Genomic DNA, 70,276 nt, shown 5'->3' with positions numbered 1-70,276 from the left:
TCAAAAGAATACAAGTAAAGCTAAAGAATAATGTTGCAAGCAGAAAAGTGGCAATGCTTTTGTCAGTACTAGAACAAAGCAAAGTAAGGGATCGATCGAGTGATGGTAAGGGCGCAGAGAGAGAGAGAGAGAGAGAGAGAGAGAGAGAGAGAGAGAGAGAGAGAGAGAGAGAGAGAGAGAGAGAATATCGTCAAGGGATACACAGGGGGGTGTTATACAGTTCAGCAAGCGAGGAGGGCTTTTCAGGTTATACATCTCCACACAGTAGTCACACCCCCATTGAAAAACATCGCACGCACTTTTTGAATCCATAATGTGATGCTTCAACCTGTGATCTATTCCTTGAGTTGCCTGTCTCTGTCTCTGCTCTTCCACTTCTTGTTCTTGCAGAGATACTTGATTCTATGCTCTCAATAAGCTCAATTCTTGACTGGGATAAATTTGTGTTGAAACTCTGGCCCTCAGATCTGTTTGCATTGACCTCTTGGGATTGCTGCCACATTACCATTGGGAAGATGAGTTGCTGCTGCATGGTTGTCATCATAAAATTTGGAGGTGGAGGGGAGGGGTGAGGGGCACTACCTATTCCATGAGCCTGTTTCCACCAGTGTCAACAGCAACCATCTCTGCAGTTGTACCAGTGAAGCTTTTACCAATACTACCATAATAACAGAAAAAAAGAGCAGCAACAACAAACTTTGATCAGAAAATGCCTGTTAAAGCCCTTCTTTGTCAGAGTGACAATGTGCCTCTGAGCAATGGATCCCCCAGCGGTGCAGGGGAGGCGCTGGGAAGTGGAGCGGCGGAGAGGTTGCTGGGCGACGCCGCAGGAGGAGTAGGGGGCGACACGCTTAAGAGTGGAGGTGGAGCAGGGAGAAGCAGAGCCCTTGAAGCCGTAGGAGGAGGCCGACATCGTGGCAGCGCCTGCGAGGGAGGCGGCTGTTGCTGGCGCCACAGGCCCAAGTGCGTGAAAATGGTAGCCATGCCTGCAAAATGGGGGGGGGGGGGGGGGAGAGAGAGAGAGAGAGAGAGAGAGAGAGAGAGAGAGAGAGAGAGAGAGAGAGAGAGAGAGAGCACTGGACTGGATTTGAATTCTATGTCCACCCCATCGCCTCAGGGTTTAGCTAGGTCCGGTGAGGGTGCTTGTGGGCAACGATCCAGATAATATTCCAATTAGTTATTAAGTCGATCATTTGTGTAATCACAACTATCATAACTAACCGAAATATCATCCTGGTAATCCCGACATGTGTTTTTCTTTTAGGATTGGAACACACGCCTTTACAATAAGCACATCATCACAAGATATAATAAAGAGCGAGCAATTAAAAATAAGTTACAAGTCTTTAAGCAAATTAAACTTTACAACAAAATACATGATTCAAACACCGATAGAGTATCTATGCGGCGGAATAAAATACAAGACAATAAAAGATGAATAGCGTCATTTGCCCTAAGGCGCTACTCCAAAATAGCATCAACCGAGTAAATGACACTACTCATGCCCGTCGCCAACATTGGTGGGCGTAAAGTAGTCAAATACAAGTTCTTCCTCACCCGGAAAACAAAATAAGCACGTGAGTACGAAGGTACTCGCAAGACTTAATTCACAGTGGACACTTATAAATAGCTCGACTCCAAGTAGAATGCATTTTTGGGTAAAGTAGCAAGGACTCGACCATAAAGGGTTAAATGACATTTACCATGCGAAAACGATTTGGACTCAAGTGTAAGCACCTACACCTAACTTAACATCCTTGTACCACGAGATCATCAACATAACATAATTGTATTTGAACCGTAACAACTCATCATCAACTTCACCATCCATTAACCATCATACCACGATAACATCCCAATATCGAATCTCTATGATTGATGCGGATGGACAATAGCTTGCTCATGACCGAGAGCGCAACAATTCAAATTGATCTTACACCCTGCAGGAGTACCTCTTTACCCACATGACACGAGGACCATTCTGCCTATGCCACCTGCTAAAGTGCACACAAGAGAGTACTCGTGATAACTTTTTCCAATTGAGCTCCGACCGTTTGAACATGCACCTATAGGTGCGGAGGTCCACTAGGGCTACTCCCGGAGCACCCTAGTTGCGCCTAAAGGTGTGAAGGTAACTAAAACTACTCCCCGAGTAAACTAGATACTTCTACAAACCTATTGTGCTCACACCAACTTTACGACGTTACCTCTACAAGCCTATTATGCCCATAACACCATAGACCCACAAGTCAAAAGGTCACAGTTGCAAAAAGTATTCAGCTTATCTACCATTATATCCACATGTGGTTAGTACGGAAAGTGCTAAAGCCAACGGCAACAACGGGCGATGCTTAATCGACTCAAATGGACCTAAAGCATCCGAGACTCTCTTCTCGAGTCATCCCTATTCCCCGCTCAAATCTCGTCTCATCCTCACTGACTCACACATCCCATCACCATCTTTGTGCAATAGAAGTAAGCTCTAAGCTCGCAAACGATGGTCGAACCATCGTTCGACTTCTACCGATGACCTAAGCCTTGCTAAGCATAATGTGTTCGTTTTAGGTTAGACCATTCAAAGCTATACCCAGAGTTACAAAGGATCAAGGGATAATAATACCAAGAAAAGGCAATGCAACAAATAAGATCTACTCCCAAAATCGACGTACGACTTATTGACAATGCAACATACATAAAGCATAATTTATCACTTGACGCAATATAGGATCCAAAATAATGTGGTGAAAATGCTTAGATGCTTACCTTGTGGTTCAACTTGATCACAAACAACAAAAGAAGCAACCTCTGGATCGCTCTCGATCATGTCCGCATTAACCTCTGGTCCTTCGTTCACTAAATAAGAATGCGTGCAATGATGAGTATGAAAGAGATGCGATGATATGTGCTACATGATGTATAACAATACAAGATGCATCATAAACACAAGCTAATGGCACAAGACATACAAAGGAACAAAGAAGATTTACAAACTAAATAACGTTGGAAAATAACAGCTGTCCGGATAGTCCGGGTCAGGCTGGAGTCTCCAAGTTCGGACCCTCCAGGTAAGGCCAGACCCTCCGGGTCAACCTCCAGTTTGGGTTCTGAGTTAACTCCTAACTCAAAATAGTCCGAATTATCCGGGCTAGGCTGGATACTCCAGGTTAGCTAGACTGTCCGGGTTATCCTCCAAGAGAAGCTCTCGGTTAAATTTAAACTAAATTATTACCTGGAGTCTCCGGGTGGATCCAGACACTCCGGATTCTGGCAGCCCCAAAACTCGCGACGATTCTCGCAATTGATTCAAAAGCGCACATTAAATCCCTTCCACCCAAACATGCATAAGGACTAGTACAAGAGTTTTAAACTCAAAACACAATCTAAACTGTAACAATTTTTAATAGGAATCAACGAGATGCTCGTTGTGCCATCCGGACTATCTAGATTAGTCCAGATACTCCGGGCTCTTCAGAGAGCACTTCGCAAAGCAAAAATTTTGGTGGATTTGATTTGTACGTTAAATCCTAACCCATATACACATGCATTGGTACTAACACATGGGTTATAAACCTAATTTACTCGCTCTACAAACCCGAAATCCTAGCTCAAACTCATCCAAACATCTCACATTTGCTCTATTTCATCAAGAACACAAATTGTTTCACCCTACTCAATTTGTAGCTCCTAAACATTAAATTCAACCAAACCAAACATGTATTTCTACCAAGGGAAACCTAGAAAACTTACCCAAGATCCTCACCAAGATTTGTGTCCATCAATTTGGGGGAAGACAAAGGAATGGCTTGGAGGAGAGGTGCACAAACTGTTGAAATTTTAGAAGAAGGGTGGTGACTAATTTGATTACAACTCCATCAAATCTTCATGCATGTGAGACAAAATTGGATGGATTGGAAGCTAAGGAGGAGGGGAACACAGGGGTGTGACATGCATACCTTGAATCCAAGTTCTTGAGAGGAAGATTTGAGGAGAAAGTGAGAAAGTTTGAGAGAGGGAAAGGGAGCAGCAGCTCTGCTACTTTGCTGGCCGGTTGGAGAGGGTGATACGGAGTGTGAGAGTGTGAGAAAGAGGTGGAGGGGTGGGGCGGCTGCTGCCCAAGAGAGAGAGGTGAAGCATGGGGCCCGTCAAGTGGGTCTCACGTGTTAGAGAGATAAGGAAAGTGCTGCTAAAATCTATTTCTTCTCTCCCCTATTTTATTAGCCCAAAATAGATGCTCTTGTGCTCCAAAAATTCTAAGAATTTTTGTGTCACAATTACAAAGCAAGATGAGTCCATTTTAAAAGGTTTCACCCGCGATGCCTATGCGAGACTTTTTAAAACTAAAGGAAAAATTTTAACGTCGGTTATTTTCAAAACGCTTAACAATATCAAGACACCAATTGAATAACAAGCAAAAATCTAATATTCTTAACAACTAAACATGATGATTATGATGCTAATGAAGTGTTAATGCTTAATGCCATGATTAAGGAATTGGGACGTGACAGTGCTCGCGATGCGCTGGTGCACCTCCCCTGGTTGTGCGTCCTGTCTTCTTGCACCTGCTGGTCTGTGCGGGCTTAGGTGCGGTGCGACTGGGTGCTCTGTGCGCAGGGAAGCTTGGTCTCGGGGTCACGCGTGTGCGCATGCCTTGGCCATGGCGTTGTTGTGGTGGTGATCTGTGTCACGCCTTCGTACGCGTTTCTGCAGGTGGAGATCTTGCCGTGCACGCGGTGACTGAGCCGTGTGCGCGACCTTCCTGTTGGGCTCGCCTTGTGTGCGTGCTCTGCTGATGGTGACCACGCTCTAACGTTGGTTGACTCGAGCTTGTGATCGACAACTCCTCCCTAGCCCGGAGCTGGACCTCTCTTTGTTGTGGTGATTTTTGTTCTTCGGGTACTAGCTGCAATGTGCCTTGCAGCTGATACAACGACATTGTATCTGATGAACATACACCCTGTTGACCTAGGTATAGAGGGGGTGTCTCTGTTTTCTGGGACAGCGCTGCTGCTGCGTGCCTTGCCTTCGGTTCCTTCATTGGACTGTAAGCCCGTTCCAGCCCCTGCTCTTGTTTTCTGTCTAGCGTGCTATTGCCTGATCACTATCAGTATTGATAAAATTTGCATGCTAGTTGAGGTGGGTCTGATGCTATGTGATGATAGCGGGCTAAGTGTTATTAGTGTGACATTGGTGCCTTGAGCTAGGCTGTAGTCGCCAGTTTCTGTTACTATCTATCTTTGTGAGCTTTTGCTTTAGTTTACCACTCTGTTCAGCACATTTGGTCTGCTTTGTTGGCTTCGGTGGTAAGTTATTTGGATGATAGGTTTAACAGTGGCTTGGGTAGCTTAGTCTACCTCTTGTGGTGAGATCTGTCACACTAATTAGTAAAGCTTAGTAAGCGTTGGATGACCGTTAATTCGGTAACCCGCACTGAGAGCAAAACTATTTTTTTAATACTTGTTATGTTAGGTCATGTGTTATTCCATCTCTTTATGTCGGTTGCCATATATGATATCCTTGTAAACATAAGTAGTATATATTTTATCATATTTGTTTTTGAAATGCTCATGTTAGTCAATATGATATTTGTTGTCGGCGGCTATCCTTTTTCATATGTTCGAATTTAAAATCAATGTAATCAAAATGTTACTAAAATATACTTAAAAACAATATATATTTCATCCGCATCAAAAATCTATTAAAAATCACCGGTATGACTATCGAAATCGTGAGCATCAGCATAGCTTTTTTATTAACAACTTTTCAACGACAGTTTTTAAAAACAGTTTTTAGAAAAACCTCAGCCAAACAAACATAACCTCGGGCTGGGTTAATTATCGATCGGCATAGCTGCTAAGGACTAATATGCAAAAAGCACCACACACAAATGGCAGCCACAGAAAAACTGAGAAAGCGAGGCCCCAACGCGTAAAACAAGTCAAGCGGCCCTGAATCCAACCTCCCCCCTCCACCTCTCGTTGCGTTCCTTCCCTCACCGCTCCGGCGGCCCGATCGCCGCCGCCGCCATGGGCTCCGACCGCGCGGAGCTAGCGAGACTCAGCAGCGGCCGCAACTGGTCCAAGGCCATCCGCCTCCTCGACGCCATCCTCGCGCGATCCCCCTCCTCCATCCACGACCTCTGGTATAATCCCCGATCCGCCCCCCGGGATCTCTCATCTTCTCTGCCGTTCTGACTCCCTGCCTCCCGAATTCGCGCGCAGCAACAGGGCCTTCTGCTACTCCAAGCTCGAGCTCCACAAGCACGTCGTCAAGGACTGCGACCGCGCGCTGCAGCTCGACCCCGCACTGCTCCAGGCATACGTCCTCAAAGGTTTGGCTGACCTTTCAGCTTGTTCCTTCTGCAGTTTGGCTTAGTTCGGCCTGGGACTTTGGAATTATGCCTGCGTCGCTCAGTCCATGTTTGGGGGTGTGCTAGTCTACTAGATGTACTACAAGGGTAGTTGTGTATTGTGTAAGCTCATGACTGCTGAGTAGTGTGGCTTTAATGGGAAATGCTTCGTGTACAACCATTTGCCTACAACTCCGTTACAATTGTGTATTTAAACCATCAGATTCATTTATGAGCCACCATCCCAAGTTAGTTCAAGCACGCGATCCTGAGTTGTACTTGAGTTGTGAGAAAAAGGCCATACGTATATCAGTGCCCTTAACGGTAGGAATTACTGTTTCCAATTAGCACATAGATAAGATACCCCATGAGTACTTTTTTTGACAAATTATTCCCCATTAGCATATTAGTTGAAAATAAGATGTTTCAACCTCGAACTCACAAATTGAACGCAAGCCTTCCCCATTCAGAGAAGGAACAAAGTGGTCTCCATTGGAAAATATTAGTTCCTCTTTGCAACTCGATATTTGTCCTGGATAACAATGTCTAAATTGCCTTCCAACTTGATGCAAAGACACTGTCATCCTGGATTTTCTTTTCTAAACACTTCTTTTGCAACGCAAATTTATAGCATATTCAAGTACAAAGACCAGATAAGACTCCTGCGCTAATATTAGCTCTCAGATCAAACATCTATTTGTCGTCCCAACTATAGAGTGCTCAAGAGAGTACTCAAGGTTGCTTCTTTAGCCTCCAAGGTACTCTAATGATCCACGACACAGCCTGAATTATAGACTTCTCCCATTTGCAACAAGACATCCCTAGATAGCGATCTATTCCTTCATTGTTGAAATTATTTTGAAGCAAATGTCACCTGTAAGCTTTATACTTTTGTTGTATTTTGTTATTAGGCAAGGCACTGTCTGCATTAGGGAAAAAAGAGGATGCTTTGGTTGTTTGGAAGCAAGGATATGAAATTGCTGTCCGTGACACGATGGACCTGAAACAGTTGCTTGAGTTGGAAGAATTAGTTTCTTCTGTTAAAATTTTTGAGTCAACTGAGTCTTCAGACCATGTCATGGATGCATCGCCGTGTGATACCAAAGTTGTTATCTCAGAAGATCGTGTTGTTGACACGTCGTTCACTGCAGCTACAACGGCTGATACGAAAACTGTTGTCTGTGAAGAGGCCATTGGTAATTCCAAAGTTTGTTCAAATGGTGATACAAAGCTGATGAATAATAATAATAATAAGGTGGACAATAATAAAGGTTTGAGCAGTCCAGTCAAAGACACCACAGGGGCTCAAGCTCCCAAGAAAGCTCCAAAGCTATATAAGAAAAACAAAGGAAAAGCTACAAAAGATATAAATGGCCGAGCTGAAGGTGGGGCGGAGAGAAGAAGTTCTGGTGAAAGTGAAACCATAGCACTAGATCAAACACTATTTGCTACAAAAATATCAAAGTCATCAAAATCAATAAGCTTGGATTTCCGGCTTTCCAGAGGCATTGCACAGGTATGTTCCATTTGTTCAGTATGATGCCATCTCATTATTTCTGAAGGATTTTTGCTTCAAATATTGTTGTAGGTAATACTCTCATCTAACGGCTAAAAGCTTGCTAAGGCTGTCTTTTGAATTTTAGTTTCTGACTGTAGGAAACAGAACAACCAAGAACCAATTAGCCACTGTTATGCATTGAAAATGATTTTATATTGACGACATATTCTATAAGGTGCTGAAAGTTTATAGAAAGAGATGCTATATTAATGTCTTGCCCATTACGACGGATTTATATCTTTTCAGGTAAACGAAGGAAGCTATGACCAAGCAATATCCATTTTTGATCAGGTTTTGGTCTATTACCATGGTTGTTGGTTCATTATGTATAATCAGAGAAGGAGGCTGACAATTTGCCATTGACCTTTTAGATATTGCGAGAAACTCCAACATATCCTGAGGCACTGATTGGAAGGGGCACAGCTTATGCGTTTCAAAGAGAATTGGATTCTGCTATTTCTGACTTCACCCAGGTGGAACTTTTAATATTGAGCACTTCTTCTGTTTCTGTAGTGTAAAATGACCTTACCTTGCTTGCAGGCTATACAATCTAACCCATCAGCTGGGGAGGCATGGAAGCGACGGGGACAAGCCCGCGCTGCTTTAGGAGAGTTCAATGAGGCACGCTCTCTCTATTTGTCTAAATTTCAAAACTAGTGCTGATTGAGTTGGCAAAATTACAGTCTGTATTCAGTCAGTGAGAAAAAAAGAAACAACACAGATCATCTAACAACTCATTATCAAACATCTAGCTATATTACATTTTAATGCTTTCCTTTTCAGGCCATTGAGGACTTGACTAAAGCATTGGAATTTGAACCAAATTCTCCTGATATTTTACACGAAAGAGGTTAGTCTTGTACCTGTGATTAAATTGGTATCGCCCATGATGCCACTTCTCATATATCTTCTGATGGAATCAAAACGACTATAGTGTTCACGCTCAGTTCATGCCATTTTAGTAATCAAGATGCATAGCTGTGCTGCTAGAGCATGCCGTCTACTCCTTATTCTGATTGCATATCCTGGCTTATAACAGGAATTGTGAACTTCAAATTCAAGGACTACAACTCTGCACTCGAAGATCTCTCAACATGTGTGAAGCGTGACAAGAAGAATAGCTCTGCACACACTTATTTAGTAAGTATTTTTTTTCCATCAAATATTTCTTTTATCATTCCCAAGTTTGTTTTCCACAAACTTCGAATTCTTTCATACTATAATCTGATGGGAATAGTTTCCTTATGCACCAAATTGGTACGTCCTTTCATCCACTGTTGTCCTTCCACAAAGGCCATATCAACCATAACCGTTTTCCCTGTGTGTGTGTGTGTATTGTAATTCGTCGAAGTCTGATTCCATGTCAGAAAGTCTGTTAGAATTTGAGTTATCAATCTCAAATGGTAGAAACCCGTGAGGAAACTTTTTTCATGAGCATGCAGTAATGCATGTACTGTTGAATTTTTGTTAGTTTTGAGCCAGTAACTAATTTTACTGCTTATGAACTCTTAAATGCGAAATAAGATAACAAATCTTTGACTTCTTTGAATATTCTTTTGCTTTGCTACTATTTTGTAGAATAATATCTTCTTATTGTTATAGGGTCTTACTCTTTCTGCACTTGGAGAGTACAAACATGCTGAAGATGAGCATCTCATTGGTATAAAGTATGACGAGAGTTTCCTTGATTGTTGGGCTCACCTTGCTCAGGTACATTCCATTATCTCAGACCTGTGTGCATTTCCATATCTTCTCTTCTTCTAGTCTTCTTAGGTGTCTGTAGTCTGTATGCATGTTTCCTTTCATTGTAATAGCGAATGAAAGCCACAAAACAATGCCATAGAAATACATAGTTCTGTGTGGGCTATACTGTTCAAGACTGTTATTAGTTCCAAGTTCTAATGGCTTCATTGAGTGTCAAATTCAGCTATGTGCAGTGATTCAACTTATATGAAAATTACCTGCATATAATAATTCTACTTACATGAAGATTACAGTGTGCATTACTCTGATTAAATTTTTGAACTACTGAGTATCCACCGGACCACTGATCTCTGTCTTATTAAATAATAATTTTGTGCTCTGTAGACAGAAGTATTGTTCGAGTGTAGCAGATCTCTTAGGCAAAATCTAGTGAACAACAGTGTTGTTCAAGAGTCTATTCTAGGAGGCCTCATGTTTTTAGAAGAGGGTTCACATAGGTCTATAGGTACCTTAAATGGGCTTTAGCACAGGTTTATAACCTTGTATTAGACTGTTACGAAGCGTATGCTTGTTCTTTTGTACTACTCCCTCCAGTCCGAAATAAGTGTCATTTTGGACATCGACACGGTCCCCAAAATACAACTACTATTTTTTGTTGTAATATATTGATAAAACATAACAAAAGTATACTATTATGAAAGCATTTTTCAAAATAATCTACCCGTGTCATTTCAAGTATCCAAACTCAATACATAAAAAATAATTTGTAGCTAAAGTTTGAAACAGTTGACTGCACACAACCCAAAACACGACACTTCTTTTGGACTGGAGGGAGTAATAAACTAGAAGTGGATTTGCTCTTTTAGGAGGAACTGACTTATTGCCACTCTCATTTCTTGTGTTGTAGCTTTATCTTGATTTGGCTTATCCAGAGAAGTTGTTGAATTGCCTTGAGAAAGCTATTCAAATTGATTCGAGGTAAAGTATTGTTTTTGTTTTCTGCCTAACTGGATCTTTAAAATATCTGTTCTCGGTTATTTAATTGGTTTGATTACTCCTAGGTTTGCAAAAGCATACCATCTACGTGGAATTCTCTACCATGGAATGGGTCGACATAGGTATCCTTTTTCTGAATTTCTCGTTTGTTAATCTATGTTTCATAGAGATGCGTTCTCTGGACACTAACACGTGGCACTGTTTGAATGATTTAATGTTTTAAGTTGTTTTTACTTCTTTGAGTACATGCACCCACATTTGAATGTGTAAGACGCTTTTGCTGCCTGTTTAGGTTATACCTTTGCTTAGTTGGGTATAATTGTATTGGCATTTTTTTGTCATCATTTTGTAATGTTTGGAATGAAATTAGGCACCCTTCTTTTTGAGTATTTGTGGTTGTTGATGTGATAGTGGATGTCCTATGATGAATGCTGTTTTGAATGCGATTTCAATGCTTTATTTTCTTTTTCGTGCCGTACTGTTCGGTGTTTAGGGATTGGTTACAGGGCACAACAATAATTGGATATTGAAGATGGTAACTAGGATAACTAGATTGCCCCGATTATCATGCTCTGATCTTTACTTTGATTATTTTCTTGCTTGTCCTAATACACAAATATTGCCGATGATAAATAACCGGCCAACTAAAGATTCTCAATCCTCTCCAACTAACTATTAAACCGAATCTAACTCTATCTCCTAGTTGATTCTATCTCTAAACAAATCAAATCCTAAATTACCAAACTTATCTCCTAATTAAAAAGGTAACTCCTAACTTGATCTCATGCTTTATTGCGCCCATATCATTTCCCTCCTTGCCATGAAGCGACTCGTCCTCGAGCTGTGGTGGTGGTCATGGCTGCAACCCATGGTAGCCCCATGCTGATGAAAGTCTGATGTTCTTGGAAGGTTTCTTGTAGTTCTTGAACACGCCCACATTGTGAAGGATGGAGGCAATATCATCCTTGTTTCTCAGCATAGGCACTGTTGTAGCAACTAAGACCATCTCCAACCATATTCCCTTCATTTCGTTCCCTTCCCGATTCCCTTCCCGATTCCCTTCCCCGTTCCCTTTCCCTTTATTTTCTCTCATCTTCAACAACTTCCCTTCGAGGGGAATCGCGACGGGAAATGAGAGAGAATCCCCTTCTGAAGGGAAACCATTGGAGCGCTAAAGGGAACGAAAATCCCTTCATAACGAGAATTTGGACCATGAAGGGAAACCCTTGGCCATGGTCTAAGGACAACTGGATTGAGAGTGAGACATTTGCCACCGGCAATGCAATTGACATCGTAGCAGAAGTAGCTAGTGGTTGTTTGATGATCAATGACGCCACAGATGGAAGCAGTGTTACCTCCTGCTTTGCCTCTACCTCCATGCATGTGACGGCATGAATTGGTAGCAATATGGTAGGTTCTGGATGTGTGGCCATGAGAGCAGATGATAGTGCTTCAGCTGGCACTGATAGCAGCGAAGTGACTTGTGCTCATGTGACCGTTGGGGCAGGTGGTAGCAGCATGTCCACTGCATTGGTGCTGAAAATTCTCACCCATTTAAGTTGACGAGCCTCGATTGCTTCAACCTTCGCTAAAAATTTGTCCATCATCTTGCCGAGAAGCTCTATGGTGTAGGCATCATCACCCATGATGAGGGGTGCATGCCGGCTGTTGGGGATAAAACAACGGCTGATGAGTAGGCGGTGATGACTGTGGCGGCGACGGCTGCGGCTTGGCAAGGCAATAGCGGTGTGCGGCGCAGGATCGATGGTGGTGTGGAGGGCAGCAGGATCAAGGCGCGGTTGCTGCAGGGGAAACGGAACAGCGGCGGCGTGGTGCAACAGGAGTTGGTGGAGCGGCAGTGGCGTGGGAGACAGGCGCAGGAACAAAGCCCATGATACCAAATATTGAAGACGGTAACTGGGATAACTAGATTGCCCTGATTATCAGGCTCTGATCTTTACTTTGCTTATTTTCTTGCTTGTCCTAATACACAGCTATTGCCAACTATATATAGCCGGTCAACTAAAGAGTCCAAATCCTAATACAACTAACTATTAAACCGAATCCAACTCTATCTCCTAGCTGATTCTGTCTCTAAACAAATCAAATCCTAAATTACCAAACTTATCTCCTAATTAAAAAGGTAACCTATCTCCTAACTTGATCTCATGGTCTATTGCGCCCATATCATTGGAGCACAAGTGGAATCTTGTCACACAGAAACCACTTATCTTGAGTTTTATATTTATGTACAGTTGACGATATGCATCTTGAAATTTGCTTTCCAACATGAAGGCTCTATTATCTTATAATAGACATCCGAGTTGTTCCTCCCAGATTGATTCTTTTTTGCTTAGTGCTAATATATACAGTTTTGCTTGTCCTAGTATCCAAGTGCTCATCTCAAACTGGTAGCTTCCTAGGATCCTCCTTCACCTAATTTTTGGTTTGCAGGAGCGCTATTAAAGAATTATCAGTTGCTTTGACATATGAGGGTTCAAGCATAGAGTGCTTATACTTGCGCGCCTCGTGCCATCATGCAATTGGAGAATATAAAGCAGCGGTATGTTGCCATCTGATTTTGTGAACTAGCATATCCTAATACTTCATTGGAGATTATAAGGATCTCGCTAAGCTATGCACGCATCATTTGTTGCATCAACATCTTTTCTGTTAACATGCTACTATTCTGTTTGAGCAGCAGCACATAGTCGTTTTCAGTTGAATTTGTCAAATCATGATGCTCATATATATATATATATATTTTTTTCTTGAAGATAAAAGATTATGATGATGTACTCGATTTGGAACTTGATTCCATGGATAAATTTGTGTTGCAATGTTTAGCCTTCTATCAGGTACGCAGTTTCTCCCTTTTCAATTCTTTTTCCATGGAGCTTGTTCTTTATTTCAGAAGTCAAAACCATATATTTCTGTGATAAAAAATCTCAAACCATTTAAGAACATACAAAAGAATAAATGCTGTGTCTCAATGTCCCACTATTAAAACAGCAACAACACCTATTTTCCTTTTTTAAGTCCTCAGGATGCTACTAAACACACAACTTATCACGAATTTGCGAGCCTGTAGACAGGGGTGACACTACGTTGTGTCTTGGTGCACGTGCACCACGTTGAAGCTAAATTTAACTACTTTCAGACTTGTATTTACCATATATTACTTAGAAATTATATTTGTTGCTTGATGTACTATGAAGTCGTGCACCACCGTCATTTTGATTCTAGCTTCGCCACTGCCTGTAGAATTGCAGGATTAGATTCATAGTAAAACATTACACTTGTGATAGCCAGTGTGATCTTACATTTGTACTAATGGAGCCAGCCTTTTCTGTATGTACTCCCTCCGATACCAGATATAAGTCCATTAGGACATCGACACGGTCTTCAATATGACACTTGACTAACAATATCTATAAAAATAAATTATTTCAAATACAAAGAGTTATATATTATGATAATTTTTTTTCTGATGAATCTAGTAACATTAACCTTTGTTTTCAATCTTTATGTTTTTTTTGCTATTGATGGTCAAAGCTAAAAAAGTTTAACTTAGGACAAACCTAAATGCACTTATATTTGGGATCGGAGGGAGTAGATGATTATATATTCTTCTGGGTTGACTTGCCTGTTGTTTTCTTGCAACAACAAGCATCATCCACTTTTGACATTTGTTGGCTGTTGCCTCGCTCCAGCGGTTTTTCAATTAAATACAACACTTCTGTCTGGGGTTTGCTATTTTGAAGGCTTCATTTACTCCTACATTTTTACATTTAGGGTCGTCTTTTCATTTCTATGCTACTAATCATGTTTCTCTTATCTGTTTCTTCTTGCAGAAGGAAATGGCTTTGTATATCGCTTCAAAGGCTAATTTAGAGTTCTCTCAGTTCAACATTGACGATGATGTTGACCCACTATTCAAGGTTAAAAATATCTTGTATGTCTGTTGCATTACTTCTGTGATGCTTAAAATTTTAATAGAGCTTCTACATGGATAATAGGAATACTGGTGCAAACGACTTCATCCCAAAAATGTGGCTGAGAAGGTTTATCGCCAACCACCATTGCGGATCTCTTTGAGAAGTGGGCGCCTTAGCAAGCAAGACTTCAAATTCACAAAACATCAAACAACTCTTCTTCTAGCTGCAGATTCAATCGGGAAGAAGATTCAATACAATTGTCGTGGCTTCTTACCAAATCAACGTCAGGTATCCCTCTTGATGCTTTACGTGTTCCATATTGCTTCGTCATATCCAAATTACCCATTGTTCAACAGGACAACAGGTCCAAATAGAAGAGTGTTTATTACTGTAAGAAAGGAAGGAGGAAAGTATTTTGGGAATGCCGCACATGGCTGGAGGCTGCAGGGCTCCATGTCTTTATATCCATAAATGAGTGATTACAGGGGATTACAATGATCCTTTAAGGACCACAATCACAGCTGTACATGTCTGCAGTAATTGGAGAATAATATCTCTGCAGTAATTGCAGAGTAATATCTCCAGAGAATAATAACAATTACGACCTCAATTCCTATATTTCTTGGTCTACAAAAATTATTGTATTTCTTGGAATTGTTAATAGATTACAATTGAGTGTGTGGAATTAATGTGCACCTAGAATATTCTATGAATTCAATGCGACTTTGTTTAAGAGGTTGACGGCAGCTGATGTGGTAAAGCATCGATGGATGCAAAAGAGGATGTATTTTTTAAGATACTTACCTTGCTTGCTTTCTTTCTTTTCTTTAATTTTTTAGATATGCAAGGTAGACAAGGATGTTGAGTGTATTCTACTCCGTCATTGTGGCCTTGTGGGCGACCACATAGAACACTCTTGTAGAGAATATCACTGAAGGATAAATAAAGCTTGCTGGAAGAATATGCATAGCCTTTTTTTCCGCTCATTTTGTACCTTGACAAATTTATAGGATTACGATTACAAGATATTCTGTTTTCAGACTATATGGAGAAGCTTTGAATAAGTCACAATCTCCCAATGAGTCTTGTTATCTATTATTAGGTTAATGAAATTATCTTAATTCTGATGATTGTTTTGATGAGTGGCCTTTTACATTACGGCTACAGGCTGCCTCTCTAGACATGCTAGCAGAAATTGAGCAATAAAGCAGTTCTGAGCTGTATGATGGTGGCTAGTGAATTAGTGATGCACTTTGTTACTCCTTGTTTGTGCCTCATTTTTCTCATCATGCTACGTATCTTTAGAGTTTATACCAAAGGGCTACACAGTTTTGAAACTGTGGAATGGTCTGTTTTCTGCACAGATTACTTGTTTTTTCAGTTTCTAGTTGTCATTTTTTGCATTTTAAAATATTCATAGTTTTGATACTTTTGCTTTATCAGTACGTTCTGGTCAAAAATTTCCTGTTTCGTTAATAGTTTATTTTCCTTTTGTAGTACCGCATGGCCGGGTTGGCCGCTATTGAGATTGCTCAGAAAGTCTCCAAGGCTTGGCGCTTTCTAAGGAATCCAAAGAACATTGCAAAGTTAGTTAGAAGGGATAAGCTTAACATGAGCCAGAACAGGGGAGGTTATTGTAGCACCAGCACTTTGTCTGGATCTCCACCGTCCAGTCCAAATGAAGACAGGGTCTCCTCTGGGATATCTCTGTCCTGGCAGGATGTCTATAACATTGCTGTTAAGTGGAGACAGATTTCTGAACCTTGTGATCCAGTTGTTTGGGTCAATAAGCTAAGGTGAACTAAATGCTTGTACAGGGAATAAATTGTTTAACAATTTTCTTGCTTAACTTCTTTCCTGCTATGCCAGTGAAGAGTTCAATTCTGGATTTGGTTCTCATACCCCAATGCTTCTTGGTCAAGCAAAAGTTGTTCGCTACTATCCGTATTACCAAAGGTTGGAAGATGCTTATCATCTTTCGTTGCTATTTGGTTATTTATAGTCACTAATGGTCTTAGCTTATTTCCTCTTATATGCAGAGTTTTGGAAGCTGCGAAGACCATAATGCTTGACTTGAAGTATGTCAATAATGCAGAGGACCGTGCAATCTTTCTTACGGATATTGAAAAGTTGAAAAAGGTAACCTATGCAGCAGTCTGTTGAGTGCCATGAGCTTATGATCATATCAACATGTCTCCTTCATGTAGAGCTTCATTTCATGTAATCTGAGATGTTGAGATTAGTGATTACCCGAGGAAACCAATTGACTTTTTTTTTTATTTCTAGCATGTTTCAAATCGGAGTTGACGAATCAGGGTGGTGTGGTATCTGTGTATCTTAATCTTGCTGTATCTAAAGGGCTGATTTCCTTTTGGATGTGTTGAGTAAGGTGGCTAGGAGTTGATTGATTCTCATAGTATATTTTGTTTGTCATAGCATTTGCCCACTTCTGATAGGTCATGTGAAACTTGTTATGTTATGTTTTCCAAACTATCAATGTTCTCATGAGAATTACACCTGCAGATAGAAGTTGCATCATCATGCTCAGATTTGTACCATATAGTTGGCGAGACCTATTGGGTCGCTACAAGATGTGACAGCATGGCGCTTCAGGGGTAATCATCACTAACTTGGCTGGATATCTGTATTATTTTGGGTTTATCAATTTTCCGACATCAACTGCAGCTAAAGTACTTAGAGTATTGCACTATACTACTACTTAAATATTAACACATCATGTGCTCTTTCAGGAGGCGTCTTGAAGGGACAAGAATTACCACTCAAAATATGTAAGTTGCTTAGACACTTTTCTTTGCTCTTTCGCTATACTCTGACTCTGTAGCTATCCTGCTTACTTTTGTTAATGGTATTGCAGGGGCAAGACAGGATTTGACTTTGCAATACGAACACCTTGTACACCATCTAGATGGGAGGAGTATGACGAAGAAATGACTGCAGCCTGGGAGGTACAGTTTAGATTTGTTTTTACTTTATTGCTTATGATATATTGAGTTTACTAGGTATTGGAGAATGTTTGATATGGGAACTATCTCCAGAATATGATATTCTGCAACTGTAGAATACCAGATTGCTTCCAGACCTGTTGTGATAGCCTGTTCAAACACCTTTTTAGAAGCCTAGGCACCTCAAACAGTTGCAATGGAAAGAATTTAAGACTGCAGACCACATGTGTGTATAGACTTCTATAACACTTCTAGTCTGCGATGAGCCTGAGATCTGTGACATGCAGGCCATTTGTGAAGCATATTGTAATGACACAAACCCCACACGTGACCCTGGTACGCTCGATGCTGTGAAGGACGCGATACTGCGAATGACATATTACTGGTAATAATTGAAGCTTCTACTCTCTCTCTCTCTCTCTCTCTCTCTCTCTCTCTCTCTCTCTCTCTCTCTCTGTTTGTGTGTGTGTGTGTGTGTGTGTGATGATTCCAATCAATCTGGGGGTATCTTGCAGGTACAATTTCATGCCTCTTTCAAGAGGCTCAGCTGTTGTTGGTTACGTGGTGTTGCTCGGTTTATTTCTGGCTGCAAACATGGATGTTACTGCCAGCATTCCACCAGATGTCCAAGTTGATTGGGAGGCGATTCTGACTCCGGATCCTGACGCATTTGTTGACGCCGTCAAGCCCTGGCTGTACCCATCCATAAAAATAAGCAGGAGCTTGAAAGATTACACTGATGTCAGCTGCGCGTTCAGTACAACAGGATCAGTTGTAGCAGCCCTAACTTCTGTTGACCCATAGGTTGAGAATGATTCGAGCACATCTTATAGGTTGGTTCGGTGGTTAGCTTGTTTGTTTCACCATACCCCAGCTTTGCCTGTATTGTCTTGCAGTTTGCTTCAATTTGTGTGCTTCAGAGTTGTATACAAGTGTGCTGTAATGTTGTAACTTAAACGATAAGCTTGCTGTAATGTTGTAACTTAAACGATAAGCTTATTCATTTCATTAGAACAAGGTCTTTGTAATAAGCACCAATAATGCATGTAACGTTTGCACAAAGAAACTCCCGGTGGGATCCTATTGCTATGCATGTTGTGGATATTGAACTGTGAAGCATTTACGCTGTACATCATTTATGAGGCCAGTATAGACAGAAATGAAGCCAGGAAAACCGTGAGGCTTGCGAGATGTTAAAAAAGAAGAAGATCCATTGTACCTTAAAATCGATGATCCAGATGTCCAGCTAAAAATTCTATGCAAACTTTTAGAGACGAGACGGGGAATATAATGCCGCATTGTGCTGCGAAATCTCAAGCTCAAATAAATTCAGCAGAGGGAGAATTGAAAAGGACAAATGGTCATGGTGGTGGTCGTTATCTGAAGTACCGACCACCCTTGGCTCCTTTGCGTTGCAGATTGACGATCCAAATGTCTACCGAAAATTCTACAAACATCGTTGGAGACATGGATTACGACGAAGCATCATCATGCGAGATTTCAAGATCTAATGAATTCATCAGAGGGAGCTTTTAAATAAGAAATGCGTCAGTCCAATTGCAATACAGGCCACCTACAAATCACTTCCCCTGCGCTCCAAATCGCTTCCAAGAATTCTGGAAAAATTCATGAACGAACGTGGTTCAATGCCGCATCAAACTGCAAAATTTAAAGCTCAGATAAATTCCGGAGAGGGAGCGGTGAAAAAGAGATGCTGATGGCGCAGGGTCGTCGTCAGATGCTTTTCCTTGGATTTGGTCAGGTTGGTGCGTGGTCTTTGAGCGCGTTGTCGATGCTCCCATCCCATGCATATTCAATTCAGTCTGGATTCCATGAGAGAAAAGAAGATCGACGAGGCAAGCGAGCATATAAGCAGGAACCAACCCAACTCGAAATGGAATGCTGCGATCGAGCATAACAAGTCTGAGCCATATGGATCTCATTCTGAGCAGCAGCAGCAGTCAGCAGAAGCAAGGCTTGCATATTGCCATCACATCCAGCATGCTGAAAATTACACTCCATGCATGTTGCATCTACCTTCGCTTTACCACATCCAGCATGGACAGGCTCTGCTCTGTACTTCCTTCCTTCCTTGCCAATCTACTTGCATGTTCGGTTTCAGGTATAGCCTAGAGCCCTAGACGCCAGCTTCTGCCAAAATTTGGAGCTCAGGAAAGTTCGGAAGAGGGAGCAGTAAAACGGAGAAATGGCGATGCCGCGCTGGGTTGTTCTCTGAAACTCTGGCCACCACTGTTCCTGTGATGTTTTTCGTTCAATTTGATCAGGTTTGTGCATGGCCTGGGAGCGTAATGTTCAATGCTCCAATCCTTCAGTTTGGTTCCACAAGAAGAGGCAAGCATATATACACGAATCTCTGAATGCAAGTCTCCTACCTGATGAACCACTCTACACATCACATTCTGAGAATTTCCAAGTTCACCTAGCCTTGGAAGCGGGAGAATTTCTCATTCTCAATTTACAGGGAAAACCTAGGCACAACAGACTTCAACCCCAGATCAGTTCTCCATAAGGTTAATTGAGGTAAAACGTTACATTTTTCTCAGCATGAAGTAGCATTGTAGTTCTATATTAATCGGCTTGACATCGACAACCTGGATGCTAGTACATTACAGCCGCAGGAGAGCTAAAAAACGAGACTCTCCATACCTCACCTTAAATCTAGCAAATATCCTATAACAATGTTAGCACAAGTGTGAACTGTCTAAATGTAGTTGACACATCAACCACATGTCTCCACTCACAGTTTTTTCTTTATCTCCTGCAATCTTCACAGCTTATATTACATCTGCTGCAATAAGCAGTAACAACGGAAATGTCAGTAGCCCTAAGCAAGCTTTCAGCTACCATCACGGCATCACCAGTAATCCCCACAAGTGCAGGACCCGTCGACGAAATGGTGGAATCTGTTCCTGTCCCTGAACACAATCTTCCTGCCGGTGATCCTCGATATCAGCTTCAGCACCACGTGGCAGTCGGAGCAAGCCCGGAGGTTCTTGATGATCTTGATCGTCGTCCCTGGCGGCGTGCTTATAAGTCCGAACGCAACAGCAAGCTTCTCGCTGTGGACAGCGAGCGCCTTCTCCTTCGTCGCCTCATCCAGGTCGTGCAGAACCAGCTCAGTCTGTGGGACATGCCCATGCTCCTTGACAAGTCCATTCGTCTCTTCTAGCTTGGCATAAATTTCATCGGTGCGGTGGTGGCTCATGTCCCCGGCAACAAACTCGAACACCTTGCGCCCGATCTCGATGGCGCTGCACCCTGGCTTTCTGGATGCCGCTAGCCTTCATCATCGACCGCACCCTCCCCGCTTCTTGCCAGTTCCCAGCAGCTGCCGAGCTGCGTAGATGTTGGACAGGAGGATGTACATCCCGGAGTTGGCGAGCCCCCTGGCAACAAGATAGTCAGCGATCCGCTGGCCTAACGCCATGTTCTTTTGAAGCCGGCATGCAGCAAGCAGTGACACCCACATGACAGCGTCAGGCTTGATCTTGATGCTCTGGACAAGGTCAAATGCTTCTTCTATGAGCCCCGCTCAGCCGAGAAGGTCACCCATGCAACCGTAGTGCTCAATCTTGGGTTCAATGCCATACTCCTGCTTCATTGACTGGAAGAACCTGCGTCCCTCATCAACTAGCCCGGAATGATGCAAGCATTGAGCAAGCCAATGAAGGTGATATCAGTCGGCCAGAGGCCCTGCGCCTGCAACTGCACGAACATCTCCAGTGCCTTCCTACTATGCCCGTGCATCGCATAACCGTTGATCATGGCGTTCCATACGACAATATCCATGTCAATGAGGCCATCAAACACATCAACGACATCCTCCAAGCTCCCACACTTTTAGTACACGTCAATGAGCGCCGTGCCAACTCTGGCATTGAGCCGAACTCGAGGATTATTCTTCACGTAGGAATGAAGCCACTTCCCGGACTCTGCCGTGCCGAGCTGCGCAAGTGCGGAGAGCGCCAGGACCACCGGCACCTCGTCGGCCTCCACGGCTCCACATCTGATCTCAGCATCCGCCGGAACAACAGGAGCACCTCATTAGGCCTCCCGTGCTGCGTGTACCCGTCAATCATGGCGTTCCAGCAGATGAAGTCCTTCCTGGCAACCCGTCGATCACAGCTCACGTGCGTCATCCAGCGCACCCATCTTGGCGTAGCAGGTGAGCATGGCCGTGACGGACACGATGTGCGGGTCCAGCTGCATGTCGTCGAACAGCGCGCGAGCCGCGGCGGCGTCCCCTGCCCGAGCGTACATGTCGAGGAGTGTGGTGGCGACGTAGGAGTCGGTGGAGAGCGCCAGCTTGAAGGCGTAGCCGTGCAGGGCTCGGCCGAGCGCGAGGCCGCTGCACGCGGGGAGGGAGGCGGAGAGGTGTGCGCGGTTGGGAGGAGGCCTGGGACAGCATGTAAGAGATGAGCGCGAGGGCGGCAAGGTGGAGGCCGCGGGAGGAGAGCGCGTGGATGGCGGAGGAGTAGAAGACGGCGGTCGGGTCGGGCGTCCGGCGGAGAAGGGCGACGGCGAGGTCGAGGCGGCCGGAAGCGGCGTACGCACGCTGGAGGCGGAAGTCGACGGCTCGGTCCCGATCGACGCTGGCCCGGATAGCCGCGGCGTGGAGCTCGGAGGCGCTGCGCGCGAGGTGCGCCGCCGCGCGGTTGGGTGTGAGGGCGTCATGTCGGCCGCCCGAGTGTCTGGTTGGGGCGAGGGACGGGAGCACTGCGGCGGCGGACATGGGAGGCCAAGGCAGCGAGGTGGGAGTGGCTCAATGAGTCAGTTGGCAGCTTGTAGCTTATCTTCGCGGAACGCAGCAGCAGTAAGCGAATTTTGTGGAAGGCGCCAGATGGAAGAGGATGACGTCGCTCCTGGTTTGGAACATAAATAAAATTTCACTGTTAGGGGCGGCCAGGTTAGGACTTAGGTTGGCGGCGACGGTTTCTCGGTGAGCGACAGGCTTAAAGGAAGGACGACGGCGGCAAGTCGCGGCAGAGGAGGCGGGCGAGGTAACGGGGACGCCACCGGGGCGGGTGAAGTCAGGTTAGTACGGCGGCGGATCCAGAGGCGGGAGCGCTGCTGGAGATAGGTGGAGGCGGAGGAGTGGAGCTGATGTCAGAAGGCAGGCCAACGTCAGAAGGCGGAGGGTGTCGAGAAGTTGAAGACGGCTGTGCCTGAAATTTTTTAAAAAAACAAGCGCCTGTTTTTTAGCATCTGCCATAAAATTTAAGAACAGAGAGTAGAAGTGTCTAGTTTATAATTGAACTGTGACCAGTTAAATTCCTGTTTGGAACACAAAATTACAAATCAGAGCAGAAAAGTAATGCATATAGAGTATTGAAAAAAAACAAATGAAGAATTCTCCAGCATTTTGGATGGCCTTGCCTCGATTCTACGCCAAGATATAAAAAACGAGGTTTAGCAAGAGCCGATGTTCAGTGCAATAACAGAGAACATTCGGATACACACGATTTTCTGGTGGAGGTCAAGAGGATTTTCTGACGTTTCAGTGAGTTTTCATTCAACTCAACAGAAAGCAACCAACTACAATGCTTCGACAAATGGCCTGCTCCTATATATATAAAAAGGTGCCTGCTTTATTTGCTACAGGCTTCACCTTAACCCCTCTGGCACCACAATCAACCCTGACAATACATATACTGGACAAAGTTGAATCGAATTGTCCAACCAATCTATATATATCGCAATTCGCTGCGACAAATAAAGCAGAGTTACACCATCACTCAGTTCAAAAGGATACAAGAGACCGATAACCAAGTATTAAGAAACACCTCAAGAATTCAGGGTAAAATAAACCAACATTACTTCATCCTCGGATAGCTAAAGGGCCTATGTATGTATCTCAATTCTCAACACTCAACGGTAGACAGCAAGTATCGTAGCGAACCACAGGAGCTAAGCGGCTTAGGCTTTGCCCCCAATCTCCTTGACAGCGCAGATCTGTTCTTCGCCCATGGCGGACATTACAGTCAGGATCATGTCCTTTCCTTCTTCATTTCCACTCTTGATCTGTGGACAGCAAGTAAAGGGTCTAAGAGAGTTGAAACAGAAGCGATCGAGATGAAAGCTTGACCCACCAACCAAGTTTGAGCTAGTGCACTGACCTGGGCCTGCAGAGCTTCATCAGCGGGAAGCCTCAGGTCATCCTTAGTGGTGCCACTCTCAGTCAAAAGGCTGACCTGTAAAATTCCCTCGCTAAGTTTATAAACAGGAAAGTATTGCCAAAAGACAAAGGAAATGGAAAGGAAAGCGAAGTTGGAAGCAAGCATACAAAGCCATCTTCAGAAATGTCAATCAGCTGATAATCAGTACGATTGACGTGTGGAACCTGCACAACAAAGAAAAAATCAAAACAAAGTCTGTGGAGCAGTGCACATATAACTGAACCAACAATCTGCAACGTGACAGCTTACGTCACAGTTGTGGGATGAAGGAACAATATCCTCAAGCTTCTTTCCATTGAAAATGTCTATGGCGACAAAGTGGCACTTTGCATGACCATGCTTCCCAGTCTTAGAAGTGGAGACCTCAACAACCTAAAGCAAAGATAAAAACCAAAAAAAATTCAGATCAAGACTTGTTGGATTAACATGAGCATTATGGAAAGAATTGTTGGGTCACAAGTGACAATAAAGAGACAAGATGTACACAGGAGAATGATGTAAGAAAAAGCCATTTTAGCTATCATCCAAGACTGCAAGTAAGCAAAAAAGAGAGTAGCTGGAATTAGTGAAGACCAGTATGGAACACTTGCGTAATCAAGCCAGACATCAATAGCAGAAAGGTGAATGGCCTATCAACTATCATACCAGCATGACCAGATTCCGCATTAAAACATGAATAACACATACGGGATACACTCTTCTACAAAGAGCAACTAAACAAAAGGAAGGGTTTTAGGGAACAAAAGAGAGCGCATTTGCCAAGTAGGGACCTGGCGGTGACTACATGGAAATAGTTCTAGTTTAACCAGCATTGCAGAACTAAACATATTGTTCAAATATAATAATAACCAGTACAAGTAATATTAAATTCTTGTAAAACAGACCTGAACGCTCTGCTATATACTAAGAACCATGTAAGATCTTGTTGTCTCATAAATAAATAAATATCTAATCGAGACATATCCATTGAGGTAACTATGAGATATATCAAGATGGGTAGCTTATTGATCCCCAGGTCTTCCTAGTGGTTCAACCATTATCACTAACTAGAAACATCATTTAGACAGATTTGAAGGAGGGCATCCAGAACCAGAACAAGAACAGGGGAGCCCCCCACGTGGTCCAATAGCCCTATGCATCTTAAGTTAGATGCACTTAATCATGTCAAAATCGAAACTTTACTAAGCATAGCTAAAGCACAAATCTCTATACTAGAGAGTGCAACAAAATCCTTAATTTTACGGGTGAATTAAGTGGATCTAACAATTGGAACATATATAAATCTACAATTAACCGCAAGTCCCGGAGGTCACAAAATACTAGTACAAAATAAAATAGACACCAACACGATAGTAGTTTTTTTCCCCAGTAACATAGGTCATGCAATTGAACTGCATGTCCCAAGAAGCGACATAGTGAGACAGAGGGGATTGATGAACGGAACCTTGCACGGGCGGTTCTTGATGACGATGTATCCGTTCTTGCGGATGGTGCCGGCCTGCTGCGGGTAGGTCTTGGAGGCTCCGGCGTCGGCCTTGGACTCGAAGTGGTGCTCCTCCGAGTCCGACATCTCCGGGAACCTTACAAGAAAACTAGAGCAGCAGCAGCAGCAGGCCAGCAGCAGCAGAGAGATGAGAGCAAAGATTGGGAGACTCATGAGTAAAGATTGGGAGCAAATGTTCCCCTTAACAACCCTGAAAAAATTCCTAGATATACTTCTGATCATAACCCTCTTGTTTTAAACACTGGGGCTGAATCTACCAGGAACCCTAAAGCTTTTTGCTTTGAGTTGTCTTGGCTTTCACATCCTGACTTCAAAGTAAAAATTGATGAGATCTGGAGTAAACCAGTGAAAGCTAGGTCTAACCTGGATATCTGGTCTATTAAGAAAAAAAGGGTGAAAAAATTTCTAAAAGGTTGGGGAGATAATATCAAGGGGGAGACTAGAAGGAAGAAAAAGGAGCTCAGTGGTGAGCTCCTGATCCTTGAAAACCTTGAGGAAGAGGACATGCTAAATGAGGTCCAACTGAGAAGGAAAAGTGAGATTCAACTTGAACTAATGCATATTCTAGAAGACGAAGAGATTTATTGGAATAAGAGAGCCACCTCCAATTGGCTCCTAAAAGGGGACAACAATACTGAGTTCTTTCACAGAGTAGCAAATGGCAAAAAAAAGGAAAAACACCATCTTCTGCCTCCAGCAGGATGATAGGATCATTGAAGGGGATGCCAACTTACTCCTGCATGCTACTGATTACTATAAAAATCTTTTTGGCCCTGGAGAGAAACCCATTTTCCAACTTGATGCTAGCTGTTGGAGGGATGACGAGAAAATTTCTTTCAATGAAAACATTGAGTTAACTATGCCTTTTACAGCAGATGAGGTGAAAAGTGCAGTATGTTCAATGAAAAAAAACACAGCACCTGGGCCAGATCATTTACCTATTGAGTTCTACCAATGCTGTTGGGAGACCATTGGCCCTGATCTTTTGAGTTTATTTAAAGATTTCTATGAACATGATTTGGATATAGGGAGACTGAACTATGGAACTATCACCCTACTTCCCTAAGTATATAGAAAATGGGGTTGCTATCCTGCAATATGCAGATGACACTATAATGCTTCTTAAGGATTGTGAAGAGAGAGCTGTAAATTTGAAACTGCTCCTTTATAACTATGAAGCCATGTCTGGCCTTAAAATAAATTTCCAAAAAAGTGAAGCCCTCATGATAGGGCATGAGGAAGGGAAAAAACAGGTTTATGCTGAGATGTTCAATTGTGCCCCTGGAGATTGGCCAATCAAGTACTTGGGAGTGCCTGTTGCTAGCAATAGGCTCCTGGTTGCTCATTGGTTACCTCTGGATGAAAAATTATTGAAAAGGTTAGATGGTTGGCAGGGCAGCTCTCTGTCCCTTGGTGGCAGATCCACTCTGATAAACTCTAGCTTGAGCAGCATGCTCATCTACCACATGTCAATGTACCTACTCCCCAAAACCATCCATGACAAAATGGATAGAACCAGGAAAAAATTCTTTTGGCAAGGAGGTAAAGCTACAAAAAAATATCATCTAATCAAATGGGATAAGGTGTGTAGACCAAAAAGAAAAGGGGGTCTGGGTATTCAGAATCTCAGGAAGCTTAATCTAAGCTTGCTTTGCAAATGGTGGTGGAGATTGGAAAGTGAAAAGGGTATGTGGCAGCAGATTGTTGAAGAAAAATATGTCAGAGGCACATGTGTTTCCCATCTAAAGTCAAGGACTAACTGCTCCCCTGTGTGGAAGGACTTGCTAAAGGTGAAAAAGCAATATCTTGCTGGCAGGAAAATGAGAATTGGAAATGGGGAAAAAACTGACTTTTGGAGGGATGCCTGGTGTGGTCAAGTGACTTTCAGAGACAAGTTCAAAGACCTCTTTGAAATTTGCAATGACCAAAATCTGACAGTAGCTGAGGCTGCGGCCAAGCAATGGAACCTATCTTATAAGAGATGGATGAATGAAGATCTCCAAAACCAGCTGAGGAAGATGAGAGATGTACTTATGACTGTTGTGCTGTCTCCTGAGCAAGACAAGCCGGTTTGGAAATGGGGAAAGAACGGGAACTTTACTGTCAAGACAATGTACGAACACTTGTGCAGAACCCAAGATGGCCTGCCTCACAAGATTATCTGGAAGGCTAAAATTCCTTTAAAAATCAAAATCTTCATGTGGCTGGTGAAACAAAATGCAATTCTTACTAAAGATACCCTTAAAAGAAGAAATTGGAAAGGAGACACCAATTGTGTTTTCTGTTGTGAGGCTGAGACTATTGAACATCTGTTCTTCACTTGCTCGATGGCTAAATATGTGTGGAGCCTGATTGGGCTGGTTATTGGTGCTGATTGTAGGCCTGAAAACATGGAACAATACTTTGTTTGGGTGCAACATTTCCTCCCTACTGGGGGCGCTTGCTATATGGCGGGTTTAGCTGCCGTTATATGGGCTATTTGGACAATGAGAAATAGGGTAGTTTTTGACAAAAAGCAGGTTAGATCTCCTACTGAGATTGTGTGTTCTACTTGCTCTTTTCTTCGGTATTGGGCAGGTCTCCTCCACGGTCAGCACAAAGACTCCCTGGAAGCTGGAGCTCAGACGCTGCAAGAAGCAGCTCTCCTCTTCCATCCCAAGAAACAAGCTGAAGGCACGATGATGCGCGCCAAAGGCCAAGGAGCTGATGGTGTTCCAAGCTGAAGCAATCATCGTTGGAGTGCGGTTGCAGTTTTTAGTGCTGTTGGCACTCGGTCCGGAGATGGTTTTTGTATCTGAGCTTGGCGTGGTAGTTACCGGTCTAATAGGTTAGGAGTCGTTATGCTCGGATTGTGGTTTCTAGTCTTGGACATGCGGTCTATTTTGGCGAATCGGCAGCCCTCGGTGCTGCTCCTCAGGCGTCAGATGCATAGATCCTGCTATTTGCGCACACTTTTGTTGTAAATATTGCGAACTGATTGATGGGGATGGTTGTAATTTCGTTGCATTTGTGTAATGAAATCAGGGGTAAGCCCGTTCTGGAAAAAAAGCAGAGAGATGAGAAGAAAAAAACAGGCCGCAAGTTGAAACTAATTTTGAAGAGATCTGAATCAAGGAAAAGGCTGCTGACCGGCGGAGTGGGAGAGGAGATGCAGCAGGGACCGATGGGATGGATGGATCCGGAAGACTAGGGTTGTTGGTCGTCCACACCGCACGGCTCGGGCTCTCACAGTCCAAGATTTCTTTTTTCTTTTCAATCTCGAGAAGAGGAAGGTCTCAGCGAGCGATACATTGTTCTCACCTGTTGAACGGGTGAGACATTCGTAGCTACGATGCCACGTGAGTCCACTTAAAAAGTTTCGCTCGTGGAACGAGCAAGATCTTTTGAGTATTTAAGCCGATGCGGCCGATCTTGCTGACGTCAGCACTTCATTTGATATTCATTCAGCCGAGAGGAGAGGAGACGAGAAGAAAGGAGAGGGAGGGGAGGGAGATTTATGCGGCTAAATCCTGCAAAGAAAAAGAGGTAATTTTTTTCTTTTTTTTAACAAACTCATCAGGATAGAAACTAGTACTGGATCTTGACATAGGTTAGATGTTAGATCTATATTCTGTTTCACATATCTGGTGGGATAGCCACTAGAAGTAGGATAAAATATAGATATAGATTTAGAATTAGGGTTAGATGTAGTTCAACAATTAAATCATGTTTATACGTATATTTTAGCAATTACAAGTAGTATTTAGACATATTTTAGGTATTAGATGTATGATTTAAATATAGTGTAGTCATAATTGATATGATAGATGTAGGATTTAAATGCGTTTGATGTAGCGAATCGAAAATATATTGTTGTAATATAGATTACATGTTGGGCTAGCTTGTAATGAATTGCATTATAAATGTAGTTTAACATAATTATTTATGTTATGTCGTAATAATATCATAGTTTTTTGTCAATAGTTCCCAGGTATGATGAATATGTGGTAGTTTATGATTTTTTACGAGGACAGTGAAATCTTATATGGTTCGAAATGGGTAGTATTGTCCATATTTAAGTCAATGGATAAGAGTATATCCAGACCAATGCAGAAAAATATCAGACACTTGTATACCTGGTTGATGCTGGATTTCAAAATAGACTCCGAGGTTCAAGAGATGACCATTAGCATCGTGGAAAACAGTTATAGAGAAGGTGTGTATTAGGAGGTGTTCCCGCTCTAGAAAGATGAATTGTGGAAGAGGTACCTGCATGATGTTATGCACAGAGGTTAACCTCCTATGCTGTTTGTATAGGGATTTATCATTCTACCAATACATTTTTTCTAAGCCTAATGATTTTATTGGATTCTCTGCCTTATATGCAGAGGCAATACTAACAATAACCACTTGCTACACTTTTGTAGAATGAAATAACCACACCAAGTAACACTTTCCACAGAAAATCTCTACTAAGCATCAATACCACAATTTTTTAAGCTTTCACAAGAAATCCTATGCTTTAGCCCCCAACCGAGCCCGTGCACTCAGTCTATGCACCAACCCCTATCTATTATAAATAACCATACCCTTATTCATGAATAGACTACTCCTTCCTCGGTGTGGTCTTTCTTAGCTCTCTCAACTGCAATATCTTCCTCATCGCCACCAAGCCCACCCAAGAAACATTGGGGATTTTCATCCCCCAAGAGGGTCGAACCACCAATGTGCTTCTGTAGTGACTGTTGTAGTCTTCGCGAGTCCAAGGACATATCCTACACATATGACCCTTCATGTGTGCCAACTACTAGTACGATAAGCTTTAACATGGACCGTATGAGTACCCACCGATATAGCGACATAGATCACTCATGTGACACTTTTTATTCAATTTCATACACTATCTTACTAATCTTCCCTCTTATTTAATTTGTCTAGTCTTCTCCACATATTCACGACTTCATGCAATGGGTCGACATGGAGTAAAATGAGGACCAGAAACGGTGGGTGGACATAGAAATGCGGTGGAGGAGGGAAGCTTACCAACGCTGCGAGTACGAACGACATCAGGAGGAACTACGAATGAAACGACAGAAGGAGGAACGCCACGAATGAGCACGCCACGACTCAAGCACGCGAAGCAGAGAGGGAAAGAAAGCGGGAGAGAGCCCGTCGCGCTAAGACCGAGGGGGGGGGGGAGGCGATGCCTTAAGACAGGACAAATATCCTAGGTGCACTCAGTAAAGAGCATCTATCTTACCCCGGTTTCTATTCCCTAAGACATGTTAGAGATAGTAGCGGCACGCTATTAGATTAGTCTTTAAGCGTACCGTATATGTCAACGTTTGTTGTCATCTCTTTACGATTATGGTCCATTCGCGCAGAGATGAAAAACTCATGTCCCATGTAATGTTTATTAGCGTATGTAAACTTCGTGCCGAATTATATAATATTTATACTTTATAACTACTATTGTTTGACAGATTAGATTTTGTATTCTTACAAAGTCACTTTGTAAAAAAAAAATCACACACTTTTACACTAACTAAATAAAAAAATTTGAGAAAATTAATGTGCAATATTTTTTAATTTATCGGAAACAAATTCTATTAAAAAAATAATTATACATATAGTTCTGCAATTGAATTAAATTGAATGAAGGTATCGTCTTCGATTATTAAATGTGCTTCCAGCTAGAGCCTACAAGGTGTCGCCTGTTCAACAGTCGAGATCTTGCTAGTCCGTTAAACGGGTGACGGTAGGGTAGACTTCATTATTTTTGAAACTGACATGTAATCTTTAAAAATTTGTGTGTATGTATGTATGTATGTATGTATGTATGTATGTATGTATGATGGGCCGTGTTCCGTCGTGGCCTTCTTTTTACTAGAATCCCATGTTATCGTACAAAGCCCGGTAGAGATTACCTTTTCTTGCTGATCCATAGAGCTCCATTTTCTTGGTTTAGTCCATGGGCTACCATTTCGATGTCCAACTTGTAGCCGTGAGATGAAGAAGCAACGGTTCCATCACCATCGGGTGGGCCAGCTCCTCAAATTGCTCCTACATTCACGTGAAAGAAAGAAAGAGAGAGAGAGAGCGAGCAACTAAAGAACCCTTTGGTGTTGCTGTAAAGGAGAAACAACACCGAGGGAAAGGGGTAGTAAAGAAGAAGAAGAAGAAGATGCAATTGATAAAGAGAAAGCAAACAAGTTGCAGTGCAGATGACACACAAGCAAAGCAGCAGCAGCTCACATGGCCGCAGGAAGATGCAAGCTAGAGAGTGCAGCAGAGCAGCACACTGATGAGTAGAGTACTACCATATATTGCTGCTAGGACTGAGTGGCATTGTCGGAAATGGAGGAGCACATGGCCCGGTATCTCTCCTCTCATGGGGCTGCCTGATACACTCACCTTCTCCTGACCTGGATCTCAGGCATCCTCTCCTATCTTAGCAGTTACTAGTTCATCGTTAAGAAGCTTTATACCTAGTTAATTGTTGAGATCCATAAATAATCGTCAAGCTAGTTAATTCTTTATTTTATTTCCAAATCTTTATGACTAAGATTACATTTTTTTATTTCCAAGTCTATATTAGTTTGGACACGAAGGTCAGTACCATGCATTATCACAACCACCGTGAGTTTGTCATTTCCTTGTTTCTCTCTCTAGAGGAAACATACAAAGTCGTTTGGTGATGAATTATTGTATATTTTGGGGCTTGCTTTAGGAACACTTCATCGAACCTTTTACTTAAATGAAGAAACAATCAGCAAGAAGAGAAGGAAGCGGTCTAGAAGAAGAAGGTCCCACAAACTTTACAGCCAAACAGCACGGCTATGTTCTCTCTGCATATATAGCAGCCTCGATCACTGCATGTTCAACATATATATTATTATCCCATCACAACTCATACTGTAATAATCGTACAATGATGAGAGCAATTTGCATATATACCGATAGGACTATTCCTGCTGGACCTCAGACCAATAATTTGCAATCCTTTTTGTTACTGTGTTGCAGAGCACCAGTGATCAGTACGTCCAATCCAATTATTACATTAAGACGGGTGCAATGTTACTGCATCAATTACTAGGTGATTACAGAAAAGCCTCTGCATTTGTCTCTCTCTGGATCTGGACTTCTGGAGTATGCATGCAGCATGCGCCCACTGCACTTTAGGACTTGTTTAGCAGACTCTATTCTAACAATTTTTGGAACGAAGTATAACTTTAAAAATTTATGAGTTGAAGCTGTAAATACAACGAGAATATTTGTACAAGCCATCTTATTTCTACTCTAAACTAAAAATAATAACTTAATTCACTATATTATAGTCTATAACTATAAAATATGACGTGAAGTTGAAAATTGGAGATGTGCTAAATGGGTCTTACTGTAAGAAATTAGCATGCGGTTTTCACCCAGAGAGGGACGAGATCCGAATGAGTCTGTCTGTCATGTTGTAACTCCCTGCAGATCAAGCAAGCATACATATATAAATGGGAATAGGTCTTCTGTCTCTAGATGGTTCTTGAAATTATTCATTGGGCACACCCACCGTGACAGAGCAGAGGCCTTCAGCTTAAGGTCTGCAGCAGCAGCCACCAACTCAGCTCGTCTCACTCTCAGTGCTCGCGCCCCACCCCACTACTGATAGCTCAGCTCCTCTTCCTCCAGCTCATCTCCCTTCCCAACTAACTCACACAGACCAGCCGCGCGGCAACAAGATGGAGATGCGGCTGCTGCTGTCCCTCCTTCTCGTCGCCGTGGTGGCGTCGCGGCTGCCGTCGGCGGCGGTGGCGGCCAACTACACTGTGGGCGACGAGAAGGGGTGGAACCCGGACGTGGACTACACCACCTGGGTCAAGAAGCACAAGCCCTTCTACAAGGGCGACTGGCTCCGTGAGAATCTCTCGTCTCTTTTCTTCTTCTCTTCTCTTGTCGAATTCAAGAAGCTGAAGTGGAAACCGGCCATGGCAATCGAAAAACTGCTGCAGTGTTCGAGTACCAGAACGGGCGGTCGGACGTGGTGCAGGTGGACGAGGTCGGGTACGACAAGTGCGACAAGGCCAACGCGCTGAGCAGCTACAGCAAGGGCCACAGCTACGCCTTCCAGCTCAAGGAGGCCAAGGACTACTACTTCATCTGCAGCTACGGATACTGCTACTCCGGCATGAAGCTCCACGTCACTGCCAAGAGCAGCCAGAAGTCGTCGGGCGGCTCTTCCTCATCTTCCGGCTCCTCCTCCTCTGACGACTCCTCGTCCGATTCGCCGTCCAAGGACTCCAAGAACAAGAACAAGTCCAACGCCGCGCCGCCGTCCCTCCTCGCCGCCACGCCCTACGCCGCCATTGCCGCAGTCGCTGCCCTGCTTCTCAACAGGATGCTCTGATCTGTTAAGATCTGTCAGCTCGGTTCAGACTTGAGATCTTGAGAGTTGAGTTGAGTTGCTGCTACTATACATTCTTCTTCTTCTTGATTTTTGTCTAGCTGTTTCTTGCTTGCTTGATTGGTTCTTGATTTTTGTTCTTTTTATTCCCATTTCTTCTCAAGTGGAGTTTGGTAATGCTACTGTAGCTGAGTTGAGGATGCAGTTTGCAAGGATTATATGATTTTCAAGTGTGAAGAGCTCTAGATATATTATTATTGTTGTTGTTATTAATGAAAATTACTCAAGTACAAACTACTCGATCTGCTGATTTTGTTTATTGATCGCTGAGGCCAGATGCACAGCACAGCACTGCAATGCAAAGCAGTTTGAGATCCACATGCAAGTGGTAGCAAAACATGCATGTGGCTGGTCTGGTTTGTTACAGTCCAGCAAAGCAAGCAGCACCTGTACTGTAACTGTACTACCATAACATGTTCGCTTGCTGCTTTGCCTCACTACTACTCCACTGACTACTGCCTCACCTCCTGGCTCCTGCTCCTGGGTATTTTAGACTTTTAACTCCACGTATTGACGTACGCGCATCGACACCTTTGAAATAAAATATTTTTGTCCAGCGATTTCTGTTTTCTTTTCCCAACCGACACCGATGAATGGAAAAGACGAGACGACGGCCTGGAAAAGATATAAACCTTCCTTGCAAAGGAAAGGGCCAATTTCTTTCCTTTTATTTGCAAAGGAAGGGCCTCCTCCTTCGGAAAGATTTTTTATGCGTGCGTGCTGCACAGCCAGTGTCCTACAGCATGTCCCGAATTTTAGTTCTTTTCTGCGTGCATCTCAAAGCATCTACGCGAGCCCGACTCAGGTCACGATCGTCAATCCAGCGAGCCGGAGTCAATTCCATATTTCCACCTCGCGCCGCGCGAGAGCCAGCTGCATCATCCTCGCCCGAAGATGCTTTCCCTTGGCAGGAGATCTGCAAGTCATGGAAATCAAAACTGGAGCTTTTCCTCGGCGGACGGCAGTGGCGTGCAAGTCGGCGGTGGAGGAGATGCAGGTGCGAGCACTTGCCTAGGGTGGCCGAGCATTGGCTCCACCCTTGGCGGCGGCGAGTTGGTTCTTGGGAGGTCGACTGGCCGAGCAGGAATCTTCAGGCGAGGATGATTCAACTGGCTCTCGCGCGGCGCGAGGTGGAAATGTGGAATTGGCTCCGGCTTGCTGGATTGATGATCGAGACCTGAGTCGGGCTCGCGTAGATGCTTTAAGATGCATGCAGATGACAGCTGGCTTAAATCCGGGACGTGCACGCATAGAATCTTTTCCCCTCCTTATGCGTCAGGTCAGGTCAGTTGACGGCCTCATCTCTATATATTTCTCCGTCCGTAACCCCCCACACACAAGGTCGACAGTCGACACAGGAGCTGACGATATTTGATGCATCAGGCGAGTACAAGGCCAGCAGGCCAGGCCTTAATTTGCAACTTGTTCAAGCTACTTATATAGTTAATCGTATCCTACTTTATATTCTTGCAAATTAAAGAAAGGAACTGTGCATGCAAAGGAAAATTAACAGAACGAGCGGCGGATCCACCGGGGGAGAGGGGGGCTTGATCCAACGAGATAGATATATGTCATTCATTCATTCATAATGAAATGTCTGAAAAACAAAAGCAGCATGCCCAATTGACAAGCCAATCAAGCTAGCTAGCATGCAGTTGAAGATCTATGAAACTAACCCCCCTCCTCTCTCTCTCTCACACACACCATAAAAACTAGATTAAGCATGGGAACTCGATCGATCTAAGAAATTAACTGACTAATGCAGACTAACCAAATCAACCAAACAAATTGAAAAAACTAGCACAGCCATGATGGGCCCGTGGAGCTGCTGCATGACTGCCCTCCGGTACAAGTAGGAGAACAGCCACAACTGGGTGCGGGTGGCCGGCCGGTCTTGTACATTACGGATGTGATTGATTGTCATATGAGGTTTGTATGATCATATATGTAGATTGAGAAGAAATAAATTGAGTAGAGTCGTATCCCGTAGGAGGGTCATTGCTCCTGCAGTACCTATAACTGGAATTTGTAATGCAACTGATTCGAGTGCAACGTCCAGACTGCATGCATATTTTCATGTGATTATATATATTATCGTTCGATCGGTCAAAATAGATCATTAGCAAATTAATATATATATATATATATATATATATATATATATATATATATATATATATATATATATGAAGTATATTTGGTACTCTCAGGAATATATACCCCTATATATGTATCTTATAATATAAGAGTATCTCATACGATAAATAGTATGTATATGAAGTATGTGAGTATATAAGATCATCCAAGTGATATTTATACTTTTTTAGTGGTTTGTACATATTTTTTTAGTATATTATATTTTATGTACAAATATGAAGGTATTATTAAAATCTATTAAAATTGATGGTCTTTTCAATTTTTTCATATAATTCATATTGGAGTATCTTATAATGAGTATATAAGTATATTCATAGTGATAAAGGAGTATATCCAGTTCATATATTGGTATATCATAGTAGGGAGTATGTATTTTCAGAAGTACTGACTAGTTTTCCTATATATATATATATGCACTCACTACTACAGAAATACTTGTTACAAATGGCATATCACAGACTGTTTTTAAACAACCGTCACTAAGGGTGAAATCACCAGACACTTCTTTTGTGTCTGTGTTAGAGAATTATTGCCTTGGTATGCCACATACCACAAACGGTTTTTTTTATAAAACTGCGTTTGTGTTACATCACATACGGTTTTTGGCAAAAATGTGTCTATATTATGCCACAGACGGTTCTTATAAAAATATTTATGTGATATGCATGGAAATCATAAACGGTTTTGATAAAACCCAGTCTGTGATATGCAAGGAAATCACAGACGATTTTAATAAAAACCCGTATGTGGCATAGTTGGGCTCGTTGTATGGCTCAAAAGTAGCCAAAATAAGTAAACCCTAACACCCTATCTAGCTCACCCCTCCTCTTCCTCTTCCTCTCCCTCCTACCCTTCTCCTCCCAGTCGCCACCTCTCTCTCTCTCTCTATATATATATATAGCTCACCCCTCCCCTTCCTCTCCCTCATACCCTTCTCCTCCTGGCCACCATCTCTCTCTATATATAGCTCACCCCTCCGCTTCCTCTCCCTCCCCACCCTTCTCCTCCCGGTCGCCACCTCTCCCTCTCTCGTGCGCCAGCACCTCCTCCCTCACTCTCGCGTCGTCACCCGCCTCCTTCCTTCTCTCTCTTAAGGTTTATCTAGCCCCTAAATGTGGTTTTTGTTAATTAATGATAATGCATATATATGGACTAATAATTATGTAGAGTTATTTATAGTATGTTCCATAAGTGATGCATGATTGATACATAATAGATTCATTGAGAAATAACATGAAGATGAAGAGAGATACATCGAGATCACTGGGCTCTACGTGATACTCATGAGATGAAAGAGAAGATTGACAATAAGCATGAATGCTAAAGATATGGGATTGTAAATTAAGTTTCATGGACTAATCCATATGCTATGTGCTTGAGAGTGAGTGAGGTTAGGTTTCATTTGAAGATTGATAATAAAAATGAAGGCCAAGTTACTTGTGAAGATCAAGTGACTTAAGGTATAAAGTTGTCAATTATGTTTTATGGACTAATATATGTGCTTTGTGCTTGAGAGTGAGTTGAGGTTAGGTTTCATAAGAAGGCATAAGTTGAATTGAGATATTCAATATGTCATTTTGGAAGAGAAAGATCAAGACAAGCTTAGTGGATAACTTGTGTGCTTGATGCTCGCGATTCATTCTTAAGTGGTGAACAGGATGAAGATGATAAAAAGAGAGAAGTTTATCATGCTTGGTGCATAGGAAGCAATCAAATAAACTTCATCAAGTTTTCGAAAGATCAAGTGAAGATCAAAATGGGAAGCGAGGATGATAATCGTCATCAGATGAAGAGAAGTGACGACAAGCCTTGAAGAGCTATGCGAAGCATCAAGTCTTGGATGATGTGTTCGTCAAGTCTGACGGGATTGCTCAAAGAAAATGTATAACTAGAATATGCTTTCTAGTTTTACCAGTCTTAAGGAGTTTGGTGGAAGATTGGGTTATAGCTGTACTATCAAGAGGGACTTCCAAAAGTATTGCTCGATTGTTGTGTCGAGTACTCAAACCATGTACTTAATGCGGGATGTGTTTATGCTTGAGAGTGCGCTCTACAAGTTCAAAATATCTAAAAGGTGTTTTAGAACTGACCATTTGTTGCTATCGACTTTAGTGGCGAGAAGTGATTGTGGCCAAGCCCTAGTGGTGGTTGGCATGTTCTATGTGGTACCTACTTTAATCTTAGGGGACTAAGCTTTGTATAATGGGTTGAAGTGTCTAAATCGGTTTTTGGAGTGTTGCTAGTTTTGATCCAATGTGTTGAGATCATGAATTCAGTAGGGATGTGCAACCATTTGAATAAGTTTTCTATAGAGTCTAAAATCAGACATTGGGATAAAAAGTTATCGCCGTTTTTCAGAGTATCAGCTATGCTAAAACCGGAAGTTCCGAGTTAGTCAATAGTTTTGGATTCAACCCGGAAGAAAGCTCTCAAATTTGGTTTTCTTATGGAACCGAAAGTTCTGGTTTTGAACAGGAAGTTCCGAGTTCAATCATCTTTTGAATAGGGGATCGGTGGTAACGGTAATTGTTTGACCTCCCGAAAGTTTCGGGTTAGGACAAGATATCTGTAACGGCTAGTTTTTCAAAGTGGGGTATCAATTCCCATTTGCCTCCTTATGTGGGGGCAGAGCTCAAGTGGTTTTTACTGCCTTTTGTGGTGCTTGTGAGATGTGTTAGAACTTGATGTTTCACCTTTGAGTGCTCCCCTCCCCTCTCTATCAAGAATTTATGAAAATTAAGCCTTTGTGGGTTAGTGAGGATAGAGTGAGGTGTGTGAAGCTTGAGTTGTTTGCACGTGTCGTATTAGTTATGTGTGTTTGAGCACTTGGCATTGATTGTGTGCGAGTTCGGGAATTTATTATACTCGGAGATCACCGTCTCTTAGACGGCTCGGTGGTGGATTGTCAATGATCTCCTCAAGTGAAGATTGTGATGAGGCCCGAAAATGGTTACGGAACTCACCATCTCTGGAGTAGAGGAAGAGTTGGCTATAGTGGAGATGAGGAGTTCATGTGTGCAACCTCGTGAGAAAAATAATTGGAAAAGACACGGCTCAAGTGTGATCGAACTTTCTCAACGGAGACATAGGATATCGGTGGAAATCCAAACTTCGGTAACAAATCATTTGTCTCTGTATTTCCTTACTCTTGTGCATTACTTTGATATATATGCTTGTATGATTATTTGTACGTACATTGAGTTAATTTCGTGATATTCAAATCTATTTTTTTAGCTGATCGGAGTTTCAATGAACAGTATCAGAACATCCAATAAACAGTAAAATCAAATTTCTGATGAACAGTATCGGAACTTCCGATGAACAGCAATTTCAGAACTTTCTATTAGAGTTTTATTGCATGTTGCTAGATTTAGATAATCTTAGTCGTCTAAGGATAGTAAGTTTTACACTTATTTAGGGTGATTATGCACTAGTTGAGTATAATATTTTATATTTTTTACTTGTGAAAAATTCGTTAGTTTATTTTTCGCTGCAAGTTTAGGATAAATAGTAAAAATGGTTGAAATTTTGTAAAAACACGTATTCATATAGGCCACTTTAGGGTGAGGCCCTGTGCGATCGTCCACCTGCACTTGCTAATCGACGGCCCTGATCTCCTCAATCACGTCTGCGATCGATGAACTAAAATTCATGCATGACACAAGGTAGGCAGGCAAAACCGCGAGTTGGAGAAGCGTCCGGTTGGTTGGTTTCTTGTGGTGGCCAGAGTCCGACATGCCGTAGGGAAGGTTACCATTGTCGGCGAAAGAGCTTCCGAACACCAACAGCTTGTACTGCCGGTCGGTCGGAGACTCGGAGGGGGCAACTCTGGCGCCGGCGGGAACTCCACATGAGCGACTCGGGACTCCACACGTGCGACAGCTGCAGCAAATTAAACAGCGTGCAGTGCAACAATATATGAACGCACGACTTGTTTAAACGAGGATCGATTACAAGCCTTCCGGTGGTAGCTAGAGTATATCTATCTATCTATATCTCTCGTTCGGTTATTCTATGTCTCTATCTATCTCCAGATTAGATTAAATAAGTATAAAATCCAGACTTGTTCCGATTTCGTCTCATTTGATCCGGCACATGCGATGCGATGCGATGCACGCAAGCCTATCTTTGCACAACTTTCTTCCCCACCGATCTGCGTGTCGCCGCTTCCACCATGCAACTCCTCCCTCTACCGAGCAGCTCTTTTCTGCAGCCACGCCGCCTCCTGATTTTACTTGCAAACGTATGTGATCGTGCAACTAGTTCCCTCAAGAATATCAAGGTTATCCAACCTAAGGAGATAGAGGAAAATGTCGGTCATTTAAGAAACAACTATATCATTATCACTAATATAAATAAATGAGGGAAATAAAATATAACAAGAACAATAATAATAAGGTAAATGCTGAAAATAAAAGGGTGACAATGCAATAAAAGTAAAGTAGGGCTTTAGAGATTTCAGATCATGGGTAAGTATAGATAATTATAACCAAAATGTAAGGGAATATATTACCGGTCTCATATCATAATTGTAGGCATGTTGCCCTAAAATACCACTCTGCCATTTGCCATAGTCGTCATGGCTCCACCGTCCACCCATCACTCCCACGGTCCAAGTGAGCAAATGAGTATTAAAACGTTAGTCAGGTCGCCGCATTAAGTTCCGTGGCAACATGCTGTTCCTCAGGTCGCAATGGGTCACCAATGCCCCTCGGGCCTGTCACTCACCAGGTTCTTCTGGATCATCAACACGAAAATCGATTGTTTCTACATATTGGGATAATAATGATACTACTAATTCCTAGAACATGATGCCCGTGCGTCCTAGGAAGACATCAAGCAGTAAGTACAAGAGACGTAGACAATAATCAATCAACTTAACCAATGATTCACCATAAAGAAATGAAACATTCAATCTTCTTTACACCGTCTCTAATCTTCTACATCTCGATAGCCTTAAAAAGACTACTCACTCATAAAAGGGATCAATTTAAATAATAAATAAATTAATTAAGTGAAGAATTTCCCTTAGGCTGCCGAAAGAAATGTGCATGAAATAAATAATACAAAGTTCCTTCAATGCAAGTGGGTCAAGAGATCAAATTAGAAATTACAATGTATTTCAATCAATCAACATCGACTCTCTAACTAATGATCCTTTGGAAATGATCTAGGACGCAAGCGGAGGTGGATCTGGATCTCTCTTAATACCCTAGACTCTCTCTGGTGGTGTTCTTCTATTCTATGGCCTCTCTTCAGTGTCTCCTCTACTTTGGGTCATGGACTGCCCCGCGATTCCACTCAGAACATAAACCTATCAAGTGAGCATACATAATGTTTTCTATCAAACAATGGCAAAGAGAGATAGGGAAAACAAAATAAAATCATATTATTTATCCAGGGCTTATCGCCTAGTACTTTTTAGTCTGAAAGTAGCGGTTGTGCTCATAGTATGTACTTAAACCAACCATCGGAGTATTGTCGGACTTTATTGCTGAAATTTAAAACAAAGATTGGGATCGGCTTGTTATCATGTTAGCACCAAGGTAGTGTCATCACTACAGCTTGTCTTCACTCATAGTCGGTTGTGGGTTCCCTCTCTTCTTTGGAGAGTTCACATGCATTTCATTTAACTTTTAAGACTAGAGGAGTGTTGCCTTTCCCATTATCATAAAAGAGAAATATTTGTTATTGATTGACGATTCTGTGTTGCCATTTTGCACGTGTTTTACCCAGTCAATATTATTATCTTGTAATTTTTTTTCTCTCCTATTGCAATGCACAAATATTCAACTAGTAAATATAAAACATGCTATAGACATTTAATTATACCATGTTTATAACACAAAGCTTCGATAGTAATTTGATGAGAGTTGTTGGTGTAATAGGTAAGGGGTGCCCTGCTAAGGAGGCCCGTGCCACCAGTCCACAGCCGGCGGTAGATATTTTCAAGACCGCAACCCCACCACGCGACCAGGATGGGGCTCATTCAACCAGCCTATGGCCGCAGCAGGAAACCCTACGAATAGCCTTGCTGGTCGCAGGGCAGGTACTCACCTAACCGATCAAGTCTCATTTAATGCAATCCATTCAAATATGTTTTCCTTCCCCAGACACTCCCTCGCGGTGGACTCGATCGTGGAGTGGTGTGGTGTCGCAGTGACTCGTTCTGTAGCATTTAATGCTACGGGATGACCTGATAGGTGATGGCGATGATGTTCAGTGATAAGAGGGGACGTGCAGGACGACAAGGGCTCGGCGGGTGTGCGCGTCCACCGTAATGATGAGCTATGGCTAACTATACGTCGTTAGGCGTAGGTTTTACTTCTGTTTTGACATGATCCGTTTGTATATACATCTTCCCTTTGGTATATAAAGAGGAGAAGTCTAAGCATTCTGCAATTAATTCATACACTCCAAAGAATACATATGACGTATGACTATTATCCTTTAGGAGATATGACGTAGGGCTATTATCCTCCGAGAGACCTGAATCTAGATAAAGCTCGGTGTTCTTGAGTCAGCTCCACACACATATACTCATCAAAAACACCAATCACACGCCCGTAGTCTAGTATATCTCGGATTTATTGTCAGAGACAATCTCTCGACAAGAGTAATATAATCACTATAAGATTTGAAATTCTCCTTTTCTAAACGGTGTTGACCAATACCTAAATTAAAGTTCGTCATCAATGTAGTGACTGCAAACCGACATGGTTGCCGTCGATGATCCAATCCAATTATTCCAATGTGATGCGAGGAGAGAGATATAAAGGGCAACCATCCTTGGGCTGTGATAGTCCAAAAAACCCTTTTTTTCTTTCCTTCCCTCATCCCATCTAAACCCCAACCCCCGCCCGCTATGGACGCCGCCACCCCCGTCTCCATCCGCCTCCGCCGCTCCACGCCCACGCACGACGCCTACACCGTCCGCCTCGCCAACCACCGCTTCGCCGCCCTCGCCACTGCACGCCCCGCCGACGCGCGCCGCTGGGTCACCACCACCCGCTGGCTCCACGCTGGCCTCCTCCGCCGCGGCCGCCTCGTCGTCGGCCTCGGCGTCCAGTGGACCCCGACCCGACGGCCCCTCCATGGCGCACCCCCACCTCCCGCCACCCTGCAGCTCTGCGTCGGCCACCGCTGCCTCGTCTTCCACATCGCCCAGGCCGACGCCATCCCGGAGACTCTGCGACGCTTCCTCGCCGACCCGCGGGTCGCCTTCGTCGGCTCGGGGTCCGCCAACGACCGCCGCATGCTGTGGGTCCACTACGGCATCCACGTCGCGTCCGGGCGCGAGCTGCGCGCCATGGCTGGCATCGGGAACGCCTCGATGGAGGAGATGGCCGATCGATTCCTCGGGTACCCCGGGATCGAGAAGCCCTGGGACGTCGCCATGAGCGCCTGGCACGTGCCCCGCCTCTCGATGGAGCAGGTCGAGTACGCCTGCGTCGACGCCTACCTCGCCTTCCGCCTCGGCGTCCACCTCTGCCCTGCCGGCGCGGCCGGTCGCCAGCCCCAGCTCGTCCGCGAGGCGCCTCCCGCCCAGCGCGCTCCCGTCCTCGTCCGCCAGCGCCCGGCTCCTCCCGCCGCGCGCGCTCCAGCGGTCAACTATGCGGTGCCTTCTCCTCAGGCGTTCTGCACGGTGCCTCGCGTCGAGTGCTCTCCTCGGGCGTTCTGTGGAGTGGCAGCCGTGGGTGTCAACGCGGCCAACAGCAGCAGCAAGGTCGTGGACACTCGCGCCAGCATCACTAGATCGGACACGGACGCCGAGACGGACTACGACGGTGACGTGGGCGACACTGCTACCCATGGTCTGCCCATTCGAGCTTACGCTTCAGATTCAGACGACGATGACTTCTCTTCGGATGGGTTCGAGCACGTCAGGTTCGGAGTGTTCACGGACGAGGAGGAAGACGAGGATGATGGTGTGAACTACTACGTCGGGGCTGGACCTCTCGGTGTCGATGACGTCAACGGCAATGGGGATGATCAGGAGGATGAGGACGACTACACGGGGTACACCGGCATCGGAATGCTCAGTGTGGACGTCCACGATGAGGAAGGCAACAAGGAGTACACTGAGATCGGAATTCTCACTGCTGACAACAATAGGGATGGGTCTGAAGAGTTCGTCGTCGACGGGGTGGCCACTGCCAATGTCGAGGAAGAGGTTGATGGTGACTATCAAGCATTCCAGTACCTTGGCCACAGCGATGCGGTGTTCGACCACGGGGAGGACGATGTGCATGGACAAGATGATTGGTATGATCAGGAGGACTATGGGATTGATCAGGACGACGACGACGGGCTCGAAGAGTTCTACTTGCTTTGATCTCTGGCACTGATGATCATGAGTTCGGGTGTTGGCAGAGCTCGATTCCATCGTTGCACCGTTTCTGGAAATCTCCTTATGTTTATTTGTTGAGACTTGCTTTGCATTTCTTACTGAAGACTATATATGTTTTAGGTCATTAGGTGTTCTTCATTCATGCTATTTTTGTCTTGCAATGCTTGATATATATATATACTATCACTCTGTTCAAGAAGTAGAGAAATTGTGATGATCAACTTTGCTTTGAGCCTTTTTTATTCAGTTCAATGATCAAGTTGGGGTTTCACATATATGCCTACTTAACTCATGCAGGTATATGGAGAAGCCAAGTCAAGATGACTTGTTGTTTGATTATCTCTATATATGCATGCCTGATGTATGTGTTGAGCTCTGTCATTTGTTGATCCAGATGGTAAACTGTGATTGGATGTGGTTGCTTGCTTTGTGAGTAAGATTTGCCACGCGTGTCATCTTCACTCCTGTCATTTTGCGATGCTTGATACATTTACCATCGCTCTCTTCTGTGAAGAGATAGCCATATGTCGGATACCAGATTGGACCTCTGTCCTGAACTTGCGAAGGTGTAATGCTGAACTTTGTTTTGGTTCAGTTGAATGATCAAAGTTGGGGTCTTTCTCATATTTGGTACTTATTATTAACTGGTATACAGAAATGTCAAACGCATGATCTCTGGAGAAGCCAAGAGAATTTGCTCTTGGATGATCTGTATGCATGGCTCATGTCTTTGATGATCTGTATGCATGGGGTTAACTGTGCTATTGATCCTGCTGCCCCTGCCCTTGTGAGTTGGGGACCACTGCTAGCAAAGCCAAAGCCAAAGCCCCTCTAGAGATTAGGAGCGCCTCGTCAATTCAGTCGATCGACATGGTGATGTGACCATCAATAATGAAAATCGCAATTCTGAAGTTTTTTGCAAATAATCTCTCCTCTCAGTTTTGGTTATTTTTTCTGAATTTTTGAAGCAAGACAATGATGATTTCTGCTGCTAAACAATTTATATTGGAGCTGAGCGACGCAAGAAGCTAGAAGGAATGGACCAAAGGCTTTTGGCTCCTACTAAGCAACTTCCATCGCTGCACAAACGACAACATCCTGTAAGCTGCAGCAACATGGAGATGAAATCACAATATCTCTAAACACTGCATCGTTGCGAGTGAGCCACAGTGTCCAGCTCACTGCCGCTATAAGCATGGTTCCAGTACTGTTAGGGCGTCCACGATGAGAAGGAAACGTCGGTAATAAAAGGTCGCTATTGCCGACTTTGTCATTGTGGAGGAAGGTAGTAATATGAGTCGGCAATAGAGCTACTACCCGGTTACAAAGAAGAAGAAAACCATTAAATCTGAGGTTAGCGATAAATAGGATTATCGGATTTATCGGAATTCTATCGGCGATACACAAAAATTTTTGGACAAAATTTGAAAAAAGAGAGCTCAATTTATCTACAAAATCACATAGATTACATCCAAATTATTTGATATAAAAATAACACATAAATGAATTAGAATTGGAGGGGTAGTTTGGCGGCCTGCGGGCTGACGTTTTGTTGCTGGCGTGTTGGATCCAGGAATAAAATACGCCAAATTCAAAAACTACCGAAATTTTTGGCCGATAAGTAAATTTACCGGGCCTCGCCGATAAACAGGATTATCGGGTTTATCGATTTTTTTTTGGCGATAAATTTTTCACAGGGCGATAGCGACAGCGACCGTGACAGCAGCAACGATGACGGATATAGCGTATACCAGCTACTACGTGCCACCTATGTCGTCATCCACTGAGAATTTGGAGGCCCTGTGCTAGGGTTCAGTTCGTCTAGCATAGTGTCGTGCAGACCCTCGGTGTAGAATGCATTGACATAAGCGGCAGTGAAGTGGTGATCGCCTGCGTATAGTCGTGGACGAAGTGGCGGTGACCTTCGCTCCGCTACGACATCTCTCATGATCGGGTAGATCGTGTATACATGTATGGGAGAAGCTAAACCTCACAGTATCGATAACCCATGAGGTGCTGGCTTCCTCTCATCTATATAGGTGCATCACATAGCGGGACCGCTACCAAAGTTTGTTGACTGTGTTACTCAAAAGAATGTAGGCAAAGCATTTCCTATTTTAAAAATGTCAAAGCATGATAGCTTCTAGAGTAAATTTCAAAAACTACAACTATTTTGATACATATTATAAAAAACTACAACTTCTATTGCTCATTTAAAAAACATACAACTAATTTAACACATATTAAAAAAACTATAATTTTTTCATCGTGAGCCCACCTGTCATCCTTTGGCAATAGGTGGGCTCACAATTAATTCTCATATTACATACTATAGAGGATGACATGTGGATTCACGTGAGAAAGTTGTAATTTTTGCAACATGTGTTAAAATAGTTGTAAATTTTTGAAATGAACATAAGAAGTTGTAGTTTTCTGTAACATATGTCAAAATACTTATAGATTTTTGAATTTTACTCTAACTTTTACTACACAGCATCATCTGTATAGTATTTCTTGAAATAAAATTTTTAATTGTATCTTAATAGTTAATCTTTCTCACATCATCTTCAAGTTCTACTATTCCTAATCCATTAAGAAACGGAGGTAGTAACTGGTTTCACCGTACTCATATATCCTTTTGGACACTCATCATGCTTGCTGGCATCTTTAATATTCCAAAATGCTCTACACAGAGAATTGATGAGGGCCGTGCAAGGCTACCAATTTGATGAATTTTTTTCTTCCATCTTTCCTATAAGTGAGGTATACATACATGTATAAAAAACATTCATGCATAGCTGAAGCAAAGTGTTGGCACATGCTGTATTCGATCTTGCTGTAGAACAAGATCGATCAATCCGGATTGGTCGCTTGCTCATGATGACCTATTTCGTCAGAAATTCAGTTAACCCATTAGAAATTAAGCGCCACGTAAATTTGCACTTAACTATTATTAGTTACACGATGCTTTCATGGAGTATAGTACATCTCCATTGCAGCTAGCTAGGTTGGTCGGCACGAGCTACAGAAAATTTAGACATTGACACATTAGTTAGCGTCGAAGGTTCTTCCTTAATTTGTGGCATATCGATGTAAAACTTTATAGGGCTACAGTATACAGCACCACAACCAATTATATATAGTTTCAGTTTAATGCAAATTAACCTTGGAAATGAATCTTTTTTTAATTTCCCCAAGATATATGTGTATTGTTCAGTACTTGAATATGTAGCTCCTCTGATAAATGGATTAAAGGTGTGCTTTAGCATTTTTATCTTACCTAAAAAACCTTTTTTTCGGATAGTACGTACTCATTTGTTATGAACAAGAGAGATTTCTTGGCAAATTTAAGTAGTAGCGGCCTCATGTGTTGTATGAGAGAGAGAGAGAGAGAGAGAGAGAGAGAGAGAGAGAGAATTTGGCATGCATGAAGATGGTGTTTTTCCATATCCATACATCCTAGGAGATCACATAACCAGTGCATGCAGCATAAAGCATAAGCCACCTTCTCTAAGGAATCGGATCCTCTGACTTCACCGACGAATGAAGTCAGATGACTTCAAACCTCCGTGGACCGTTGGATCGTGGATGGATAGACTAAATGCACTGCTACAGTGTAACGGGAACAGTAAAAGCGATACAGTAAATTAACGGAACCGTTAATACAGTACTTTTGCGCCAGGGAACTGTTTATCTACTCACAATTTACTGTTCCCTCGTGACTTCGATCCGGATCCCTTCTCTAAAGGGGGCATGCATGCAGCTGGCCTTAATCACTTTGCATGCAGGAAACTAAACAGTTAGCACTAGGCTGTGAATGATTCTAAGCCCCTACAATCCAATATAGCACTACTAATGAATCCCCCCTCTCTCAAAACCCTACCCTGAAATTCTCATCCAATCCATTTTGGGTCTTGCTGCTGCTGCTTCTAGCATGCATCCACACATATGTACCTGGCCTGTATCATCTCCTATCATTTGCTGATTAATTTGAGCACTTCACAAAAGCTATATATGATACACACTAAGTATATATGTGTATTAGTATGTGATAAGGATTGAGGATAGCCAAGAATATTTAGTACTCCCTCCGATTGTAAATGTAGATCGTTTTAGATTTATACACAAGGATTAAAAAAGTAGATCAAATGATCTTGTTACCCTTTATTTATTCTGCATTGGAAAAGATAACTCATTCATTTGTGGGAGTGATAGCATTTATTAAACAAGGACAATAAGGGAACAAAAGAGAAAAAAGTGCATAGAAATTTGAGAATGACTTATATTTAGAGAATACTCACTCTGATTGTAAATGTAGGTTGTTTTAGCTTTTTCAACTATTCTCTAAATATAAGTCATTCTCGAACTTCTATGCACTTTTTTCTCTTTTGTTTCCTTCTTACCCTTGTTTAATAAATGCTACTATTCTCACAAATAAATGAGTTATCTTTTCCAATGCAGAATAAATAAAGGACAACAAGATCATTTAATCTACTTTCTTAATCCTTGTGCATAAGTCTAAAATGACCTATATTTGCAATCAGAGGGAGTAGTTGAGAAGGCTAAAATAACATACATTTATAATCAGAGCGAGTAGTATGCAGTAGCATGCATGCATCTTTGCAAGTAGTCAAGTTAGGGAGGTAGTGGTCATCTACTAAAGCAAATCACAATTCTCTCTCTCCCCCCTCCGTCCCTCCCTCCCTCGATCTCCAGTTAAATTGCTAATTTAGAGTTTTGACTTTAGACTTTTACATTTCTTTCGTACAATATGTCCAGATGACATTTACATTACTAGTTAGTTTATGATTCCATATGACTGCAGTTTTCTTTCCTACAATGACTTTAGACTTCATATTGTTCATAGACTGAAGTGAGCATAGCAATTGGCAAAGGGTTCATCATTCGTCTGTCCAGATGATTAAAATTGTCCAAATGGTCATGTCTAATGAGCTGGCACATGGTCTAGTACTATAGATACGGCCCAAGCACAGCATGACAAGTTGGGCTAGATTGGAACCGTGACACACCGGATTGGCACGATACGACTCGTAATGTTTTTCTATTTTTTCTTGAGTTTTTCTGATTTTTTAATTTTTCCTAATTTTTTCATGTGTTATCAGGCTTAATGGGTCAAAAAGATCGTCGGACCTACCGTGTCATGGGCTAGCATGGGCCGGCCATGACTTAGGTGGGCCGACAAGGCACGACTCGTTTGGCTAACGGATCTAACCGGGCAGTGCCTAAACGGGCCCAAGCCGTGCCGTGTCTGGTGGCCATTTGGCAAGGTCTGCAGATGACTACATTTGTGCATGTCTTTTTTTTTAAAAAAAAATTGTGCAGATATCTGCACAGTATTCCTTGCTAGTGATATGTAGTCAAAATCTTGCTGATACACTATTTTTTCTTCAAAATTTTGGATCTTATTATTGTCTAATATTTATAGTTATTGAACAATTATATACACCTAATTTGAAAATGCTGGGCCGCTACTATTTCGTGGCCTACTCTTTATTACTCTGTCTAGCTTGTTTTTTTACTCTGTCACCAAATAATTAAGAATTAACCCAAAATTTGCAGTTTTTATCTTTGTCTCTTGTTGCCAAACACATCTTTTCTATCAAAAGGAAAGGGTCATTAATTTTTTTCTCAGTGTAGTGAGGTGTTACTTATGCATCTACTAATCTAGAACCTAGCGCATTCTCAAATTAGCACATCTTTTTTTGCAAATCTCAAATTAGCACTTTGATAGTCAATTTAATCTGAAGTGTATATGCACCGATCAATCAGGTGGACAGGCGGTACCGGCGATACCGCGAGAAGATGAGGGCGGCGGAGGTGTCGTTCAAGGCGGTGGCCGGGGCCGGGCGGCGCAGGTGTACACAAGGCTGGCGCTGCGGGCCATGTCATGGTTCTTCCGGTGTCTGCGGGACGCGCTCGTGGCGCATGTGCGCGCGCTGAGAAAGGCCATGGGCGAGAGGGGCGGCGGCGCGGGGGCGGCAGCACCGGCAAGCGCAACCAAGGGGGGACACGCCGAGGCTCAAGGTGCTGGACCAGTTCCAGCAGCCAGGCGCCGTGGAGAACTACTCGTGGTGGCCGCAGCGCGGCCTGCCGGAGCGTGCCGTCGCCGTGCTCCGGGCCTGGCTCTTCGAACACTTCCTCCACCCGTACGGCGTCACTCCACTCTCGATCGATCACTGTATTTGCAATTTTGCATATCATGCATGCATGCACCAATTTGCTAACGGCCTGCAGATTAATTCTTTCGATCCCATGCATGTTCTAGTACTTTTTTTTATTAGGATTCGATGAACAGCCACTACTTGTCTACTAGCTTGTGGCAAATCTGTGGCCGGAGCAAACTAACCTGCAGGCAGACATACGCAAATTGGTGAACAAGTATCCAAATAATGTGGACAAACACTAATTGATTGTTGCAATTTGTCATATGGATCATTTTTAGATTTGTTATCACTTCAACTGAGAGATTTTATTTGATTAGTAATAAGTATAATGAGAAATTTGAATCGACTTTGGATGAGACAGTATGGTAGTCAAAGAATTGTTAAATTTGGCTATGTGTTTTGACAAGATTATGTTTTATTTTGGTGTATTCTAGCACATTATATGTGTTCATTTAAGGTTTTTAATCTTTTTTTTTGTGATTGCTAGATATGATTTAATCGTATGACTTCTTCTAGTGCGTTATCAAACACGGCACATTTGATCTTGCTATATATAAAAATTTGCTCATGGGTTCATGTCACTCTCATAAAGAAATTTCCATTATTTAATAGTGGCTATATCTCTCCGTACTTTGTGCAAATATTGTTTTTTTTCAAGAGGTTACATACAACATGAAGCTTGATATGGCCCTCACGTCGCCTTCTCTAGGCGACTCGGGGGCAACCTTGAAGCCTTACTCCCCACCCCGGGGGCAACCTTGAAGCCTTACTCCCCACCCCCGTGAGGCCTCTCGATGTGGCTGCTGCCGCCATCGCCGGCCGACAGTGGTGGCGGTGGTCATTGTCGATCCTCTCCTCTTCACTTCTTTCAACCCGGTTTTGTGCTCTCCCTGCTCTGGTGGCCATTGTCAGATCCGCACACCGGCGCCCCGGATCTGCGTGTGGACGACACCGGCGGCTGGATCTGCACTTCGGCCCCGTCCAACGGTGCGTCAATGGACGGTTCTTCACACCAGCTGTGCGACCTGTGCCCGGCGGCTAGTCCTTCGCAGCGGCGACGGTCGGTGGTCGGTGTTGCTCTTTCTCGGCAAACTATGGTCGGATCTAAGTCACGGTGGTGCACTACGGCCAGATCTGAGCCCTCGGGCGTCGTTCTCTTCTTGGAGGCAGTGCGGTGGTATTCCCTACCAATCCTAGGAGGGCCTTCAGGTGAAGATCCATGTTCGATGTTTTGGATTGGTCGATGGCGACATCTTTATTAATCTGCAGGTATCCTTTATTGCGCAATTCGACCTTTTTGGACTCGGCTACCTGTTCGGTCCAAACACCTGCTGGCATACCGCCTACTAGGTCCGACCACCTGCTCAAAGCCCAACTGATCGGTTCAACCATGTGTTCGAATTTGACCCGTCCTTCCACCTACTCGGAGACCAACTCCTTGATTCAACCTCATGCTCGAATTTGACCATTCATTACTCGGTCTGACCACCTACTCGGAGACCATGTGCTTGAAGTCAACCATCTGTTCGGGGTTGATCACCTGGTTGAAGACCATCCAGCCTCAAGTCATCTGGTCGGAGACACCTGCCTGAAGATCACCTAGTTGAAGATAACTTTAGTCAGAGACTACTTGCTCGGTTCGACCACTCCCACATATTTGACCCAGTTCGATGATTCTCTAGTGATTCTCTAGGGTAAAACTCTATTAAGGAAGTAATTCTATTGAGAAAGTGATTCTATAAAGGAAGTGAATTAGAGAAAGCTAGATTTTCAACTCCTAACATCTAGTTTATTTTAAGGAATCACTCACACAGAATCACTTTAGAAGCTAAAATCTATAAATTACAGTTTCTACCTTAAAAGCTGATTTAAGAGCTCTACAAAACTAGCCCTTAGAGTCGCTAAAGAACAGCGGTGGCTTCGACTCTGTTTATCTTCAACTCCGAGCTCTCCACAACAGGTGTTGTTCTCGGCAGTTCTCAGCAACTCCGTGGCTCATCGGTTGGCCAGCTTATGGTCATAGTCTGTTCATTTACTGCAGAGTTGTTGATTGTTTGTTTCTTGTAATAGCGCCTTAAACCAGGCAGCCAGCTCTGTATTTTTATTTTCGGCAGCTATCCACTTGGTTAGTTGCGTTGTGCAAAACAATCGCACTCTCCTGTAGTACACTCACGCCTGCGCAAAGCTTTTGCATGTTCACAAAACAATAAGGACTTACGGCTGTCCATGTGATGATCGGATGCATCGAGCAGCGACGACTTTCATCTGTATACCCAAACATTTTTATAAAATACTCACAATATGACAAAGTAGTTGTTCGGAAAAATAAGCTAGCCTGAGAATAATGGTTGAAGAGTATCATTCAAGTCCCCCGGAGCCTTGATCTACGGGTCCCTAGCTAAAGGCTCGACCTCCGAGGTCGTCAGGTCCCTTCACGGTACCTCTTCGTACCTACGAAGCCTTTCCATAGCTTAACTAGCTCAGCCTCCTGAAACCTCGGTCCCCTGAAGCCTCAGCCTCCCAAAGGCTCTGTCTCCCCGAAGCCCCAGTCTTTCGGAGCCCTGCTTCTCAAAACATTCACCTCCCGGATCCATGCCTTCCGAGGCCCTTCGTCTCGAGATGATCGAGCCACCTTCCCGAAGATAGCAGGGTGATTCAGCAATCCCTGAGAAGTTCTACCAAAAGGGGAGCACCGGTCGTGCTTTGCCTGTCAAGAAGTGACCGGTATTAAAGGCCTAGGCTGATAGACGCCACTCTGACACCTTGGCGTAATGGAGGCTATCCTGACACCCCTGACATTGCTGCGCCGGGCCGCAATTGGCGACCGGCTCGCCGCACTGGAGGGGGCAGGCACCATGATAGTTACCACGGTGGATATTTACGTCCCCAATAGGGTAGAAAGTAGTTATCCGGGATAAGGTCCAGTAATTCGATCAGGTCCCAGATATTCGTATATTATGATAACTTGTACGCCAAGCTACACATGACTCTATAAATAGAGGGCCATGGTCGTCTGGGAAAAGGGCGCGCGGAGAAAAGACAGACACAGAGCACGAATCACAGCAAACCTCTGATTCTCCCCCCCCCCCCAGATTGATCCATTTTCCTACCATCAATATACTCGTGGTGTTCATTCCTCTCAAACTTCGTCTCCAAGCTTAAGTCTCCTTTTTAGAAAAAACTCTCACCGTATTTGCTGGGCAAGATGAACTCTTGCTCCAACAGTGGTGCCGTCCGTGGGGATTCGAACACAGAAGTGCTAAGAGAGGTAGGAATCCACCAATAAAACCACCAGAAAATCGGCTAAAGCCGCCGTACCCACCGTTGCAAGCATGCAACCATATGCAGGGCTGCCTCGGCCATACGCATCGTACGTATGCTCCAACCCTGCCGCTGTGTGGGATGGCATTCCTCCGACCTTGGCCAACCCAGAACCCTGGGTCAGTGCAGGAACTCCAGATGGCGCAGAGGCCTTCCAACCCCTACACAACGAAGACCTCACCGCCTCAGGAAAAGATGCGGCCGAAGCCACAATCAAACAGACCTCCTTCCAATGGTTCTGGACGGTCCAGCCTAGGAATGCAATCGACTAGACTTGGTCCCCAGGTATCCCATTCAACCACACCTGGAATACCCCGAGTGAGCCAACATCTTCGGAAAGTCTGTCCACCCAGCGCCCTCCTTGGGCCCCTCAGGCAAGAAAGGGTTCCAAGGAGACGGAGGGCTCCGGGAAGCACGGATCCCGCCAGCGCCTCCGATGTCGCCCTCGCAATGCCAACCGCGCGTAGGGAACCCCAAGCCTGTCTCGTCCGGGGAGGCATAGTTAGAACCACTTCGACTTTGAAAACCGGTTCACCGGGCGGCCTCAACGGTCTCCCAGGGGGGGAGGAAACCCTAGGAAAACCACCGGCTCTGGGGCGCACCGCCTTTGGTAGCGACCCCAATGACAATTCCAAGCTCCGGTGCCCCCGGAGACATACAGGTGCGTCCTGCACGGACCCGGGCGCGGCCACAACACCAACGATTATCGCATCCTCATTACCTTCCGGGAGGAATACCTCGGAAGGCAAGCCAAAAACCTGGCCGCAGAAGGAGCTAGCGAAGGACGACACAAAGTTCGGGGGCCTGGGGCAAACTCCCGGGAGAATCCCCAGCCCCTCAACATTGCACCATCACCACCAACCCTGCTATCAACGGTACCATACCGAGTAACGAGAACTGAGTTGGGGACACGCCGTCGCCAGGATCTGGATGGGTTACCTCTAGAGCCAGGCAACGGCTAAAGATGGAGGAGGTCAAGCTCTGCCTCCCCCAACCAGCCTTCGACCACGCCTCCCGCATGCCACCGCCAGGCTCCGAACGGGTTACCTACGGAGCCAGGCAACGACTAAAGGTGAAGGAGGTCAAGCTTCACCTCTCCCAGCCTAGCCACGGGCTTCAAGGCCGCCAAGCCTCACAATAGAGGCCTCATTCCTACAAAGGTGCGCCCACTGTTAACTACCCAATAGTCTACCTAGTGATCCGTCTTTCATGCGGCAATGTCAGAGTTTGTTGGGGGCCTCCAACTATATTGTTAGAAGTTTTTTTTGCAATAGATAGCTGCTAAGTAGATGCAGTAGAATTTAAGTTACATTCTCATTTAGAATGAGCAGTTGTTTAACCTAGCTGTGTTTCATGCTACAAATAGCTTCTTGTTGCCAACAATAGACTACAAAACTTAGCTAGTATAACCATGCAAAATTCCTGCACTCCTGCGGACGTATCATGCCTAGGTCGCCTGGGGGGTGAGACTACCCAGGTTTCCTGGAAGGCATTGTGTGGCCTCAGAAGTATAATTACCACGTATTAAGGGATTTCCTTGATAGACTGTGTTGCGGCGCCCTCGGGGGATTTCTCCGGAGGCGTGACAAGCCCACGCACCAGTAAGCATCGCTTGTCCACACCTAAGGTCACCTGAAAAGGTTTCTCGGAGGGTAGGCTTTGCCCTGGTGGGAAGTGAAGCCTACACACCGCGGGCATAGCATGCCTAGGTCACCTGGAATGCAAGATTGCCTAGGTTTTCTGAAAGGTATTATGTCGCCTCGATAGTGTGTAGATGCCAGTTATCAAGGGATTTCCTTGGTAATGTAGTTGAGACTCCCTCGGGGGATTTGTCCGGAGGTGTGGCAAGCCCACGCACCAGTAAGCATCGCTTGCCTAAACCTAAAGTCACTTGAAAAGGTTTTCCGGAGGGTAGGCTTTGCCCTGGTCGAAAGTGGAGCCCACACACCGCAGGCGTAACATGTCTAGGTCACCTGGGGGGCAAGACTGCCCAGGTTTTCTGGAAGATATTGTGTAGCCTCGATAGTGTGTGGACGCCGCATATCAGGGGACTGCCCTGATGTGAGGATGCAGTGCTCTGAGGAATGTTGTCGCAAGGAATCCTCTCTGCTCGACATGTTTATATACTGCGGGCGCCGCTTATGCCTAGGTCACCTGCAAGGTAGATTATGCCCAGGGTGTCCTGGAAGACATTGCACACCTTCGGTCATATAAATGCCACGCGCCAGGGCACATCCTTGGTGGACAGTGTTGCGGTGAACCCTGGGCGTTTCGTTGGGAGCACGTCAAGCCCACACACCGCGGGCGTAGCATGCCTAGGTCATTTGGAAGGCAAGACTACCTAGGTTTTCTGGAAGGTATTGCGTAGCTCCGATAGTGTGTAGGGCATTCGGCATTAATACATGCCAAGGAACCTTACCAAAAACCTCTGGTAAAAACGGAGAGCTTTGCCAAAAACCTCCGGTAAAAACGGAGAGCTTTGCCAAAAATCTCTGGTAAAAACGAAAAGCTGCACCAAAAATCTCCGATAAAAATGAAGAGCATCACCAAAAACCTCCGGAAAAAACGGAGAGCTTTACAAACCTCCGGTAAAAACTGAGAGCTTTACCAAAAAAAACCTCCCTTAAAAACGGAGAAGCGTTACAAAACCTCCGGTAAAAACGGAAAACCCTATAAAACCTCCGGTAAAAATGGAGAACTTTACCAAAACCTCCAGTAAAAACGGAGGCTTTCACCAAAACCTCCCGTAAAAACGGAGAGCTTTACAAAACCTTCGGTAAGAATGGAGAACCTTTCACAGGCCTCCGGCAAAAACAGAGGGCCTTTTCCAAACCTCCGCACAACGGAGATCTTTCACAAAAACCTCCACACCACGGAGAGACTTCCGAAAAACCCCGGCGATGGAGATGTTTCTTCGAAAACTACACTGGGCTAAAATTTTTGGAAAAGACCTAGCGGGAAAGGTACCTCGGCATCTTGAAGGCTAATGCCTCCGTACCAAAAGAAGTACACAACCCACTAGCCTCTTAAGAGGCATAACATGCCAATCAAAGGGGTATAAAAATCCCCCTCCCTGCAGGGGAAGGTATGACCCGCGTGACTCCGAAACACGCATGGTAAAAGATAAAATCATTACCCTACCATCTCCTTTAAAGACACATTTCATACGTCATTTTTGTTATACTAACATTCAATAAAAGCCCACGTTACGTGGCATGGGAAATATAGTGGAACCCCTGACTATCCATTATAGGGACAGTAAGGCCAGGCAGCGGCTAAGGGCTGAGGGGGTCGCAGACCCTCTCTTCCGCCTGGCCTTCGACCTCGCCTCTGACGTGCCGTCGCCAGGCTCCAGATAGAATACCTTCGGAGCCGGACAGCGGCTAAGGGCCGAGGGGGTCGCAGACCCTCTCTTCCGTCCGGCCTTCGACCTCGCCTCCGACGCGCCGTCTCTAGGCTCCAGATAGAATACCTCCAGAGCCGGGCAGCGGCTAAGGGCCGAGGGGGTCGCAGACCCTCTCTTCCGCCCAACCTTCGACCTCACCTCTAACACGCCATCGCCAGGCTCCGGACAGAATACCTCCTGAGCCGAGCAGCGGCTAAGGGCCGAGGGGGTCGCGGGCCCTCTCTTCCACCCGGCCTTCGGCGTCGCCTCCGACGCGCCGTCGCCAGGCTCCGGACAGAATACCTCTGTAGCTAGGCAGCGGCTAAAGGCCAAGGGGGTCGCGGACCCTCTCTTCCGCCCGGCCTTCGGCGTCGCCTCCGACGCGCCGTCGCCAGGCTCCGGACAGAATACCTCCTGAGCCAGGCAGCAGCTAAGGGCTAAGGGGGTTGCAGGCCCTCTCTTCCGCCCAGCCTTTGGCCTCGCCTCTGACGCGCCGTCGCCAGGCTCCGGATAGAATACCTCCAGAGCCAGGTAGCTCCTAAGGGCCAAGGGGGTCGCGAACCCTCTCTTCCGCCCGGCATTCGACCTCGCCTTCGACACGTCGTCGCCAGGCTCCGGACATAATACCTCCAGAGTCGGGTAGCGGCTAAGGGTCGAGGGGATCGCGGACCCTCTCTTCCGCCCGGCCTTCGGCCTCGCCTCCGACGCGCCGTCGCCAGGCTCCGGACAGAATACCTCCGGAGCCGGGCAGCGGCTAATGGCCGAGAGGGTCGCAGACCACCTCGCTTGCCTAAGCCTTCGACTGCGCCTCTAACACATTATCGTCTTCTACCCAGGCAGTTGCTAAGGAACCTGAAGGGTCAAGGACCGCCTCCGGAGCTCATCTCCAGAGGTTCCAGAGGGACTTCGCTGAGTCGAAAATCTGGAACAAATTAGGAAGAAGTACATAGTAACCAGAGACGACGAGATCGCCACTACTCCACCCGGTTCTCCTCAGTTAGCCTAAGTATCCACTGGTCGTCAGAAAAACTAGCCATCGCCTTCGAAAGGGACGAAGAAGTACGGTTAGGAGGCACGAAAGCACGCACGCATGCGGCTACCCAAGGTCCTCTCGCATTGCGATACGGAGGAAGACATGACCGTTCTCGAAGACCCACGTTATATTATTAAACAACCAGTACATCCAGGGGATACAAACTAAAACAACCGTAAAAAAAAATTGCCACAAGAAGATAGATCCCTGCGGAGCAAACCAAGGGAGAAAGAGTACAAGGTGACTAAGCTCAGCCGTGACATGGGTATATCATGGTGCCACCAAGTACGACATCCCGGTGACCGCCTTCACCTCCTACGGGTCCCGGCAGGGGCCACGCATGAGACGACATATGCGCCTCATCTGCGGCCTGCCGTTGCGGAAGCCGATACAGCGGCTTCCGAGTTGCCAGAGGATACTAAGGAGTCCGAGGAGGTCATAGGCGAAGCCCTCTCCCTCGCCTTCCTGGCCTCTTCCTGCTTCACCGCCGGCCCCATTGATGCTGGCTCACTCTCCCATAACAGGAGATCCCAGTCGATCTCCTCATCATCATCGGAGATATCGATGGTCTCGACAGGCATGCCCTTCCCGGCCAAAGGTCGGGCTAGGGTAGCGGACAACCGCCTCCCCTGTAGGGGAGGAGGCTGTTTCGCCTCCAACGCCTCTACCGACGACCGAAACAGCCTAGCTCCTGAAGGAGCTGTCGAGATCATCGATGTCTTCGAGGAGGATGAAGGGGAAGACGATGCCATACTCAAGTCAAGGATAACTGCTTGCTCATGGGCTGTGGAGGCTCCTACGTACCCGAGCCACGTAGGTCCAGAAGATGAAGCTGGACGAACGTCGCTGTGTCCTCCCATTAAGACTCTTAGGGTAGGGGGCCGTGGCCCTATCCGGTTTCTCTCTAACACGTGGTAGCACTCCACGACGAAATGCCTCATTTTCTCTCGTAGACATCCCGTTACATTAATGACCCTAACCTCTTTTGGCGTGTGACAGGATCGCGGGCACAAGACCCTAGTGACCCCTCGCATTATCTAGTCAGAACGCAACAGTGACACGTCTTGTCCCGCCAGGTGAGCGTACGGGATTCTCCAAACCTACACGAAACCTCTACTCTGGTGACTTCGAAAGACAGAGAATCACCGTCAAGCATCCTTGATACGACACTAGGCTGGAGTTGATTTTTTCTCTGCATCCTCTCCCCCCTCCAAAACGTCGAGGCCCGAGAATGAGGGGGTACTGTTTGGGGGAAAACAAGCCAGCCTGAGGATAATGGTTGAAGAGTACCATCCAAGCGCCCCCCCCCCCCCCCCCCCGAGCCTTGATTTACGGGTCTCCAGCTAAAGGATCGACCTCTAAGGTCGTCAGGTCTCTTCATGGTACCTCTTCGTACCTATAAAGCCTTCCCTTGGCTTAACTGGCTCAGCCTCTCGAAGCCTCGGTCCCTCGAAGCCTCAACCTTCCGAAGGCTCAACCTCCCGAAGGCTCGGTCTCCCTGAAGCCACAGCCTTCCGGAGCCCTGCTTCCCAAGGCATTCACCTCCCGGATCTATACCTCCCGAGGCCCCCCGCCTCAGGATGACCGGGCCACCTTCCCGAAGACAGCAGGGTGATTCAGCAGTCCCTGAGAAGATCTATCGAAAGAGGAGCACCGGTCGTGCTTTGCCTGTCAATAAGTGATCGGGATTAAAGGCCTAGGCTGATGGGTGTCACTCTGACACCTTGGCGTATTGGAGGCTATCCTGACACCCCTGACAGTGCGGCGTCGAGGCGCAATTGGCGATCGGCTCGCTGCATTGGAGGGGGTATGCACCACGATAGTTGCTATGGTGGATATTTACGTCCCTAATAGGGTAGAAATTAGTTATTCGGGATAAGGCCCAGTAATTCGGTCAGGTTTCAGATATTCGTACATTATGATAATTTGTACGCCAAGCTATACATGACCCTATAAATAGGGGGCTATGGTCGTCTGGGAAAAGGGCGCGCGGAGAAAAGACGGACACAGAGCACGAATCACAGCAAACCTGTGATTCTCCCCCTAGATCGATCCATTTTCCTACCATCAATATACTCGTGGTGTTGCTTCCTCTCAAAATTCATCTTCAAGTTTGAGTCTACTCTTTAAAAGAACTCTCACCGTATTTGCTGAAGCAAAACGAACTCTTGCCCCCAACAATAATCAAAATAGTAGCTAACAAAATATTTTGGCTTAAAAATTAATTTAATTCGCTCCGTAAAACTATCACTTCCCAGATTCACTCAATTGATACTAACATGCAACCCCTGTTATATCATATAGCCAAAATAAATCACGACTCATATTTATGATGGAAAAGAAAAATAGTCCCTCCATAGACCACGTGGTGTGATCGTGATAGTAAATACCAGTACACATTTAGTAAGCAACCTAGCAGACTTATAATTAAGGTGGGACCAACGCCACATTAAGAACATGACGTGGGCAAAGTTATCTGTTTATCATTTTAAGTGACATTTCTAGATAAAATATATCTAAGCAGAAAAGAATTTGATACCTATGACATTTGGCAACAGCACAACGACTGACATAGGTTATAAGATGTGAATATTGCCTTAGAATGTCCCTTGTTATTTTGAGATGTTGGTATAATAAGAACTTATTAATAGTATTTTGACTGTGATGTCGTAATTTTTTTATGAAAATAAACATTTAGATCTAGAACGAGACACAGTTAGAAAAAAATTTAAAATATAGAATGATATGTACACCCATTCTTTTAATGCTACGTCCGCCATTGCACCCAGATCCTACCACTCGGCCTTCGGATCAGACTTGTTTTTTTTATAAAACAATAGGATCGTCCCCTACTGGTTATATATTAACATTAAAAAAGAAATGTACAGTTAAAAACAAATTACCAACCAAAAACAAATACCAAAAAAAGCCCTAACAAAATTAATCTAAAGAAGCATGCTATTGGGACATATCATCCTTTCTAGAATCTTTAGCTCGATTAATAATACGAGCGAAATCTCTCTGGAAGAAGCTCCAAACAGCTTGAACAGTTGAAGTCAAATCATTGAAAACCCAGTCATTTCTTATTCCCCAAATGCTCCAGCACATAATTATGATAATTTCCATTATAAATGTAACAGCAAGTCTTTTCTTGAAGACCTTGAAGTCAGACCAGACTTGTTGACGTCTCCGTAGATTCCAATCTCAAACATATCTAACTCCAAGTCTGTTGAGAAGGAACACAGGAAAACATGAGCATGTCCGTAAATATGAAGGCACAAATCATATAAAATAGCTCACTTGTGTAGTCGGTGCTATAGGAAAAGTGGCTGAGGTCTTTGTTGACAACCGATTCCTTGACCCCTTTTTTTCTCTGCTGACTTTGGTTTGGAGGAGTTGACATTTGTCAGGTGTTGACTGTTCTCCTAGATTAATCAAAAGTAAGTTAAAATTACAAGCGAACTCTGGCAGCCCAGAAGCCTTTTGCATAGCAAGTTTAAATAACTTCTAGTTTTTTTAAAGCTTTATTGCTCTCTGATAGCTAAGTAACAGGTAGTCACTCCCTGATTTTATGGATTTAAGTCACATTGCGCACAATTGAAGCCAAAATAATTACCAACATCTTGAAAATCAACTGAAATCACCAAAATAATTAGCTGAGTGTTGTTTAGCAGTTACCTTTCGAATAAGGCTTGATGTGGTCATATTCAGAATAGAGGCACCCTTGGCAATCATGTAATTTCTTGCTAGGGATATTAGATCTTAGGAATTTATGTGCCCAAAAAATCCTCTTCATCGGGGTTAGGATATAAAAGAGATATGTTTGGCGGACAGGAAATATTGAAGTAGAATGCATAAAAATGCAATGTTTTGTACCCTGCAATTGAAATTACGTTTGATTGTGATCTAGATGAAACTGAAATTGCATCATTCCATGCTAATAAAGGGCCTGTTTAGATAAGCAGGATCCGGAAAAATAAAATGAGGTGGGGAGGTTACGTGGACAAACACTAATTGATTGTTTCAATTTGTCATATGGATCATTTTTAGATTGTTTATCACTTCAACTGAGAAATATTTTGTTGATTAGCAATATGTATAATGAGAAATTCGAATCTACTTTCTGGATGAGAAAGTATGGTAGTTAAAGAATTGTTAAATTTGGCTATGTGTTTTAGCAAGATTTTGTTTATTTTGTTGTATTCTAGCACATTATATATGTTCATTTAGGGTGTGATTACTTGCCTGCACGAGAGCAACCTAGCTCGGCCAATGCGTATAATCTCAAAGAGAAGTGTGTTTGGTTGCCCGCATACACTATGTCATCCTGGTCCGATGGATGCAAATGTATGCCCGCAGGCTTTCTTGGCGGTGCAGGTTTCTGCATCCGCTCATGCAGGCAGATCCACTTCAATGTCTCAAAATCATCTTTATATGAGCAACCAATTATAGTCTCAACTCTTGTATCCGCTCATACCGCTTTAGATTCGGTCAACCAAACAAAAACTCAGCTTAGCCTATTTAGATAGATACAACCAACCAAATACTCTTATTTTTAACAAATATGACCTCGCTCAGCCAGCATCCCCTCGTCCTGCATATATGATCCATGCAGGCAACCAATTACACCCTTAGCTCATTTAAGATTTTTAATCCTTTTTGTTATTGCTTGATATGATTTAGTCGTATGACTTCTTCTAGTGAGTTATGAAAAATGGCACATTTGATCTTGCTATATATATAGAGTTTTCTCATATGTTCATGTCACTCTCATATAGAAATTCCATTCTTTAATAGAGGCTATATCTCTCCTTACTTTGTGCAAATATAGTTTTTTAAGAAGTTACATACAACACGAAGCTTGATACGACCCTCGTGTCACCTTCCGTAGGCGACTCAGGGGGCAACCTCGAAGCCGTCGCTCCCCCACCCTTGTGGGGCCTCTCGGAGCGGCCGCTGCCGCCATCGCAAGACGGTGGAGACAACGGCACCGTTGCGGATTCCTCTCCCTACCCTCTCCTCCTCACTTCCTCCAACCCATCAATTTTGTGCTTGCCCTGCTCCAGTGGTCGTCACTAGATCCACACACAGACGACCAGATCTGTGCTCCAGCCCTATTCAGCAGCACCTCGGTGGACAGTTCTTCACGTGGGCGACGTCCGGCGACACGACCTGCCCTCGGTGGCCGGTCCTTCACGCCGGCGGCGGTCGGTGGCTGGAGTTGCTCTTTGGCGGCACATTGTGTCACGTCCCAAATTCCATAATCACATAATTAAGCATAATTATAATTCTTAAGCATTATGTTTAATTTTGTGTAATTCATTTTGTGACACTAATGTAATTCGTTTGAAATCATTTGGATGAGAGAAAGAAATTTGGGAGAGAAAATGATTGATTTCGCAGCAAAAATGAACCCTTTTCACTTACCTGTGGGCCCCACATGTGGACCCACTCCTCACCCACCCTCTCTCTCATGTGGGCAGCAGCCCACCTGCTCCCTCCTCACTCTCCCCCACACTCCACTCGTGCTCCCCTCCCTCTCACTCTCCCTCTCACTTCCTCTCTCTTTTCTTCCAAAATCCAAGCTCAAGAGAGGGATTTGAGGTGAGTATGTGGTACCATTGCGATCACAAGCTCACAAACATTCCATTCCTCCAATTTGTTTGCTCATTCCCGAAGGATTTGAGCCGGATTTGGTGTCTTTTGGTGTTAGGGTTGAAATGTGAAGAACACCGGATTTCTTCGTCTCCTGAGCTTTTCCCTCTGTTTTCTCCTTCAATAGACGGTCCACAACATTGGTAAAGGACTTTGGGTGAGTCCCCTAAACTCCCATGGCAAGAATCCGCCTTTTGGATGGTTGGATTTCGCATTTTGAGCTAGGATTGTGAAGTTCATGAGTTCTTGATGAATTAGAAGCAATAGCCGAGTTTTTGTAGATTTCGGCGTATGCATGTTGTCCTATGCGGTAGAGGGAGTCAATGTGATGCTCTAGGTCCAAGTCCCCACTCCAAATGTCGCCGGAATCGTTGCCGGTGAGCTCCCCAAGTGCCTTCGGCGACTCCCAGCGGTCTGACCGCCACCCCAGGCCGGTCAGACCGCCAGGGGCCAAAACTCTCTGTACTGGGGCGGTCCGACCGCGTTTCCGGCGGTCTAACCGTGAGACTTGGCGGTCTGACCGCCAGTGACCCTCTGTCTGACCGCTGTACACCCAGACAGCACATTTACTACTTGCTGAAACTTGTAAAATTCATAATAAATTCTCTGTAGCTCCAAAAATTATGAAATAAATTTTTTTGGTTTCATAATAACCTAATCTACCCATTAAAAATATCCCCAGCCATTAAATGATGAATTAAATTTCTAAGATTAATTAATTAGGTTAAAGCTTCATTAATTCACCGTTAATTCATCATAAGTCCAAAATTGATGAATCCAATTTTGCTAGTTTCCTTATGACTTGTTCTATCTAGGAAAAATGTTTTCATACATTATGTGCATATTGTGGCATATATTTGTACTTTATTCATACTCATTGCATTGCACGCGTTATTCTTTTTAGAGATCGCCGAACCAACGATTTCGGCGAGCGAGGTCGATCCCGAGGCGCCACACCTTTGTGAACCAGTGCATAAAGGCAAGCATCTATCATATTGAACCCTGTCGGTTGTATTGAATGGAGTCTAAATATTGATAAATTATGCTTATGTATAGGTTTGCATGTATATGAAGTCAATATTGGGTTTTGTTGGGTAGATCCTATGTTGAATTGCATTGTCTCTACTTTGATGTATTGTTGATCCATATCCTTGTAGCCTGGGTTTAATCATGCTAAGGTCTAACTTAAAAGTAATGCGAGATGCTTAGCAATGCATAGGTCCTCGGTAGAAGTCGAGCGGTGGAACATCCCATCGTTCGCGAGCTGTAGGTTAATTACCTTCACAATGATTACAATGTTGGGTCGATGATGTTGGTTGGTCGAGTGGTGAGTATGAGGTGAGATGTGGGCGGTGTTAGGGGTGCCATCTGCCCTCAAGGAAAGTCCGGGGGTCGTTCGGGAAGGGAACCCGGACACCGTAGGCCGCTTGCATCGTTTAAGGCCGATCGTCGGGGTAGTTGGCTTTAGCACTTACCTTACTCACCACATGCCGATCTAATGGTAAGGCGAGCCGAATACCTTCGCAGCTGTGGCTTTGTGGGGGCCTGAACAATGACGGTGTGAGCGGGCGGGCTTATAAGCGGTACTAGTTTGCTCCGGGAGTAGTTCTGGTACCGCCACGCCGAGCGTTGCATGTCGCACACGGTTGGGGCTGGTTGGGAAAGGTTGTCACGGGTACCCCCTTGTGTGCACTTTAGCGAGTGGCACAAGCCGTATGGTCCTTGTGTCGTGTGGGTACAGGAGTATCCCCTGCAGGGTGTATAAACAGTTTGAACTGCCGTGCTCTCGGTCATGAGCATGCTATTGTTTCAGTTGCACCCGGTCGTAGAGTTCTCGTGGTTGATTCGGTTGTATGGTTCGGAGATGTGGTTGTGGTTCGAATATGTGGGAGGTGGTCGAGATGGTACTTGTTATACATTGATACTAATGTGGTTTCAGTTTCATATGATCAGTTGGTAGTTGCAGGGTAGTTTCATATATGTTGGTTAAGTTAGTTGCTCACACATATGTCTAGGTTGCTTACCGCATATGTTTTACTTAACCTTGTGGCCTACTCTTGCTAACAGCTCAATGCATAATTCTTGGAGTCGAGATATTATATACCCACATTGTGTAAGACTTGCGAGTACCTTCGTACTCAGGGTGCTGCCCTTAAGTTGATGCAGGTTCACAGGTCGGCGAGGAAGAGGCGGTGTTTGGCTACTTTGTGCCTGCCGATCAGGGTGGCGGGCAGGAGTAGCACATTCTACTCCGAACTCGGTGTTCTTGATATGGAGCCTAAGGGCATGTGGCTCCATATCCTTTTGTTGTATGGTTTATTTTCTTCCGTTGCGTAGATCTTTTGTTGGTTAGGAGTTGAGGGGTTTTGTCTCCTCCTAGCTCGCTTTTGTTGTAAAACTGTTGAAATCAGTTGCATGCTTAACTTTTGTAATATAAATATTTATTACTTGCTCTTTATTAAGCTATGTTATGATGCACTATGTTGGAGGCATGTGTTCCGATCCTTGGGCACAAAATACGTGCCGGGACTGCCGGAATGGTATTCGGGTTAATCGTCGAGGTTGGATTATGAATAATGATCCGCCTGATGATTAATTTGAATACTGTTTGGACAGGTCCTCACACATTGTGGTTGGATCTGAGTCACGGTGGCGTACTACAACCGGATTTGAGTTGACACGGCACCCGACAACCTGTCTCTCCACGCCGGTGTTCCCGATGTCTGGCTCTACGCTTTGTCGGTGCCCGATAGTCAGTTCTTCATGTTCGCGGCATCCGAAGGCTAGATTTTGTTCGTCTGCAGTGCTCGATGTTTGGTTCTTCACGTCATCGGCATCTAGTGGCAACACATGTGCTGTAGCATGGCGCTAATGGCACAATGGCCTTGGCACGGTGGTCCGATGGTGCTGAGCGGCGGCTCGACCCCTATCCTGGTGGCACGACTTTCCTCGGATCTGCCCGTTGGCGTGCTCTGTCACGTCATGATACTTCTCCCCTGAGCCTGGTCGGCGTGCTCCATCTTTAGTAGCATCGACGTGGTGACCGCTCATGTGTTGAGTTGAGGACAATGCCTCGTTGCTCCCGTGTTTCGTCCATCTTGCTACTAAGCTTAGGGGGTGCCTCTTCTTGTCCTGGATTTCTATCATTAATGGTCAAAGGTCCTAGCATTGCATGCTCACCATGGTTACTCTCGATCACGGGCAGTTTGTGGTTCATTGTGCCACTGCTTCTATTCTTCTATCCCAAGTTCCGTGCAATGGTAATCTGCCACAATGTATAGGCTGTCTCCAAGTCTGATGCGATAGTGTGCCTTTGGTTGGAGCATGGTGTTGCTCTGTTCGGCGGTAAGATGGGTTTAGGAACACCAGGTGAAAGCCTAGTTTGCCGCTCTATCTGTGCCAGTGCTAGTACGCTCTCAAGCATCGTTCCTTTCTTGGAGACAATGTTGTGGTATTACCTGTCGATCCCAGGAGGGCCTTTGGGTGAAAACCCATGTCTGATGTTTCAGATTGGTCGACGACAACGTCTTTGGCATCGTTTCCTTCTTGGAGGCATCGACTTGGAGAGATCCTCTCCGCGTGTTTGGCTTTCTTTTGTTTCGGGGCGTTGTCGACCATCTCAGGTCTAGTCTAGCTAGGTAGATGGTTAAGATTTAGGGTCGTCTGTGCGGAACTTTAGCTAGGTAGTTTGCCGCTGTGTTGTGTGATTTTGCCTCGGTTTTTCCTCAATTAATAGGATAGACAGCTCTCTACATACATGAGTACTCAGGCTTGTGCATGTAAAACATGGAGGAGGTCGATGGAGTGGTGTCTCCAACAACATTATATTGCTTAAGCTGTGATAAAATACCCATTAATGGCCATATAAACAGCAGCATTATTATATTGCTTCATGCTTATATAATTCGTACAGAGCACAAATATTATTTTTTCCATATATCCTGTTTGCTCAATTATCTGAAATGTACATGCGAGTCGAAGAAGGACTGGCCGTTTGTCATGAAGCTGTAGTTGAGCTCTCCGGGCTTTGCCGTCTTCTGCCTGCATTTTCATTGTTGCATTGGTGTGCATTGATTTCTTCTGTTCACAGAAAAGATACGCAATAGTAGAGAGGAGTTCTGACCACATCTGATCTTGGAGCATCTCGTCGGTGAGCCCGAACGCCAGGAGCTCGTCGGCGGTGTGGTGCACGAGGAGGCTGTACCTCCCGCCGTCGCCGGTCTGCATGACGAGCGCGCCGCCGTTGTCGAGGTTGCTGAGGCCCTCGAACTGGCGCACGGTCCACTTGTACCATCTCATGAGGAAGACGCGGAGCGTGAGGCCGTGGGAGACGAGGACGATGTTCATGTTGGGGCTCCGCTGCCCGGGCGGCTGGAAGCGACCGATGTCGATGTCGGCGCGCAGCGTCTCCCGGAACCCCGTGATGCGGTCGTACACGTCCGCCGCCGACTCGCCGTTGGGGAACCGGTAGAAGAAGCGCCCGTACCGGCGCCGGATCTCCTTCTCCACGCGCATCTTCTCACGGTCCTGGAAGTTGCCTGCAGCCACCAACACCCATTCTTTTTGGCAAAAATAGCTGGTGGCTGACACGTGGGCCCAGTGGATAAGGCAAGCTAGGCGGGTGCATACCGAAGTCTTGCTCGCGGATGCGCGGCTCCTCGCGGACGCCGGCGATGCGGTGGGGCTCGAAGGCCCGCCCGATCCCGCGCAGCGTCTCCAGCGTGCGACGGTACGGCGACACGTAGAAGTACACCTTCCAGTCCTCGGCCCCCTCGTCGGACGAGACCAGCTGCCGCAAGCGGCGACCGCAGTCCTCGGCGTCGCGCCAGCCCTTGGCGGTGAGGCCGATCCGCGGGTCGGGGACGCGCGTGTAGGCGGCCTCGTCCACGTTCCCCTCGCTCTCCCCGTGCCGCACCAGCACGATCCGGCGGGGCCGGGGCGGAGGAGGCTGAGGCTGGTACGGCCAGGCGAGCTCTGGGAAGTACTGGAACTGTGCCTGCGCTTGCGTCTGCGCGCGGCGGAGCGGGACGCCGAGCGTGTCCTCGCAGCAGCGGCACCGCAGGCTGGTGCTGCTGCGGCGGCGCGCGCGCGGGAAGGGCGCGGATAACGCTGGGCACTTGCTGCTCGTCGCTGCCATATCTATGACTTGGTGCCTTGAGTTGCCTTGTGGCGAGGAGAGGAGAGGAGTGCGTCAACAGTCTCCCTCGTGTTGTCGTTCATGCCGCCTGCCTGTCCAGCTCCCTAGGATATTCCTTTTATTTAAGGGAGAAAAAATTCAAAAGAAAGAGGGAGAAAATAAAAAAAAATGTTTTGACAACACAGGGCTTGGCTCTACATATATGTACTCCTATTTACTTCCCTAAGAGCATCTCTAGCCGAATCTATATTCGGCTCCCCACCACTAGAAATAACAATTAAACCTAAAAAATCGGCTTTAGCCAACTCCCTACTCCCCTCGGTATTTTCTTAGCTCGCCTTTCTTCTCCGTGCATGTCACTTTTGTTGGACAAAAAACAAGCTCGGCATTCCCTCGCGCCATCAGTTGTCTCCAAATCCAACCAGCACTGCCTTCGCGCCATCGAAGCAAGGTACATCTTCTCCCCCTACCCATCTCGTCGTCCCGCCACAACTGCTCCTTGCCGCTAGCTCGCGTGCTCCTTGATGCCCCTTGGCTCACCTCAGGGGCGGATCTACATCCCCGACGAGCTCCGACGGCCGCCAGAGGTGGCCGTCGACGCACCCCCACCCCTAGCGATGACGAAATGGTTGTTGTGCCAAACAATTTCGATCTAATGCCCCGTGTTCCCCTCCTGGTGTAACACCCTGAGTTTTAGCATTTTAGAAAAATAACAAAATTCACTCTAAATTCAAATCAATTATAATTATTAAGCCAATATAAAATTAAGAAAATATATATTTGAATATATATATACTTGTGTATTCAAATATATTATTTTGGTTAAGTATTCCAGAAATCACTAAATTATATTCTAAATTAATCCCTGCAAGAAATTGAGCATATGCATTTTTGGTTTAATGGTTCTTATGGTTCTTTGAGTGGAGATTTGAATTTGAACCTCTCTCAAATTCAATTCTATTTCTTAGATTAAACTCAGTGGAAATCTAAATTGAATTCAATTCTTCTGAATTCAAACCTATCTCAAATCCTGAGGTTTCCGGTTCAAATCCAGATCCTAAATTCAAATACTCTTATTGGATTGATGCCAAATCCAAATTTAGATTCAAATTCAAATACTCCTATTTGAATTTAATCCCAAATATCTCAATCTAGACACATTCAAATCTTCGTTGAATTCGTATTCGAATCATTAGAGTTATAAGCCAATTCTTCCAATTCAATCGCTTTGCAAACTCAATTCATTCGATTCAAATATTGGTTCAATTCGAATATCATATTTCAAATTCTCGTCCCTAGATAATGCCAATTTCCAATTCAAATTCAAGTTATATAATTTTAAGGAAAATTTATCTACAGGGCACTAAAAGAGTGTTGTTTGGTCTCCAACACACTACACTCATCGATTTTGCCTCC

General features: G+C 44.6%; 5 protein-coding genes and 1 pseudogene across 10 annotated transcripts; 3 read left to right on the top strand and 3 right to left on the bottom strand.

Moving 5' to 3' along the window:
• Positions 1-5,897: 5,897 nt before the first annotated feature.
• Positions 5,898-18,571, top strand: LOC133893593 (suppressor of RPS4-RLD 1-like). 2 transcript variants are annotated; one of them, XM_062334652.1, is made up of 23 exons: positions 5,901-6,139; positions 6,219-6,328; positions 7,258-7,862; positions 8,151-8,195; positions 8,276-8,377; positions 8,445-8,525; positions 8,688-8,754; positions 8,944-9,044; positions 9,507-9,614; positions 10,516-10,586; positions 10,670-10,726; positions 13,059-13,167; positions 13,382-13,462; positions 14,459-14,545; positions 14,624-14,830; positions 16,040-16,338; positions 16,412-16,498; positions 16,582-16,681; positions 17,066-17,157; positions 17,293-17,331; positions 17,418-17,508; positions 17,793-17,890; positions 18,021-18,571. In XM_062334652.1, the coding sequence occupies exons 1-23, from the start codon at positions 6,024-6,026 to the stop codon at positions 18,307-18,309; spliced, it is 3,042 nt and encodes a 1,013-aa protein (XP_062190636.1). In that variant the 5' UTR covers positions 5,901-6,023; the 3' UTR covers positions 18,310-18,571. The 2 variants fall into 2 exon arrangements, with proteins under 2 accessions (XP_062190637.1, XP_062190636.1); XM_062334653.1 differs by lacking the exons at positions 17,793-17,890; positions 18,021-18,571 and adding an exon at positions 17,599-17,786 and having other exon boundaries at positions 5,898-6,139.
• A 1,494-nt stretch (positions 18,572-20,065) lies between these two features.
• Positions 20,066-22,500, bottom strand: LOC133892900 (pentatricopeptide repeat-containing protein ELI1, chloroplastic-like; annotated as a pseudogene).
• A 687-nt stretch (positions 22,501-23,187) lies between these two features.
• Positions 23,188-28,468, bottom strand: LOC133893029 (eukaryotic translation initiation factor 5A-like). Of its 4 annotated transcripts, none has more exons than XM_062334005.1 (6): positions 28,336-28,468; positions 25,147-25,294; positions 23,952-24,074; positions 23,810-23,866; positions 23,643-23,717; positions 23,188-23,547 (listed from the first exon to the last, which is right to left on the bottom strand). In XM_062334005.1, exons 2-6 carry the CDS (start codon positions 25,270-25,272, stop codon positions 23,443-23,445), a joined length of 486 nt encoding a protein of 161 aa, XP_062189989.1. In that variant the 5' UTR covers positions 25,273-25,294; positions 28,336-28,468; the 3' UTR covers positions 23,188-23,442. The 4 variants fall into 4 exon arrangements, with proteins under 4 accessions (XP_062189989.1, XP_062189988.1, XP_062189987.1 ...); XM_062334004.1 differs by having other exon boundaries at positions 25,147-25,315; positions 28,256-28,461; XM_062334003.1 differs by having other exon boundaries at positions 25,147-25,315; positions 28,259-28,461.
• A 4,103-nt stretch (positions 28,469-32,571) lies between these two features.
• LOC133891940 (early nodulin-like protein 19) lies at positions 32,572-33,846 on the top strand. The gene is made up of 2 exons (XM_062332656.1): positions 32,572-33,090; positions 33,186-33,846. The coding sequence occupies exons 1-2, from the start codon at positions 32,916-32,918 to the stop codon at positions 33,578-33,580; spliced, it is 570 nt and encodes a 189-aa protein (XP_062188640.1). The 5' UTR covers positions 32,572-32,915; the 3' UTR covers positions 33,581-33,846.
• An 8,813-nt stretch (positions 33,847-42,659) lies between these two features.
• On the top strand, positions 42,660-44,129 carry LOC133892302 (uncharacterized). The gene has a single exon (XM_062332986.1). The coding sequence runs from the start codon at positions 42,660-42,662 to the stop codon at positions 44,127-44,129; it is 1,470 nt and encodes a 489-aa protein (XP_062188970.1).
• Positions 44,130-67,580: 23,451 nt separating this feature from the next.
• Positions 67,581-68,962, bottom strand: LOC133892502 (phosphoglycerate mutase-like protein AT74H). Of its 2 annotated transcripts, none has more exons than XM_062333327.1 (3): positions 68,353-68,962; positions 67,847-68,261; positions 67,581-67,764 (listed from the first exon to the last, which is right to left on the bottom strand). In XM_062333327.1, the coding sequence occupies exons 1-3, from the start codon at positions 68,858-68,860 to the stop codon at positions 67,677-67,679; spliced, it is 1,011 nt and encodes a 336-aa protein (XP_062189311.1). In that variant the 5' UTR covers positions 68,861-68,962; the 3' UTR covers positions 67,581-67,676. The 2 variants fall into 2 exon arrangements, with proteins under 2 accessions (XP_062189311.1, XP_062189312.1); XM_062333328.1 differs by having other exon boundaries at positions 67,581-67,760.
• Positions 68,963-70,276: the final 1,314 nt, after the last annotated feature.

The sequence above is a fragment of the Phragmites australis genome, chromosome 15 (assembly GCF_958298935.1).
Source record: "Phragmites australis chromosome 15, lpPhrAust1.1, whole genome shotgun sequence".
Classification (NCBI taxonomy): Eukaryota; Viridiplantae; Streptophyta; class Magnoliopsida; order Poales; family Poaceae; genus Phragmites; species Phragmites australis.
The sequence above is the reverse complement of the archived record's forward strand: the minus strand, read 5'-3'. Positions and strand labels throughout refer to the sequence as shown.

Coding starts and splice junctions, on each gene's coding strand:
- LOC133892502 (XM_062333327.1), bottom strand. CDS start 68,860: ATGGCAGCGACGAGCAGCAAGTGCCCAGCGTTATCCGCGCCCTTCCCG. Junction 68,262..68,352: donor CATCCGCGAGCAAGACTTCG/GTATGCACCCGC, acceptor TGGTGGCTGCAG/GCAACTTCCAGGACCGTGAG. Junction 67,765..67,846: donor ATGCTCCAAGATCAGATGTG/GTCAGAACTCCT, acceptor ATGAAAATGCAG/GCAGAAGACGGCAAAGCCCG.
- LOC133891940 (XM_062332656.1), top strand. CDS start 32,916: ATGGAGATGCGGCTGCTGCTGTCCCTCCTTCTCGTCGCCGTGGTGGCG. Junction 33,091..33,185: donor CTACAAGGGCGACTGGCTCC/GTGAGAATCTCT, acceptor AAACTGCTGCAG/TGTTCGAGTACCAGAACGGG.
- LOC133892302 (XM_062332986.1), top strand. CDS start 42,660: ATGGACGCCGCCACCCCCGTCTCCATCCGCCTCCGCCGCTCCACGCCC.
- LOC133893029 (XM_062334005.1), bottom strand. CDS start 25,272: ATGTCGGACTCGGAGGAGCACCACTTCGAGTCCAAGGCCGACGCCGGA. Junction 24,075..25,146: donor TCAAGAACCGCCCGTGCAAG/GTTCCGTTCATC, acceptor TCTTTGCTTTAG/GTTGTTGAGGTCTCCACTTC. Junction 23,867..23,951: donor CTTCATCCCACAACTGTGAC/GTAAGCTGTCAC, acceptor TTTGTTGTGCAG/GTTCCACACGTCAATCGTAC.
- LOC133893593 (XM_062334652.1), top strand. CDS start 6,024: ATGGGCTCCGACCGCGCGGAGCTAGCGAGACTCAGCAGCGGCCGCAAC. Junction 6,140..6,218: donor TCCTCCATCCACGACCTCTG/GTATAATCCCCG, acceptor ATTCGCGCGCAG/CAACAGGGCCTTCTGCTACT. Junction 8,378..8,444: donor CTATTTCTGACTTCACCCAG/GTGGAACTTTTA, acceptor CCTTGCTTGCAG/GCTATACAATCTAACCCATC.